The 65,865-nt window shown below is 34.4% G+C and overlaps 2 protein-coding genes, 1 non-coding gene and 1 pseudogene across 3 annotated transcripts; 3 read left to right on the top strand and 1 right to left on the bottom strand.

Moving 5' to 3' along the window:
• The first annotated feature begins 23,721 nt into the window (after positions 1-23,721).
• Positions 23,722-23,829, top strand: LOC112724334 (small nucleolar RNA R71). The gene has a single exon (XR_003163501.1). It is a non-coding gene; the product is annotated as a small nucleolar RNA R71 (small nucleolar RNA).
• Positions 23,830-28,558: 4,729 nt separating this feature from the next.
• On the bottom strand, positions 28,559-30,523 carry LOC140176277 (protein FAR1-RELATED SEQUENCE 5-like). The gene is made up of 4 exons (XM_072206221.1): positions 30,371-30,523; positions 29,793-30,311; positions 29,166-29,587; positions 28,559-29,078 (listed from the first exon to the last, which is right to left on the bottom strand). The coding sequence occupies exons 1-4, from the start codon at positions 30,521-30,523 to the stop codon at positions 28,559-28,561; spliced, it is 1,614 nt and encodes a 537-aa protein (XP_072062322.1).
• Positions 30,524-38,971: 8,448 nt separating this feature from the next.
• Positions 38,972-40,591, top strand: LOC140176276 (rac-like GTP-binding protein RAC1; annotated as a pseudogene).
• A 7,447-nt stretch (positions 40,592-48,038) lies between these two features.
• On the top strand, positions 48,039-54,061 carry LOC112723301 (uncharacterized). Its single transcript, XM_025774621.3, has 15 exons — positions 48,039-48,800; positions 48,987-49,163; positions 49,249-49,300; positions 49,394-49,501; positions 49,700-49,784; positions 49,871-49,925; positions 50,387-50,773; positions 51,231-51,290; positions 51,386-51,484; positions 51,575-51,685; positions 51,979-52,050; positions 52,150-52,266; positions 52,597-52,746; positions 53,324-53,424; positions 53,628-54,061. The coding sequence occupies exons 1-15, from the start codon at positions 48,738-48,740 to the stop codon at positions 53,953-53,955; spliced, it is 1,965 nt and encodes a 654-aa protein (XP_025630406.1). The 5' UTR covers positions 48,039-48,737; the 3' UTR covers positions 53,956-54,061.
• The last annotated feature ends 11,804 nt before the right edge of the window (positions 54,062-65,865 follow it).

Here is a 65,865-nt window from a genome sequence, read left to right as displayed (position 1 = left end):
AAATTATAAAATAAAATAAATAAAAAAAGAAAGAAAGTGATACATAAGCGGGAGGTGGGGAGAGAGAGAAAGGGGGCGTGAGAAAGGGGGGAGAGAAGGGGGACTGCCGCACCACCACACCGCCGTGCTGTCGCCTGCCGCGCTGCCGCCTGCCGCCTGCCGCACCGCACCGCACCACCACCAGCTTCTTCTTCTTCTTCTTCTTCTTCTTCTTCTTCTTCTTCTTCTTCTTCTTCTTCTTCTTCTTCTTCTTCTTCTTCTTCTTCTTCTTCTTCGCCGCCCTGCCGCCTTGCCGCCCTGCCGTCCTGCCGCACCGCACCGCACCACCGCACCACCACGAGCTTCTTCTTCTTCTGTGAATTGGATTTTTTGTGAAATTTTGAATATTTTTGTGAAATTTGTTGTGGAATATTGTTGTTGCTGAAATTTGAATTTGGAATATTGTTGTTGCTGAATTTGTTGATTATTGTGATGGTACAAATTTGTTGATTATTTTTTCTGATGATGATGATGATGATGAGGGCATGATGATAATGGTGGTGGTGCTGGTGGGTTCTTGATTATTTTGAGAAAAGTCATGATGAAGATGATGATGACCATGATGATACTGATGGTGGTGGTGATTCTGGTTGGGCGTAGACTTATGTTCTGGTGGTGGTGGTGGTGGTTGATTTTGGGGTGAAGGGAGAAGGGTATTTTTGTCCGAGGGACGATTTTAAAACAAACTGAAACTTTGGGGACCATTTCGTAGCAAAAAAAAAGTTGGGGACGATTCCGATTTTCAACCTCTACGTTGGAGACCAAAATCATACTTAACCCTAAAAATAACCATCCACTTAAGAATATAAATAACTATCTACTTACCTAATGAATTGAACATCCAACATATTTTAATTATATATAACTAAATCCAATCCAGTCAAAATAATCATCTACATAAAATTTAAAATAACCATCTGCATACCTACTAAAATGACCATCCTAAATTGACCATTAAAATAGAAGAAGAAGGAGATGAATAAACAAAAGAAGCAACTATGATCATCCAACAATTTAATTTTTATTAAAAAAAAGAAAAAATGTGTAATTTGACACATGAGTCTTATGATTTGATGTAACCATAAAATGAAAAAATGAAAAAAAAAAAAGCTTGAATAGATGAGGAGAAGACGACGACGGTAGTTGTGAAGGGGCCGTAACACTAATGCGACCGTGACCCGCCCAACGGTCACGCCTTCAACTAGTTGACGAAGGAGGCAGGAGCCAGGCAGACGCAGGGTGCGCACACCGTGCATGCAAGTTACTGGCGCGGAGACAGGCCGGCGTCGAAAGACGAGCGCGCACAATGGGTAAGCAGTGCAGGACCGAGGCCGACCGAGACAGCTGCTGCCTGCAGCGGGGCAAAAAACGCGCGCGAAAGAGGTTGGGCGGTGCAGTTCTGATTGGCGCTGATGAAGGCTTCAGGTCACGCAGCGCCGCGGCGGTGGATGTTGAGGGCTACGGCAGCTGGTGTCTGTGGCTGCGCGGCAGATGAGAGAGGATGGAGAGAGAGAGAGAGAGAAAAATCGGTTGGAGGTGTTCGTGACTGTTTGAAATTCTTATTTGCTTTGTATTTTGAATCCTTATTTGCTTTATATTTAAAATTGGAAATAATTTTGTAATTAATTAATTTAATTATCATTTAATTTTAATTTCAAAAATACTGCCATTATACATATTGTACATTAATTACATTGGCTCCTCGTACTTTCTCTTTCATTTAGGATATCATTAATTTAAGAACATAGTTTTATGTTTATTTTTTATTTGTCTTAGTATAACAACTTGACAATTGGTGATTTACACATTGTTTGGAGTGAAAAAATTTAAAGAAAAAGAAAATAAAAGGAGAAAAAATAGATGAAAAAATAAATTTTTTGTTGTTTGGATGAGAAGAAAAAATAAAATAAAAAAAATATTGTAGGACTCACTAAAATATTTTCACCCCAAAAATAAGATAAAAATAGAGAAAAATATGACAAATATTAATAAAATTACATACTTACCCCTTATCATTAATAAATTATAATTTACATATAATATAGATAAAGATATTAATATAATTTTTTTCTTTTTTTTTTCATTCAGAAAAAAAATCTCTATTTTCTTTTCATTCATTTTCTCTTTATCCAAATAACACACAAATAACTTAATTTTTTCTTCTCTCATTTTATTTTCTCTTATTTTCTTTTCTTCCTTTTTTTTTTTATATCCAAACAAAACCTTATAGTTCAGATAAGCACTTCTAAAAAAACCTTAGAATATTCTGTAACCACTAATTAAAACAAGGAAAATTTTTTAGTACTTATAAAAATTGTGCTTAATTTATCTAAAAATAAAAATAAAAATAAAATAAAGTAGCATTTATTTTTTATTTTTAAATTTTATGAATAAAATTTAGACACTATAGAAGTTACTCTAAAACAAATACTTTGACTAACAAATAAGCGTATAATTTAGTCAACTAAAATTATGGCCAAAACGGTCATGATTTAAAATGATCATCTATATATAAGCCTATAAGCCAAGGTAAAGCAAGTATTGAGATAAACGGCATCGAAATAGACAAATTCATATTTTAGGAGAAAGTGTTTAATATATATATTTTTTAATTTGAGTATCCGATTACGTTTTGTAGGTATCCTATACGATTAGTGTTTTCTGAAAAACAAAGTATACCAAATTAGTTATTAAAATTAGTCTCTCAACATATGATAGTTTCTGTTATTTGAAAATCAGGTTCTTCAAAATTTAGAAAACATATTTGGTTTAAAAAGTAGATCTTGTTTTTAAACAATTATATTAAATGTACACTAAAATTAGTTATTAAAATTAGTTACTAGTATAAAATACATATTATAATATAAAATATATATTAAAAAGAATTAAAATAATCTACATACATTTTAGTATACAAATAAGATTTTTGTTTTTTAAATTGAGAAAAAAGGGTAAAAAAATATGCTTAGTGTTAGAATCAAGAGAGAAAGTAAAGAAATGAATATGTATATCTGAAAAGGTTATTACTACGCGTACACTAAAATTAGCCACTAAAATCAGCCATTAATATAAAATACATACTGGAATATAAATACATATTAAAAATAAATTAAACCACATATATATTTATACATAAATACATTAGTAGCTGATTTTAGTAGCTAATTTTAACGTATAAATAGCATTTCTCATCTGGAAATTATGTCTTGCAGAGTGAACTAGCTAGCTATTCAGAGTAATATATACAACTACTATCATAAATCATAAATACAAATCTAACTCTTAACTACTAATCACTAACTAAAAGCAAACAACAAAAATACTCTAATACTTAGTTTGCTTATTTTCAAACTAGAAATCACTTTCAATTTGAATATGATCCTTGGATTTGAGCGACATGGCTAAAAGTTATGCGTTTCAGCACAAGGAAAATCGAAAAGCAGTCATTAAAGACTAATAAAGGATTATTCTCAACTATATTTTCATATATTTTTAAGTGAATAATCATCTATGTTCAATCTTTAACAAAAGAAACATAAATGTGACTTAACCAATTTCTATCAATGTTTTTATTCTAATTGAAACAAAAACAATAAAATTACAAGTTGACGAACCAATAATTTTTCTACAACAAAAAAAGAAACTCAGAAAACACACACAACATTAATGTACATAGCAAGCTAACAAAATAAACTGAATGAACTTATTACTGAATAAATAAATCGAGAAATATACATGCACGTAAAATCTTTTATGAACTCAAGCTGGATCTATGTATAATAATGTACATATATATATATGTATTTCCTAGCTACTAATTAAACATATAAAATTGGTTAAGTCATTTAACTTTTGAACTTACATTAAGATCGGTTTGAACGGAATAATAATAATAATAGTAATTACACTTAGGTTATGTTACGTTCCTCTCAAACGCATATCACATGCTTATAGATCCCACATGCATCATGAGAAATGAAAGCTATTAATGCTTAGAAACATGAAGGATCCACCATTATTCCAACCCTACCCCTCTAATTATGAATTTCACTGCTTAATATTGTACTATATATATGTATCTCTTTAGATGAACCCTAAAATTTGATTAAAAATAACACTAATTATCTCCTTAATAATCATGAGATCATAATCAGTTTGTCAACTAATTAGTCTTCTTTCTTTATTTTCTCCCGTAGATTTGCTCAATGATACAGTAGCTAGCTGAACTCTTTAATCTTACAACATCAAAAATGTGTTATGTGTATATATGTATATATGGTGGTCTATATATATCTTTGATGACTATCTAGTTAACAAATAAAAAAAAAAATACAAGAGATACAGTAGAATTTATCATTTTTAACCAACAATGTTTAAAAGTTTAAACTAAAATATATTATTAAATTACTAAATTAAAGAAATTAGACTGCTGATCTATTGATCAACACATAATATGGTTGTGAAGAATATAATTTAGAGACGATGATGACTTATGTCTATTTGAACCCTAATAGTAAACTTTGCAAAAACAAAAAGGAGATTGATTCATATAAACACATATATACCTGATCTTATTTGCAGTTAGCACCAGCAGCTAGAACTTCTATCAAGATTGATTCAAAGAATTGGAAATAATTGTTTGCAATAAGTATATAGAGAATATTAATTAAGAAGGGAATAATATTGTGAGAGGAGAAAATTGATGTTATAATGATGATGAATATGGATATGAATGAAAAGTGATATTGGCGCGGCTCAATCTGAGATCGTATTTTACTGGATTATACCATGTAAATCCGTCTTCGGATTGAACCTCACCAACATCGCTTTCCTTTCTTTCTCCCATGTATCATCATCATCATCATCGTCATTAATCTCTCTCAATAGCAAAGTAGATGAATTCATTTCACCTACATGGGGCATGATCCATGATATATCAACATAGAAAGCTATCAAGTGGGGGGATCTTAAAGAAAATCTCAAGTGGCTATCATGGCTAGCTAGCTAGCTAGGATCTCTATCTCTCTACCAAACCAAAAAGAAATAAAAAGTTGTTTCAATATTAAATAGAATATCCTATATGGTCCCCCAAGGGTATATGCACCTAATTAATGACAATTATTAGGTGGCCATCAAATAAAGCTATGAATATATATGAAATATCATATAACTTATAAGGTTTAATTTGGTGTTCAATTTGAATTCTCCAATGGAATGATATCATGGGAGTCACTATCAATTAATGCATTAATATGGAGAGACTATATATATTTATGCTAGCACCATGCCTAAATCAAAACTAAAAAAATTAAAGAAGCACAAAAACACATAATAAATTCCAAGCAAACCAAAGTGGGTTCTCCACATGAAATGGAGACAAAAGAAAGAAAGAAAGGGGAATGGGTTAGTTGGTTCTTTTGATCTTTTTTCCTTTGCCAAATTTGTCTTTATATATCATCCCACACAACATTCATATATTTATATATAATGCAATCTAATTGGCTAGGGTTTAGGTGGCCTCAAATAAGATACATATATAGATGATATTGATAGATATGAATATGAAATGATATAAGGAAATGTAGAAGTTTATGATGAAGAGATTAGTGTAGAGTTAAGGGAGAGAAGAAGAATGTGATGAAGGAAAAGAAGCATGAGAATGTGTATATAAGTATGGTAGGTGTTATGCCTCGGGATGGTGAAGAGTGAAGAAGGTGTGAGTGGAATGATGTGAAGAGGGAGCAACACTTACTTTAGGGTTTCCTCATGCTTTGTTTCTACTCAAATAAAAATCTCTATCTCTTTGCGCATGCACTTCAAAATATTCTCTATCTCCATCCCTCTCTACACACATACATGAAGAAACTAAGAAAGAAAGAAAGAAACACAACCCAAACCAAACTCTCCTTTTAATTGTGTCCTTTCTTTCTAACATTAATTATTGTTTTTCACCCGGGCTCCCCCTTTTTTTTAGATCATGCTTGCTTTTAGTCATAAAGAGAGAATAAGATAGTTGGCTTATATGAACAAATCATGCTTGCTTTTCTAATATCCATCCCAACATCATCACTAGTTACATGTTTTTAAAGGGTTATAAGTTGTAACTTAAATTTAAAGAACCTTCCATACAATTCAACACAACACGTTATTAGTGTTCTTCTCTCTCTTGTGCTTCTCTTATAATAAAATCGGAAATGTTTGGTAACGAAAGAAAATTAGCCAAAAACAGCCATAACTTACTTAATTTAGCATTCGTTAATTGTCACAACAATTAATGAATGCTAAATAAGGTAAGTTCTGGCTGTTTTTTTGTTGTCTCCCTAATAAGATATCCGTATAGAGTTTAATTTTGATAAATTGAAAAGATAAAACGTTTTACACAGTCGCACAATTACAATTATAAAAATAATTATTTTTGCTAATGTAACATTATGTAATTAAATGCACATATAAAATAATTTTACATCAATACATCAAAATTCAATTCATACATATATATCTTCTTGAACCAAATTTTTGTACTGAATTGGATTATATTACATTAATGAAAAATAATATTTAAGTATTTTTTGTATTTTTTTATAATATATATAAAAATAAAATTATCTTCTTTTAATACCAAGAAATTAAGAAATATACATCGTGTGAAACTTTGATCGCGTCATGTTGATATATTAATATCGAAAAGTCTTGAGAAATGCAAAATTTAGTAAAAAATTACCAAAATTTATTATTTTTAGTTTATTTTATCTAATGTATTATATAATAAATAAATGTTAAATAAAGTATAGACGGTTTAAATTGATTTTTGTTTTGTCTATCTGATATTAGGATTATGCTACGTGTATACTAAAATTAGCCACCAAAGTCAGCCACCAGTATAAAATACATGTTGAAATATAAATATACTATAAAAATAAATTAAACTACACATATATTTATACACAAATATATTGGTGGCTGATTTTAGTATACAAATAATATTTTTCCTGATATTATTGTATTAATATATAATGCATGTTATTTATAAGCTAAAATGGAAACATAGTGCAGAATGTAAGCATAGGGATATATGTCTAGGAACGTAGATGAGAGAGTGTGGCATTATGTTTGGCAGAAACAGAGAGAAAACAATTAATTATGATTAAGAATGAAGAAGGAAAAAAGCTCGCGGGGACACCGGCGCTTAAGGGGCCTCCCTTGGGCCTTCAATGGGAGACACTCTCCTTGGGTTTTGCTTCTCACTTTCTTACCTCTCCATTCCTTCTTTCCTTTTTTTTTTTTTAAATTCATTTCTATAATATATTCTTCTACCCCTCTTTGAGGTTTGGGGAAGTGTAAAAGTCTCTTTTACAAAAGGGTTCAAAGAAAAAATAAATAACTATTTATATAATTTAATTTTGATGTAATGATAATATACGTAAAAAAAATTATATGATCATCGAATCAAATTCATGTATGTTTAAATAGTTTTTTTAAGTAATAAATGACTTATAAATTTAGTTGCATGTGTAAAATTCACTAACATTACATAAAAATTAAATTCATATTTGTATTTTTAGAATGTGTAAGGCTGGTTTAATAGTTTAACACAATTTATTACTTATAATTTATTTAGTATTTAGGAAGATATATAAATTGAATACAAATAGAATCTATATGGAATAGTACAGTAGCAATGCACTTTATTCATATAGTTAATTCCATGATTCTATCTAATGAGATGAGATTATGATGTTATAAGTTATTTTTAAGAGAATCTTTATGTTAAATTTTTATTTATAATATTTCATATATATGGTGTGTCATGATTTGTGGCGATAAGTTGGCGTGCCACTAACCAAACATATTCCCCCACGCCTTAAAACATATTCCCAATTTCTCATGTCTTTCATCACCAGATCCTAGGACTTTCCCTTTCCCTTCTTCATTCTTTGCATTGCATGCCCTTTCATTTCTTGGTCAAAAGCTACCTCCTCCATCATTCCTTCATTCCTCACTGTACTTAAAAAATTCCAGCCTCGTGCATATGCATGGTTCAAGTGGCTACCAAAAGTGCCATTTTGAGATAGGGTTACAAAGATTTTATATATGGTGCTCTTTTATAAGCCTGTCTCGTCTAATATTATATTAAGAAGAATGTTAGAAAATCAGCCAAATTTATTATTTTTGATCAGCAGTTAGACATTAATATCTAAAAATATGTTATTAAAAGTAGAATAAATTAACATTTGTATTTATGAAAGATACAAACGCTGACAAATGAATTCATATAAGAATAAAATGACAATACTCACGGAAGATAGCTTTCGTGTACCAAGAATACCCTAACGGACCAATTGTGTAACCAACTTCCAGGTACTCTTGGCACACGGAAGCCATCTTCCGTAATTATAATTGTCGTTTTATTCTCATATAGGTATATTTGTTAGTATCTGTATCTTTTATGAGTACAAATGGTAATTTATTCTTAAAAGCATGTTATTGAATTAGTGGACTAAAGAAATTTGACAAATGAATAAAAATGATGACAAGTAGAAAAAAAAATTCTACTAATTTTTTAACATTTTTCGTATATTAATATTGGACAGTGACATCCATTTTGTTATAAAATCGTTGTGGTGAAAGAAAGCCAACATGCTTTCTCTCAATTTTTACTGTTCAAGATAAACATTTGAATGGCTTTATCCCTTTTTCCCACCCCTTGTACTATACCTTTTCTCATGTTATTATGTTCATTGCTTTAGGGAATACATTTATATATTAGTGTTTACTTCTATAAAATAATATTTTGATCATTGTTTAGTATAGAAGTAATTTTTTGTTGGGAAAATGATACTAGTTAACTTTAGGGGAAATTAATGAAGATTAATGTAGAATCTAGAATCCAAGAAAGAGGGTTATGAATTTATAATGTTTTGGAATGCGAGGGGGTGTGTTTCAGTTGTGCATGGCAAAAGAAGGATGAAAGTTTGTCAGTTTGCGAAGACAAGAAAGACAAGCACTCCACACGAACTCCACTTCATTCAGCTTCTTTGTCCCTCTACCTCTTATCATGGATAATTTGTTTAGGGGACACTCTTCTCTTCTCATCAATTCACACATCAAAAAGACTAATTATCATATGAAAAAGTATGAGGAGTTAATGGAATATTTGTACAATGTGTACAATGGAATTTAGGGAGTATTAGAAATATAACTATTGGTGTTACTTTTTTCCATCAGTTGAAACTTTTGTGATGAGTAGTATCATGACATGGTATTAGAGCTCTAGATTCGAAAGGTCAAAGTTCAATTCTTAGTGAACCCAAAAATCAGTTTAAGCTTTTGGGAAGATGTTTATTATCCCTAATACCTCGAATGGTTATTCTAGATAGTATGGAGGATGTTCATTTTGTAACTCAATAGACCATTGTACAAGTATAATAGGACTACTAAAATCTGAAAAGTGGAAATTATTTCCTTGTTTGGGTGTACATTAAAAAACTAAATTCTGATTAATCAGTTAAAAAATTATAAACATATTTTAGTTAATCAATTTAATAAAATAATTTTAAAATTAAAATTATATTCATATTTTCTAAAATTGATTAATCAAAACTAAATTTAAGAAACATATTTTTATTTTTTAATTGGTTAACCAAAACTAAATTTAAAAAATCCTAATTTCAAATTTTTAAATTAAAAATTTAATAAAAAAAGATATTTTTTTTGTAGAAAACCAATTTTTTGTTCAAAAATTGTTTTTTTTCTTCTAAAAACTAATTTTTTTATTAAAAAACTAGTTATTTTTTTAAAATTGATTTTTATTTTTATAACCGGTTAAAAATTAATTTTTAAATTTTTTAACCAGTTAATAACTATTTTTATTAGGATTAACCAAACCATGTACTATCCTACTTATTTTATTTTCATTGTATTTTAAAGCGATTAATCTAAAGGATAAAGTATATTTTTTGTCCCTGAAGTTTGACAAAAGTTTCAAAAATACCCCTAAGTTTTATTTTGTTTCAATTTTGTCCCAAAAGTTTTCGATCTGCATCAAATATACCCTTGGCGGCTAATTTTTCAAAAAATTTAAGACCAATTCAACAACAATTTCATAAGAACAACCCTCAACACAAACAAATTAAGCATCATTTTCATGCATTATTGTTAGATTGATCTTAAATTTTTTGAAAATTTAGCCGTCGGGGGTATATTTGATGCAAATCGAAAACTTCTGGGACAAAATTGAAACAAAATAAAACTTAAGGGTATTTTTAAAACTTTTACCAAACTTCAGGGACAAAAAAATATACTTTACCTAATCTAAATAACATATTTTTTTAGTTATATAGGGAATGATTTTGTTAGAGAATTAACCTTTTTTTTTATTTAAGAATCAGCAAAAGAAGAAATTGTTGAAGACAAATAGAAAAATTTAAAGAGAAAAAGAAATGTTGGTCGAAAAAAAAATTAATTTCCGATCTTTTTTAGAAAGCCGAATACTTTTTTCATTGAGTTACACATGCAATATATAATTTAATAATTGAATGTGAATACACACACGTATATAAGATTATGCTAAATTTAGTTATGGTGATTACTATGGTACTATAATAAATTCATACGTACCGATACGTTTAAAATATGGACAAATAATAATAAGATATGTGGAATTTATTTTCCACGTCAGCATTTAATTTTTTCTTTTTTAAATATATAATATATCACCACTTTTACTAAAACATCCTTTTAATTAAATAAAAATAAAAAACATTTATTTATTTAATTTTATAAAAAGACTTAAACATCCTTTCTTTATTTGATTAGACAAAAATACCCTTTTAAATTAATCAAATTTTATAATTCAATTAATCATAATTTTATAGTTTTAAATAATTGAAATAACAAAACAAAAATATATTAAAAAATAAAAAATCAAAATTATTCTTCATCTGTGTTAAACATATTAAAAAAACAAAAAACCAAAATTGTTCTTCATCTGGTTCAGAAACCCTCTCGTTCACGCCTCTGAAGGTTTCAGTCTTCTTCATCTTCTTCTCTCCTCTTCTTATCCCCTCTCTCTGTCTCTTAACCGTTTCCAGAAATCTCCTTCTCTGGAATCCGTCGTTACCTCGGGGTTCGACTCTAGGGTTCATACTTTGGGATCTGATTCGTGGAGAAGGATTTAGCACTTTTCCTCCCCTCTGAAGCACACCAAAACGGCAAAACCCTAGCAATAATTGACTGCATTGATCTCAGTAGCTAGCTAGCCACCCACGGAATTTAAGGAACCTAAAGGGGAAGGAAGGCTAAATCACTCAACTAGGCAAACGCTGCGTCTTTCTCCTCTATGGAAGTTCTTTGAATGCCCCCTTCGCCCTCCATCGTCGAGCCCCTTCGCCCTCCATCGTCGAGCCCCGTCCAGCCGCCGTCGTCCAGCGCCTTTCCCTTTCTGGCAGCCACCGTGTCTTTCTCCACTCCTCTCTGCACTCTGCCACTCTCTGTCTGCATCATCAAGAATGGAGCCTCTGACTCAGGTTGGTTCTTGATTTGTTTTGGTCTAATTTTTCACTACTTCTATTTGTTTTTCTGTTCTGTTCTTGAGTTAATTCTGGTTTGTTCCTAAGTATTGTAGTACTTGATTTTAGTTATGATTTTTAAATTTCTTGATTCTTGGTTGGCATATTTTCTGCAGTTCTCTAGTATTTTCTTGGTTGCTATTCTTGATTCTTGATTTTTGTTATGATTTTTTAATGCTTCTATATTTTCCTATTCTATACTTGAGTTGATTCTGTTCTTTGATTTTTGATTCTTGATTTTTCACTGCATCTATTATGATTCACCATAGCACGCTATTTGATGTTATTTCATATACGAGTATTTTATTTATATCATAATTAGTAATACAACTCTAAATCTTTGAAGTTTGGCTAATTATAATTCATAGAGCATGTTACAAATCATTTTTATAAAACTCAGAAGAAAATTGAAAAGCTGCATGCCTATTGAAAGTTGAAACCAAATTAATAGTACTATTTTAACTCTTTCCTAGTAGTCAATAACAGAAATAGGCATTTGGTTTAAATATGCATGTAATGTTACAAAGAATTTGATCCTTGTTACTTATCTAGCTTAAATTTGTATTGTTTTTACCTTCTTGACTAAACAGATTTTTGTCTCACTTAATGACTTTTAGTTTATCACTGTAAAATTGATGAGCAAACCAGAGAGTTTTAAGGAACTAAGACAGCGATGAAAGAAGGAAATACTTGCTATTTAATTCTTTGTTGATTGTCATTATCAATCTTATATTTGGTTTAATATTTCTTCAATGGCATAGAACTAATTTTATTTTTTGTGCCTTAAAATACTAGTGAAGTCACTATCATAGTACTAAATATGCTTCAGGGATTTGTAAGGCTACTAGGGTGCTGCATTCGAGCTGGGGAAAGATTGTTGATTTATGAATTTATGAGCAACAAAAGCTTGGACTTCTTCATATTTGTTTGATTCCTGCTGAATCATACTCTTCTTTTCATTTAAGAATGATTATGCAACTCTTAAAACCTCATTAGAATATTAGTCCAATTCATTTTCTTTAAAATAGATTGTGAGAATGGAAAGCTACTAGATTGGCTAAAGCGTTTTCGTATCATCAATGGGATTGCCAGAGATCTTCTTTATTTTCATCAAGATTCAAGACATAGAATATTTTATAGAGATCTCAAGGCTGGGAATGTTTTGTTAGATGATGAATTGGATCCTAAAATCTCGGACTTTGGAATAGCAAGAAGCTTTGTAGGAAATAAAAGCGAAGCAAATACAAGACATATTGTTGGAACTTAGTAAGTGGCTAAGTAAGCATTTATATGACATGTTGATGGGAATGAATAAGATCATTTTTTTTATTTGAAATTGTATGTTGATGTTGTGCGCAGTGGCTATCTACCACCAGAGTACATAGTTGGTGGGCTGTATTCAACAAAATCTGATGTCTGTAGCTTTGGTGTACTAATATTAGAAATAGTTAGTGGGAAGCGAAATAAAGGATTCATCGATATTGACCACTACTTTAATCTTCTTGCCGATGTAAGAATTAATTTTTCATTTTTCCCTAATATTTATTTACATTTCTAATCAAGTAGCATCATCTATCTAGTCAAATTATTCTCATTAGACAAGATCTAATTGTTGTTATCACAATATCTAAATATCTGGATATATATATAAAGGCATGGACACTTTTAGCCAAAGGCAAGTGCTTAAAAATAGTTGATGCATCGATCAGAGACTCAATTAATTTGCCAGAAGTCATAAGAACAATTCATGTCAGTTTACTATGTGTGCAACAAAATCCAGAAAATCGACCAAGCATGTCATATGTGCTTATGATGCTGAGTAGTGAATGGGAACTACCTCAGCCAAAGAAGCCAGGGTTCTTTATTGAGAGAGATGTGGTTGGTGACCATTCTACATTAAGCAACAATGAACTCACGGTTACTCAGGTCCATGCGCGTTAGAATTTGATTAAAAATTTATTCTGCAGGATCTCAACATTAAGCTCAAGGATGATATTGATAATTGGCCAATTCAACTTACAATAAATGACATTTCTCATAACAATAGCAAAATGCTTCAAATGAAATTTGGTACTACTGTGAAATGCTTGAATAGGAGTACTTGTAACTATGATTCAAGGATGGTGTTGAGCGTTGATATTTTTTGGTTATGAGTCATGCCTATTTGGTTTATACTCTATGAACGGGGTTGAAGTTGAAAAGAAGTGCACACAAAAATATGAAGAGTACCCAAAAATGAATTCAGAGAAAGGAACAAAGTAAAAGAAGGAAGCGTAAGAAAAATATCCCTTTGGTGGATCTTGAATCTAAATAGAAATGAAACTATATAATAGACAAGAAAGTGCACTCAATGAGGTATAGGTATATGTATAGGTATAATTATAAGAACATGTATAATTATAAGTAAGAACATGTTGTAATGATATATACATTTAGAGTGAACGTTTTTCTTTTGCCTTAAAGTATGTTAAACTCTAAAATAAACTATCTAGCATCTAACAATATCAGAAATTTCATTAGCTGAATTTACTGCACAATTCCCCGATGAAAAGCCAAACTGATGTGGATAAAAAGCAGGTCCCTTGGCCTTGGTAATGGTTTCTCACCATTCAGCATTAGAACTATGGCTGACATGTCTGGCCTATTCTCTGGTCTTTCTTGTACACATAAAAGCCCTATGTGAATGCATCTTAGCACTTTAGATTCTGCTGCAGCAACTGAGTCATTTAATGATTCATCTATAAGCTCTAATGGCCTCTCTTCACACCACAGCCTCCATGCCTACAGCACATGAAAATTGAACTTTTGAATTGTGAGATCACTTTGGAATCTGCAAACAAAAATACAGTGAGATTAAGTTGAATAATCTTTAGGCTTACATGCCCAATAAGGTCAAGATCATTATCATAAAAAAATCCCTATCTTTTTTAGCAAAAGCTTCTACTAGCCTCAGTCTGAAGGAGCATGTTAGAGATATTAGTCAAGTTAGAGAAAGTTAGTTAGAGGTTATGATAGCTGTCACTATACTGTTAAGAAGTAGCTATACATTTGTTTAGTTTGTTAGACACTAATCCTTGTATAAATACACACTCACCAACTTGTATCAACTAGTTTTCATTCTCATCAAAAATAGCATTCCTTTACTCTCTTTGTTCTCTCTCTTCAATTCCTTTCACTCTCTGATACCTTCAAAAACAAACAGGATATTTGACCTACAATTCCTTTCATTCTCTGATACATCAGTAATTTTTCTACTCTTGTTGCAAATCCATGGCTATAATAAGTATTGCAAACTTCTGCTTTCTTCCATTACACTCTTCAACTACCAAATATTAGTAATCTTAGTGTTAAGAAAGCTCCTAAAATAGAAGCCTTAGAACAAATAGAGAAAGCCTGAACTAGTATATCTCCTATAAATAGCAAGCTGATTTTATTCCGTTATTCAATATATCATCCTAAAATTTTTACACAGATTTTGTTCTTCTAATGTCTCATTTTTTCCTTATTTGTTTTTCTTTATTAATTATCATCATAAATAATAAGTATATATTAATGTTTACATTTATTTCTTACAGATGTCCAAAGAGAGAATAAATTGTTCTTTATAAATATATTCTGAATTTTCTTGAGTATATATCTCCACTAATCTCACAATCTATATAATCATTCACAACCTAAAGAATAAGTTTCCTCTAATTTTCAAATTTTCAAGCACAAGTATTTTACTGAGCCGTAAAACTAAAAGAACATGTGATTTAAACCTATCATCTTAGTTCTTACCATTAAAATCACTGTCCTTAGAAGATCCTGAAAATTTTGGATCATCTTTGCCGTCCCATTCCACACTGGTATTCGAGTCCAAACTACCTTCCTGCAGAGATTTCTTAACTCATTGACTATCTGAAAAGTCTGCAACTGCATCTGAAAATACCTCATCTTCTGATCTATTTATTTTATCTCTAATTTCACTATCATCCTTCTCCTTGTTGCCTATATTCAAGACCTCTGGACCTGACATAACCTAATAAACAGAATATCAGCACAAACATAAAACAACCTAGCCATTTTAGAACATAGCACTAATATCAAAGACCATTTATACATAAAAAATTATATATTCTCACCAAGTCAACACACTACATTAGACACTGCATATTTACACTCTAGAAAAAGAAGAAAAAATCACCTGGAGATTTTTTATCATCATCAGAACCATGTCCATCATCTGAGCCGTTTGAGCGAGATTGTTCCTCGGAGGAACACAGTTTGTAACCTTCAATGGTTCCACAGATCTTCTTATGAGCACACCTATGCTTGGCACTTGGATGTGGATTCGGGAAAGGCCATCCACATTTGTGACAAAGATGAACTCCATGACTCTCATGCCCTACAGACACCAAGGAAAAAGAACAGCTTAAAAACATCCCAACTAACAATTTAACAAATTTAATCTTTTAAATAACCCCAGATATAATTTTCATAACCAAACAACCCAAAATCTCAAAAAGACGGGCACTTTTCATAAGGGGGAATAGAGTTTTCATATAAAAAGCATTAGTAACTAGAGTTTTCCTATAAAAAGCATTGATGATGAGAATAATAATAACAACAATAACAATAACAATAATGATAATTACAACAGTTTCTGCTCAAGATATCAAGATCATATTAACTAACCTTTTGGATCATTGATAGCCTTAGATCCAGCACAGCACAGTGAAAGAACTTGAAGCCTCAAGGATAACTTCAGAATAGACGGACTCTCATGATTATAAAAGAGTAGGGTCATCCCCGCAAGAGAAACATGCTCTCAAGAAAGACGATGCCACTGAACTAAAAGAGTATAAAAGAGTATAAAAGAACTAAATTCCAATCACCAAAAGAGTATAAATTCACACATAGTCAAATGGAGACATTAAATAATCCGACAAACAAATACCAACACAAACGTAAACAAAATATAATGTCGTATATCACTAGACAGTTCATATGCCCACAAAAAAAATAATAAAAACAAAAATAATAAAAAATATCCTATGTTGTAAATCTAATCCTGTGGAACCAGCCCTAATTTTTATAAATTGATAGCACAAGCACTTGAAAGGGAGATATAATAAACAATTTTAACATGCATAAATTAAAAATATTATATATATATATTATAACTCTATGGCTTTTTGTTGTTGATGACATCATTCAAAAGTCCAGCCCATGTATTGCTATCATTGGGTCCACTAGAATACGATGAGACATGAGAAAACTGAGGATATGATGTAATTCCGGCAGTAGAAGGATATTGTTGAAGTACGCCATGCCATTTGGAACAGGATGAAAAGGAATAGGGAGGACTCCACCATAAGGTTGATAAGAAAGGACCACTGGATAATGATGCATAGGATATTGTGGCAATCCTGGTATCTTGGTTGTGGCTGCATCTGGAACTTCGGTCACTTCTATTCCTGATGTGTTGGTCTTATCTTTTAATGTCTCTTGAGTTAGAGTGATTTTTTTGGTATAAGCATAAATCATAATTTTTAAATAATTACGATACAAAATTTAAAAAAAAATAAATAAAGAAACTAGTCAGACAAGCTAGAGTCGAATAAGAATTTTCTCAAAGTGTTGGCCTCACTCACTGGTGCACGAAATTGTGATCTCTGGTAATGGCTTCTTAGGCCAGATACTCTGATCTAGTTTTACAGTCTGTCACAACTTCGATACAACTAACCAGCAAGTGCACTGGGTCGTCCAAGTAATACCTTACGTGAGTAAGGGTCGAATCCCACGGAGATTGTTGGTATAAAGCAAGCTATGGTCACCTTGTAAATCTCAGTCAGGCGGATATAAAACAGTTATGTGGTTTTCGAATTATAAATAATAAAATAGGGATAGAGACACTTATGTAATTCATTGATAGGAATTTCAGATAAGCGAATGGAGATGCTTTCGTTCCTCTGAACCTCTGCTTTCCTGCTATCTTCATCCAATCAGTCTTACTCCTTTCCATGGCTGGCTTTATGCAAGGGCATCACCGTTGTCAGTGGCTACATCCCCTCCTCTCAGTGAATAATATGCTCACGCACCCTGTCACGGCACGGCTATTCATCTGTCGGTTCTCGATCATGCTAGAATAGGATTCACCCTCCTTTTGCGTCTGTCACTAACGCTCAACAATCGCGAGTTTGAAGCTCGTCACAGTCATTCAATCATTGAATCCTACTCAGAATACCACAGACAAGGTTTAGACCTTCCGGATTCTCTTGAATGCCGCCATCATTCTAGCTTACGCCACGAAGATTCTGGTTAGGAGATCTAAGAGATACTCATTCTAGCTTAATTCATGTAGAACAGAAGTGTTTGTCAGGCACGCGTTCATAAGGGGGAAGGATGATGAGCGTCACACATAATCATCACCTTCATCACGTTCTTGGGTGCGAATGGATATCTTAGAAGCGAAATAAGAAGAATTGAATAGAAAACAGTAGTACTTTGCATTAATCTTTGAGGAACAGCAGAGCTCCACATCTTAATCTATGGAGTGTAGAAACTCTACCGTTGAAAATACATAAGTGAAGGTCCAGGCATGGCCGAGATGGCCAGCCCCCCTAAACGAGATCAATAGTCTCCTAAGATGAACAATGGATTAAAACTGAGACCAAAGATGCCTAATACAATAGTAAGAGGTCCTATTTATAATAAACTAGCTACTAGGGTTTACATGAGTAAGTAATTGATGCATAAATCCACTTCCGGGGCCCACTTGGTGTGTGTTTGGGCTGAGCTTAAGTGTTCCACGTGCAGAGGCCATTTGTGGAGTTGAACGCCAGTTTTTGTGCCAGTTTGGGCGTTCAACTCTGGTTTTGGATCCTTTTCTGGCGCTGGACGCCAGATTTGGGTAGAAAGCTGGCGTTGAACGCCAGTTTATGTCGTCAATTCTTGGCCAAAGTATGGACTATTATATATTTCTGGAAAGCCCTGGATGTCTACTTTCCAACGCAATTGGAAGCGCGCCATTTCGAGTTCTGTAGCTCCAGAAAATCCACTTTGAGTGCAGGGAGGTCAGAATCCAACAGCATCAGCAGTCCTTCTTCAACCTCTGAATCTGATTTTTGCTCAAGTCCCTCAATTTCAGCCAGAAAATACCTGAAATCACAAAAAAATACACAAACTCATAGTAAAGTCCAGAAATGTGAATTTAACATAAAAACTAATGAAAACATCCCTAAAAGTAACTAGATCCTACTAAAAACATACTAAAAACAATGCCAAAAAGCGTATAAATTATCCGCTCATCACAACACCAAACTTAAATTGTTGCTTGTCCCCAAGCAACTGAAAATCAAATAGGATAAAAAGAAGAGAATATACTATAAATTCCAAACTATCAATGAAACAGAGCTTCAATCATATGAGCGGGACTTATAGCTTTTTGCCTCTTGAATAGTTTTGGCATCTCACTTTATCCATTGAGGTTCAGAATGATTGGCATCTATAGGAACTTCAGATTTCGAATAGTGTTATTGACTCTCCTAGTTCAGTATGATGATTCTTGAACACAGCTTCTTTATGAGTCTTGGCCGTGGCCCTAAGCACTTTGTTTTCCAGTATTACTACCGGATACATAAATGCCACAGACACATAATTGGGTGAACCTTTTCAGATTGTGACTCAGCTTTGCTAAAGTCCCCAATTAGAGGTGTCCAGGGTTCTTAAGCACACTCTTTTTTTTGCTTTGGACCTTGACTTTAACCGCTCAGTCTCAAGCTTTCACTTGACACCTACACGCCACAAGCACATGGTTAGGGACAGCTTGGTTTAGCCGCTTAGACCAGGATTTTATTCCTTTAGGCCCTCCTATCCACTGATACTCAAAGCCTTGGGATCCTTTTTATTTGCCCTTGCCTTTTGGTTTTAAGGGTTATTGACTTTTTCTGCTTGCTTTTTCTTTTTCTTTCTATTTTTTTTTTGCCTATTTTTTTTTTCTGCAAGCTTTGTTCTTTGCTGCTTTTTCTTGCTTCAAGAATCATTTTTTATGATTTTTCAGATTATCAAATAACATGTCTCCTAGTCATCATTCTTTCAAGAGCCAACATATTTAACATTCTTAAACAACAACTTCAAAAGACATATGCCCTGTTCAAGCATACATTCAGAAAACAAGAAGCATTGTCACCACATCAATATAATTAAACTAAGTTCAAGGATAAATTCGAAACTCATGTACTTCTTGTTCTTTTGAATTAAAACAGTTTTTATTTTAAGAGAGGTGATGGATTCATAGGACATTCATAACTTTAAGACAAAGTTACTAACTACTAATGATCATGTAATGAAGACACAAACATAGATAAGCACATAACATAGAAAACGAAAAACAGAAGAAATAAGAACAAGGAATGAATCCACCTTAGTGATGGTGGCGTTTCCTTCTTGAGGAACCAATGATGTCCTTGAGCTCTTCTATGTCTCTTCCTTGTCTTTGTTGCTCCTCCCTCATTGCTTTTTGATCTTCTCTTATTTCATGAAGCATGATGGAGTGCTCTTGATGTTCCACCCTTAGTTGTCCCATATTGGAACTCAATTCTCCTAGGGAGGTGTTGATTTGCTCCCAATAGTTTTGTGGAGGAAAGTGCATTTGAGGCATTTCCGGAATCTCATGGTGATGAGCTTTTTGCGCCTCTTGAGCTCCATGACTGGGCTCTCTTGCTTGCTCCATCTTTTTCTTAGTGATGGGCTTGTCCTCTTTAATGAGGATATCTCCCTCTATGTCAATCCCAGCTGAATTGCATAGGTGGCAAATGAGGTGAGGGAAGGCTAACCTTGCCATAGTGGAGGACTTGTCAGCCACCTTGTAGAGTTCTTGAGATATGATCTCATGAACTTCCACCTCTTCTCCAATCATGATGCTATGGATCATGATGGCCCGGTCTATAGTAGCTTCAGACCGGTTGCTAGTGGGAATGATTGAGCATTGAATAAACTCCAACCATCCTCTAGCTATAGGCTTGAGGTCCAATCTTCTTAGTTGAACCGGCTTGCCTTTGGAGTCAATCTTCCATTGAGCTCCTTCTACACATATGTCCATAAGGACTTGGTCCAACCTTTGATCAAAGTTGACTCTCCTTGTGTAGGGGCGTGCGTTCTCTTCCATGTATGGCAAGTTGAACGCCAACCTCACATTCTCCGGACTAAAATCTAAGTATTTCCCCCGAACCATTGTAACATAGTTCTTTGGATCCGGGTTCTTACTTTGATCATGGTTCTTGGTGATCCATGCATTGGCATAGAACTCTTGAACCATTAGGATGCCGACTTGTTGGATGGGATTTGTTAGAACTTCCCAACCTCTTCTTTGAATTTCATGTCGGATCTCCAGATACTCATTTCTTTTGAGTTTAAAAGGGACCTCAGGGATCACCTTCTTCTTGGCCACAACATCATAGAAGTGGTCTTGATGGGCTTTGGAGATGAATCTTTCCATCTCCCATGACTCGGATGTGGAAGCTCTTGTCTTCCCTTTCCCTCTTCTAGAGGATTCTCTGGTCTTAGATGCCATCAATGGTAATGGAAAAACAAAAAAGCTAAGCTTTTACCACACCAAACTTAGAATATTGCTCGCCCTCGAGCAATAAACAAAAGAATAGAAGAAGAAGAAGAAGAAATATGGAGAGGGAGAGGGATATGTGGTTTCGGCCAAGAGGAGTGTAGAGGGGTGTGTTGTGTGAATTTGATGAAGAATGGAGGTCTTTATATAGGGAAGGGAGGGGGGTATTGGTTCGGCCATATGGGTGGGTTTGGGTGGGAAATTGGTTTTGAATTTTGAAGGTAGGTAGAGTTTATGAGGTAGGTTTATTGGGAAGAGTGGATGGATGTGAGTGGTGAAGGTTTAGTGGGGAAGAGAGCTTGAGGTGATTGGTGAGGGGTTTCTAGGGAAGAGTGTTTATGGGGTTGTGTGAAAGAGAGTGGTGAGAAGAAGTGAGTGGAGGTAGGTGGGGATCCTGTGGGGTCTACAGATCCTGAGTGGATCCTGTGGGGTCCACAGATCCTGAGGGGTCCACAGATCCTGAGGTGTTCAAGGATTTACATCCCTGCACCCATTAGGCATGTAAAAATGCCTTTGTATCCAACTCTGGGCGTTCAGCGCCAGGTTGGTGGCCATTTTGGGCGTTCAACGCCCATCTGTGTGCCATTTCTGGCGTTGAACGCCAGAACCATGCCTGTTCTGGCGTTCAGCGCCCAGAAGCTGCCCATTTTGGGCGTTCAGCGCCAGAACCATGCTCTGTTCTGGCGCTGAACGCCAGACAGATGCTCCTCCAGGGTGTGATTTTTCTTCTGCTGTTTTTGATTCCGTTTTCAATTTTTATATTTATTTTGTGACTCCACATGATCATGAACCTAAGAAAACATAAAAATAAGAATTAGATAAACATTGGGTTGCCTCCCAACAAGCGCTTCTTTAATGTCAATAGCTTGACAGTGGGCTCTCATGGAGCCTCACAGATGTGCAGAGCTTTGTTGAGACTCTCCAACACCAAACTTAGAGTTTGACTGTGGGGGTTCTGGTTGACTCTGCTTTGAGAGAAGCTTTTCATGCTTCCTCTCCATGGTTGCAGAGGGAGATCCTTGAGTTTTAAATACAAGGGAGTTCTCATTCCATTGAAGGACTATTTCACCTCTTGTCAACATCAATCACAGCTCTTGCTGTGGCCAGGAAAGGTCTTCCTAGGATGATGGATTCATCCTCTTCCTTTCCAGTGTCCAGGACTATGAAATCAGTAGGTATGTAAAGGCCCTCAACCTTTATTAATACATCTTCTACTTGTCCATAAGCCTGTCTGCTTGAGCTGTCTGCCATCTCTAGTGAGATTTTAGCAGCTTGCACCCCATAGATTCCCAGTTTCTCTATTACAGAGAGGGGCATGAGGTTTATTCCTGAACCAAGGTCACACAGAGCCTTAAAGATCATGGTGCCTATGGTACAGGGTATTATGAACTTTCCAGGATCCTGTCTCTTCTGAGGCAATGTCAGTTGATCCAGATCACTTAGTTCATTGATGAACAAGGGAGGTTCAACTTCCCAAGTATCAATGCCAAATAATTTGGCATTCAGCTTCATGATTGCACCAAGAAACTTGGCAGTTTGCTCTTCAGTAACATCCTCATTCTCTTCAGAAGAGGAATACTCATCAGAGCTCATGAAGGGCATAAGGAGGTTCAATGGAATCTCTATGATCTCTAGATGAGTCTCAGATTCCTTTGGTTCCTCAGAGGGAAGCTCCTTATTGACCACTGGACGTCCCAGGAGGTCTTCCTCCTTGGGATTCACGTCCTCTCCTCTCCTCACAGGTTCGGCCATGGCGCTTATGTCAATGGCCTTGCACTCTCCTTTTGGATTCTCTTCTGTATTGCTTGGGAGAGTACTAGGAGGGATTTCAGTGATCCTTTTACTCAGCTGGCCCACTTGTGCTTCCAGATTTCTAATGGAAGATCTTGTTTCATTCATGAAACTTACAGTGGCCTTAGATAGATCAGAGACTAGATTTGCTAAATTAGAAGCATTTTGTTCAGAGTTCTCTGTCTGTTGCTGAGTTGATTATGGAAAAGGCTTGCTATTGCTAAACCTGTTTCTTCCACCATTATTAAAGCCTTGTTGGGGCTTTTGATCCTTCCATGAGAAATTTGGATGATTTCTCCATGTTGAGTTATAGGTGTTTCCATAAGGTTCACCTAAGTAATTTACCTCTGCTATTGCAGGGTTCTCAGGATCATAGGCTTCTTCTTTAGAAGATGCCTCTTGAGTACTGTTGGATGCAGCTTGCATTCCATGCAGACTCTGAGAAATCATATTGACTTGCTGAGTCAATATTTTATTCTGAGCCAATATGACATTCAGAGTATCAACCTCAAGAACTCCCTTCTTTATAGGCGTCCCATTGTTCACAGGATTCCTTTCAGAAGTGTACATGAACTGGTTATTAGCAACCATGTCAATGAGTTCTTGAGCTTCTGCAGGCGTTTTCTTTAGGTGAATGGATCCACCTGCAGAAGTGTCCAGTGACATCTTTGATAGCTCAGATAAACCATCATAGAATATATCCAGGATGGTCCATTCTGAAAGCATGTTAGAAGGACACTTTTTGGTCAACTGTTTGTATCTTTCCCAAGCTTCATAGAGGGATTCACCTTCTTTCTGTCTGAAGGTTTGAACATCAGCTCTAAGCTTGCTCAGCTTTTGAGGAGGAAAGTACTTGGCTAAGAAAGCCGTGACCAGCTTATTCCAAGAGTTCAGGCTGTCTTTAGGTTGAGAATCCAACCATAATCTAGCTCTGTCTCTTACAGCAAAAGGGAAAAGCATGAGCCTGTAGACTTCAGGATCTACTCCATTAGTCTTAACAGTATCACATATCTGCAAGAATTCAGTTAAAAACTGAAAAGGATCTTCAGATGGAAGTCCATGAAACTTGCAGTTCTGCTGCATCAGAGAAACTAATTGAGGTTTCAGCTCAAAATTGTTTGCTCCAATGGCAGGAATGGAGATGCTTCTTCCATGTAAATTGGAATTAGGTGCAGTAAAGTCACCAAGCATCTTCCTTACATTATTATTATTTTCGACTGCCATCTCCTCTGCCTGTTCGAAAATTTCTGAAAGGTTATCTCTGGATTGTTGTATTTTAGCTTCTCTTAATTTTCTCTTCAGAGTCCTTTCAGGTTCTGGATCTGCTTCCACAAGAATGTTCTTATCCTTGCTCCTGCTCATATGATAAAGAAGAGGGCACAGAAAAATAATAATAATAATAGAGATTCTCTTTACCACAGTATAGAGGTTCCCTTATGTGAGTAGAAGAAAAGAGAAAGAAATTCGAACACAGATAGAAGAGGGGGTTCGAATTTGGTGATGATGTGAGGGAGAGATGTTAGTAGATCAATAAATAAATAGAATAAGATGAGAGAGAAGGAAGGAATTTTCGAAAATTATTTTTGAAAAGGAGTTAGTGATTTTTGAAAATTGGTTTTTGAAAATTTGTTAGTATTTTTTTTTCGAAAATTTTTTTGAAATTAAAAATAAAAAATAAAAATAATTAGTTAATTAAAAAGAAATTTTTGAAAAAGAGGGGAGATATTTTCGAAAATGAGAGAGAGAGAGTTAGTTAGGTGGTTTTGAAAAAGGTAAGAAACAAACAAAAAGTTAGTTAGTTAGTTGAAACAAATTTTGAAAAGATAGGAAGTTAGGAAGTTAGAAAAGATATTTTGAAAAGATATTTTTGAAAAAGATAAGAAGATATTTTTGAAAAGATATGATTGAAATTAGTTTTGAAAAAGATTTGATTTTTTAAAATCTCAATTAATGACTTGATTCATAAGAAATCACAAGATATGATTCTAGAACTTAAAGTTTGAATCTTTCTTAACAAGCAAGTAACAAACTTCAAATTTTTGAATCAAAACATTAATTGATTATGTTATTTTCGAAAATTTGATAAAAATAAGAAAAAGATTTTTGAAAAATATTTTTGAAATTTTCGAAAATAACTAAGAATTTTGAAAAAGATTTGATTTTTGAAAAAGATTTTGAAAAAGATAAGATTTTCAAATTGAAAATTTGATTTGACTCATAAGAAACAACTTGATTTTAAAAATTTTTGAAAAAGTCAACTCAAATTTTCGAATTTGATGAGAGAAAAAGGGAAAGATATTTTTTTTTATTTTTGAAATTTTATGATGAGAGAGAAAAACACAAAAAAATGCAATGCATGAAATTTTTAGATCAAAACATGTGATGCATGTAAGAATGCTATGAATGTCAAGATGAACACCAAGAACACTATGAAGATCATGATGAACATCAAGACACAATTTTGAAAAATTTTTAATGCAAAGAAAACATGCAAGACACTAAACTTAGAATTCTTTAATGCTTAGGCACTAAGAATTCAAGAATGCATATGATAAACATGATAAGACACAAAACAAAAAATCATCAAGATCAAACAAGAAGACTTACCAAGAACAACTTGCAGATCATGAAGAACACTATGAATGCATGATATTTTCGAAAAAATGCAAGATGCATATGCAAGTGACACCAAACTTATGATATGACTCAAGACTCAAACAAGAAACACAAAATATTTTTGATTTTTATAATTTTCTAATTTTTTTGGATTTTTATTTTATATTTTTCGCATATTAAAAGAAAAAAAAACAAGGATTCCAAAAATTTTTTAATATGAATTCCAGGAATCTTGCCATGTTAGTCTAAAGCTTCAGTCCAGGAATTAGACATGGCTCACTAGCCAGCCAAGCTTTCAATGAAAGCTCCAGTCCAAAGCACTAGACATGGCCAATGGCCAGCCAAGCTTTAGTCTTTAACACGAGAGTATATTGATCTTGATAACAAATTGCAAGCCTCAGTCCAAATAAATTTAGACATGGCTTTACAGCCAGCCAGACTTCAACATGCTTCATGAAACACTAGAATTCATTCTTAAAAATTTTGAATAAAAAATTTTTGAAAACATTTTTATTATTTTCGAAAACAGATGAGAAAATTTTAGAAATATTTTTGAAAATTTTTTGAAAATAAAATAAAAAGAAAATTTCCTAATCTGAGCAACAAGATGAACCGTCAGTTGTCCAAACTCGAACAATCCCCGGCAACGGCGCCAAAAACTTGGTGCTGTTGCCGGATCAAAAGGGAATCTGGCACTGATGTTACTGGACCAAAAGCTTGCCGAAAACTCAAACAATCCCCGGCAACGGCGCCAAAAACTTGGTGCACGAAATTGTGATCTCTGGTAATGGCTTCTTAGGCCAGATACTCTGATCTAGTTTTACAGTCTGTCACAACTTCGATACAACTAACCAGCAAGTGTACTGGGTCGTCCAAGTAATACCTTACGTGAGTAAGGGTCGAATCCCACGGAGATTGTTGGTATGAAGCAAGCTATGGTCACCTTGTAAATCTCAGTCAGGCGGATATAAAACAGTTATGTGGTTTTCGAATTATAAATAATAAAATAGGGATAGAGACACTTATGTAATTCATTGATAGGAATTTCAGATAAGCGAATGGAGATGCTTTCGTTCCTCTGAACCTCTGCTTTCCTGCTATCTTCATCCAATCAGTCTTACTCCTTTCCATGGCTGGCTTTATGCAAGGGCATCACCGTTGTCAGTGGCTACATCCCCTCCTCTCAGTGAATAATATGCTCACGCACCCTGTCACGGCACGGCTATTCATCTGTCGGTTCTCGATCATGCTGGAATAGGATTCACCCTCCTTTTGCGTCTGTCACTAACGCCCAACAATCGCGAGTTTGAAGCTCGTCACAGTCATTCAATCATTGAATCCTACTCAGAATACCACAGACAAGGTTTAGACCTTCCGGATTCTCTTGAATGCCGCCATCATTCTAGCTTACGCCACGAAGATTCTGGTTAGGAGATCTAAGAGATACTCATTCTAGCTTAATTCATGTAGAACAGAAGTGTTTGTCAGGCATGCGTTCATAAGGGGGAAGGATGATGAGCGTCACACATAATCATCACCTTCATCACGTTCTTGGGTGCGAATGGATATCTTAGAAGCGAAATAAGAAGAATTGAATAGAAAACAGTAGTACTTTGCATTAATCTTTGAGGAACAGCAGAGCTCCACACCTTAATCTATGGAGTGTAGAAACTCTACCGTTGAAAATACATAAGTGAAGGTCCAGGCATGGCCGAGATGGCCAGCCCCCCTAAACGAGATCAATAGTCTCCTAAGATGAACAATGGATTAAAACTGAGACCAAAGATGCCTAATACAATAGTAAGAGGTCCTATTTATAATAAACTAGCTACTAGGGTTTACATGAGTAAGTAATTGATGCATAAATCCACTTCCGGGGCGCACTTGGTGTGTGTTTAGGCTGAGCTTAAGTGTTCCACGTGCAGAGGCCATTTGTGGAGTTGAACGCCAGTTTTTGTGCCAGTTTGGGCGTTCAACTCTGGTTTTGGATCCTTTTCTGGCGCTGGACACCAGATTTGGGTAGAAAGCTAGCGTTGAACGCCAGTTTACATCGTCAATTCTTGGCCAAAGTATGAACTATTATATATTGCTGGAAAGCCCTGGATGTCTACTTTCCAACGCAATTGGAAGCGCGCCATTTCGAGTTCTGTAGCTCCAGAAAATTCACTTTGAGTGCAGAGAGGTCAGAATCCAACAGCATCAGCAGTCCTTCTTCAACCTCTGAATCTGATTTTTGCTCAAGTCCCTCAATTTCAGCCAGAAAATACCTGAAATCACAGAAAAACACACAAACTCATAGTAAAGTCCAGAAATGTGAATTTAACATAAAAACTAATGAAAACATCCCTAAAAGTAACTAGATCCTACTAAAAACATACTAAAAACAATGCCAAAAAGCGTATAAATTATCCGCTCATCACTCACCCTTGAACTCTCAGTTGCACTTATGGTATTGGATTAATATAATTTAAATTCAAATTAAGACTTTAATTTTCCTTCTTGAATTATCTAATATAAATTATTAGATATGCGAAATGTTAACTTCTGTCAACTTTTTTTGTCATTTGCTCTAATCTTCGGTGTCTCTGTCAATTTAGATACAGACTTCTTGCTTCTACAACCCTTGAATTTTTTGTAATAGAATAATAAGAAATAATATAAGCACTACGAGAATAATATGTTACAAATTTGAATTGAAATGACAATAAATTTGATAGATGGTATAACATGGACAAGTGCTTACTTTAAAAATTATTGTTATTATGCACGGATGTATTTTCTACTGATTTTGTATTCTAAGAGGGAGTCTGTTTATTGGCATCACATTTTTCAACCTGCTAAAAAAAATTTAAAAAATTGCTCAAAATATAGCATTATTTAATAGTTCTGCGAAAGACACTAAAATAATAGGTAAGCATAAAGTAACTAATTAAGCAAGGCATTATATTAATACCACTGGTTCATCTTTAGCATTTGAGTATTCGGCGGGGGAGTCCTCCTTGGCGAGTAATGGACATGTCCTAACGAAATGCCTGCTTGACTTACAATGCGAACATCTTCGCCTCTTTTGGCCTTTTGGAACCTTACTTGGAGCCCCTTTTGACTTCACAACAGCTGGATCACCTATTAGTGCTGACGTGGGGGAAAGCCTTGCTTGTGCATCACCTTTATTTTGCACCTTCAAAATTAGCTTAAGTAACTCACCTGAGATTTCCCTATAGTCGGCTGAATTTTTGGAAAAAATATCACAAAGCTTCCAACAAATAGATGCCATTGCACCGCATCTAAGTGTGGGCACTATATCATCAGCGGTGTCTTGCTCGCCAATTGAGCATATAAAATCACTCTTTGCATCTCTTGTCCATCTTTTCAGGATAAGAGATGTAGGGACGCATTTTGCATTGCGATGCTTCAAGACCCCAAAGATGTGGGAGCACGGTAATCTACGAATCTCAAATAGCCTGCACTCACATGCAAACAGGTCCTTGTCTTTATTGTAAGATACTTTAAATTTTCATTGCTGATTAAAATACTCACTCGTGTTGTACTCAACAATGTCTCCACTGTTTGGGCATTCAGTCACATTTAAGGCACCTGCTGCTTCTATCTCATCTTTCACAAGTTTAAAAATATTTCTAGTATAAAGTTCAGCAGCTTGTTTCTCAAAACTTTTCAAGCACGTAGTCAAAATAGGAAACTTATAAAAGGTTTCAAAGTCAGCAGTAAGATGGTTGTTTCGGTAATGCCTTAGTACTTCACTAAATTTATGCATGAATTCAAGGAGACTGGTTTTACTGTCAACATAGTTCTTCAATAATGAATGAATTCCCTCACACTGTGATGTAGTTCTTATGCGGCCAAAGAAGTGCTCCCTCAAATATGCGGTAACCCACTTTATTCTGCCATTATAAATGCCCTGGACCCATTCATTCTTGGCAAGTCCGTATTTGGATATGATCTTGTTCCATCTCTATTCAAATATTTGTACGGTAAACTGTCCATACAATAATACACTAAAATTGTCCCAAAAATGCTTGTTTTTTATATTTTGTATCGCATTACGATGGAGATGCCATGCACAAAGGCGGTGTGGTATACCAGGAAATACTTCTAAGATAGCCTCTCTCATAGCACGGTCTCCGTCTGTCACAACACCTCCGGGTAGTTTTCCTGACATGATTTCCGAAAATTCCTTCAGTGCGCACTTTTAAAGTTTCGGACCTTTCATTTGAGAGCAGAGCACATCCAAATATAGTTGTCTGGCCATGGTGGTTGGTCCCTGAAAATATGACTAAGGGCTTGTTGTATACATTTTTCTTGTAAGTGGTGTCAAAAGCCAGTACATCGCCAAAACATTCGTAATCAATAACGCTTTCTCCATCAGCCCACACCAAATTATCCAACCTACCATCCTTTAAGGTAAACTTTCCTAGAAATAACGGGTCACTATCTGCCTTAGAAAACAGATAGGCCAACACAGCAAAGGCATCACCATCTTTTACTTTGCCACGCCTAGTCTTACTAATGTGGTTATGTAAGTCTTTGCTGGTAAAACCCACTTTATCATATCCACCTTTTTGGAAAACTATGTAACTCATTATGTGGCAAGTTTTAACACCACATGCTCGCAAGCTGTCTGCTTGTGTTTTATCGGCCTCATCAAGCCCACGATTCGCGGCAATAAGATTTCTGTACTTAGGTGGACACAGTGAATGATTGTGTTCACTCTCAAAGACACTGACTTTCCACTTACCCGTTCTATAGTGACGAATGAACCGAATCCTCGCCTTGCAGTTGACACGAGTAATTGTCCTATACTTCCTTTGTCGATTGTCCCTTTTAAGGTGCTTCCAATGTCTTTCTCTTGCTTTATGGCAAACCAACTGTCTTGTATTAATGTTGCCATTAGCATCCACCGTCTTCAAGTCTTTTCGGGACACAAATCCATAGCACTTGGCATATTTGGGTAGGGTGAATGGGTGGGTGACTAATTGGGTAGGATTCCTTTCAGCATGCAAACACAAAACGCAGCGTTTTGGGTAAAATTTAGAAAACCGACCGGGTCATGGTTCGGTTCGACCTACTTGGTGTACTCTTTTTTAAGAGTGTCTTTTGCTCCTCAGTTAGAGATTTGTGTGAGGTCCCTGGTGGAGTTTTTTTATTTTTTGAAAAGTTGTCTTTAATGGAGGCAGACTTCACACCAACCTTATTTTTAGACAAATGTGAATTCCAGACAATTCTTCTTTTGGTCGTATATATCTTCTTATCACGTACACTTGTTTATTTTGATGCCTTTTTATTTGTACTAGAGTCAGACTGATGATGTTGTGTAGACTTTAGCAGTTTAAGAATTTCATCTGTATCTCTTGGATTAGTAGATTGTAAAGGATATAAGAGAGTAGGAGGCTGAAAATTTGTGACAGTTGGACCTACGATAAATGATGGTGAAAATATGTTGTATAGTGATGGATGCATGGTTGTCGGATATTGGTTAGAATATACTGCAGCAGTATAAAAACCGGGGTACATAGAATACAAAAATTGGGGTATGTGAGGTATATGGTTCAAGTACGAATAATGTAAGAGTTGGTTATCAATAGCATTAATGCTAACATCTCTTGTGTCTTTCTTGTTTTTGCTATGTTGAGGTGATCCGAATGATTCTCACTTACCCATATCAAACACTCAAGCATATATGTAACACAATTAGAATTATAATGTGAATATAATTTGCTAATGATATGCTGAGGAGTGTTTTTATATATAGAATAAAATTTTGTTTGTTTATTCTTTATTATTGAAAAATATCTTTCAAAAAGATTTTATTGTTTTATATATATATATATATATATATATATATATATATATATATATATATATATAATTATAAAGAATGTGTATCTATGATTGTAATTTAAAAAAATTTACTATTTAAAGTGGATATTATTTTTATTTACAAATTATTTAAAATAGATATTATTATTTAAATTTATTATTTTAAGTTGATATTATAATGTACATGATAATATAATGTGAAAAGCTTTATGTATTAATACATAATATTTATTAATAAATATTTAATTTTTTTTAAAAGATCACAACATTACCAAAATATGCTAATTTTAACTTTATTATTCTATGTGATAATAAATACGTAATATTTAATAATAAATATATAATATTTTCAAAATTATATATTATTGTAAATTTATTATTTTTATGTCAAAATTATTCATAATAGATATTATTATTTAAATTTATTATTCAACGTGATAATAAATATGTAATATTTTTAAGTTACTGAAAATTTATTTTGTTTATTAAAACATGATTTAAAATAGATATTATTCATTTAGCTTATTTTAACTTATAACTCTACGTAATACTAGCATTTAAATTTGTAATATTGATTTAGATATAATATTAATTTTGACGAAATATATGATTTACTTATAAATAATATAATTGATGTGATTTATGTTGATTATAAACTAATTAGATTGTCAATAATTAGAATGAATTTGCATTTAATATAGATTTAGCGTAAATTGATATATAATAACAATTCTCTTTTATCATTGTTATGTATTTTTATTCTCAAACACATAACACTACAAGCTAATTACAATGGTAAAAACGCGAAGAAATAATCGAGCTACTTCTGTTGAGGCAAGTTCTATTCCTAACATGAAGATCTGTCAAGAACCAACTGAAATTCTGAACAAGTACGTACTATTTTTTTTTGCTTTCTTGTATTATAAATTTATTCTGAATGGTCTTTTATAATTTGTTAATAATGAGTATATTTATTCACATCTTTGATTAAAAGAATAAAATAGAAATTATGTTGATTCTTTTAGAAAAAAAAAAGATGCTTCCAATGCTCACTGTTCACTGCTAAATTTTCTTTCTTCTCTTTTTCTTTTCTGTTTCATTCCTTTTTCTCACTGATTTTCTGGAAAAATTTTCTCTCACTGCTAATTTCCTTCGCTCTCTACTTTTCCAGCGATAGAGGAGGAAGTAAAAGAGTATAAGGACGAAATTTCTCTGCTTCTACGGAAACTCTTTCTCTTCACTTCACGTCACTTCTCTTCCCTTTAATCTTCCGTGATCAACACGAACTCTTTCTTCTTCATTCAAACAACAAGCACCACTCTTAATAATATTCCTAATCCAAGAAAACCTTCTAGCATAACAACAATATTCTCTCTTTATTCTTCTTTTTCAACAAAAGGTACTTTCTTTCTTCTTTTATTAATTTTTTTTTTAATTTTTCTTACTTCTCATGTACCTTCACCTTTTTCCTTTTTTTAAGGAATAGTAAAAAGACAAAATTTCTCTGTTTTTATGATTTTTAAGTATATAGTTGACTCAAATTTTGTTCTTTTTTTTCTTCTCATTTTTGAAGTTATTTTTGTGTTTGATCGGTTAGCTTTGGTGCATAAGCTTATTCTGGTGATAACGAACTATGTTACTATAATTTGGGGCTTAGTGGTGGTGGGGGCATAATTTGAGAGTAACTGTAGTTTTTTTTTATTATTTTTTAAAAATTTTTTGGGGTCAAGTTGAAGAATTTTGACTTTGCAATTTTTATTTTTTGACCATAAGTTGACTATGTAGATTGTAGTAGGGGTGTTGAAAACCGATCCGGACCGAACTAAACTGATGGACCGAACCGAAATAATAAAAAACCGAAAAAACCGAAAAAAATTTGTTTTGCTGTTTTTTGTACGGTTCGGTTCGGTTTTCGGTTTTGACTTTGAAAACCCTAACCGAACCGAACCGAACCGGTAAGGAAAAAACTCTAAACATTACTAACCCCACCCCCCACCAGACCCCACCCCCCAAACGTAACTGTGCACGAGTGTGTGAGCATCTAACCCTAACCCCCAAATCCCCATCGCTCTCTCTTCTCCAAATCTCCACACCTGCTGACCTGCGCACCCATCCACACCTGCCTGCGGCACCCACCACCGCGAAGACTTCAGCCCGTCGCACATCAGGCCAAGATGAAGCCTTCCTCTTCGCGAAGACGCGGACAGAGCAGAGCAACAGTCCAACACGAAGCCTTGCTCCCGTCGTACATCAAGCAAGCACGCCACCACCCACTGACTCGACACGGCAGCAAAGCACCACGCCGTCGCTGTTGAGACGCCACCACCCAGCAGCGTTTCTGGGTTCTGGGCTTCTGGCCACGAACGATCATCAGTTCAACCCAGCACCTCCCAGTCTCCCACTCAGCCTTCCTCCCAAGTCAATATGGAGCCCGAGCCACCGATTCAGGTAATGTTTACCATTTGTTTTTTACTGGTAATTCTGTTCATATATTGGAAATGTCCTGCTTTTATAGCCTTTTATCATTTATATCTGCTATTTGGATTTTCTCATTAGTGTTGATTTGTTGCTACTTGCTGTTGATCTGTTGATTTGTTGCTAAGTTTTGTTGATTTATAGCCTTTTTTTTCACGTTAATACTTACAGACAAATGCATTGTTGATTTGTTGCTAGTTGCTACTTGCTGTTGCTGGCTTGCTGTTTAATGGTTCAATATATTAGAAATGTCCTGCTTACTGCCTTGGTGGTTGTTGTTTAGTGGTTCATTTTATTGTTGTTTAATGGTTCATTATATTGGAAATGTCCTGCTTGCTGCCTTGCTGGTTGCTGATTAATGGTTCATTTTATTGCTGTTTAGTGGTTCATTTTGTTGTTGTTTAATGGTTCATTATATTGGAAATGTCATGCTTGCTGCCTTGCTGGTTGCTGTTTAGTGGTTCATTTTATTGTTGGTTTTGTTGCTGGTTTGCTGCCTTGTTGGTTGCTGTTTAAGTGTTTATTGTTCATTTTATTGTTCATATTATTGTTTAGTTTATTGTTGGTAATTTGATATTACTGGTTATTGAATTATTATTCAGTGTATTGAGATCAGTGTATTGTTCAGTTTATTGTTGATAATTTGGCATTGCTGGATTGCTGGTTATAGATTTATTTTTCAGTTTATTGCTGGATGCTGGTTATTGATTTATTGTTGAATGTTGATAACTTGGTAATTGCTCATGCTAAGAGTAGCTGGAGGTGTTCTTCAATGTTTCAACATTGAAGTTGATAAAATATGTAGTGGAAAACTGGGAATTTTTTCATATTCTAAGTTAAGAAACCTGTGGATTTTTAAAATAAAGAAAATTTCATGGTGAATATGTTTGTTTCCTTTTTCTGTTCTAATTTGATGGAAAGTAGTTTCACTTGCTCAATACTACTACCTGTCTCAAAATTATTGTTATTTCGACCAAATTGGTACATCCTGAAATCCAATACTAAACCATCCAAACTATATAGCTTGATTATGCATGATTAGGTAGAAGCTAAGTTGGGGATATGTATCCCACATATTGAGTATATGAAGTTTGTTATGTATCAATTTGAGCATAATTTTAATATACAGAATATGGATGCTTTATGTTGTTTTCCTAACTCGCATTCTTTCACTGCAGATCTTCAATCTGCTTATTTGGGTTAAAGATCTCTGTTATTCTCAATCATGGCAACTAGTAAGCAATCATATATGCCTTCCCTACTTTAGTCTTCCTTACTTGAACTCGTTTTTGCTTTTTTGAGATAAGATATTGAATGTATATTATTTCCTTGCAGGAGTGTATTTGCCAAAGCTATGTGAGAAGCACAAGACAAACCCTTACCGTGCCATGGATGAGCTAATGAGCTTAGGAGAAGCAGCCCCAAGACCTATTTCTAATCTCTTTTAAAAAATTTTATCAGCATCTGCCCCTTCTCCATAGTGATCATCATCATCTTTTTTCAATCTTCTCTTCAAGAGATGGTACAAATTTTAATGGGTTGGGTTCGGATTTAAACATTGGTGTTGGTATAGAGTTTAGCATTAAGTATGTAACTAGTTATATATGTGTTATCCAAATTTGTGAAATTTTGGAAATATTGTTGGTCCTCTTTTTGAGAGAGATGATATAACTTCGATACAATAAGAAAAGTGTTATTTCGGTTTGTCGATTTCAATGTTATGACTTTGCATAATAGTATGGTAGAATTTTTTTTATTTGATTGAAAAAACCGAACAAACCGAACCAAACCAAACCGATTTTAATTGGTTTGGTTTGGTTCGGATGACCTTGACAAAAAACCGAACCAAATCGAACCGCACTTTAATTAGATGATCGGATCGGATGGCTTTTCTCTTAAAAACCGAACCAAACCGCACCGCGAACACCCCTAGATTGTAGGGTGTAGTCTTAACCTGGTTTTTACAATGCATGATCTGCTGAATATTCTCTATTTCTAATATATGTTATTTGTTTATCTTTACTGGTATTTAATGTTATGCGCTTATGGCTACTATGATGGTGATCTTGTGATTAAGGTTGATGGTAAACTGTGTTTGGATTTTAGAACTAATTTGATTGTATGATCCTTTGTCAATTTGGGAATAATTTGGTTGCTAAATTTTTAAAGCATCTTTTATGTGATCTCTGTTGTGTTTGTTACCTTCCTATACGTGCTAATAGATATAGTTGTACATATTGATCTGAATTTTTGTGCTATTGATCTGAATCTCGGAATTTTGTTCTCAGTTAGTTGTACATATTCTTCATGTTAATTATATTTTTGTATTCTTTTATGTAAAAGCTAAATGGACTTTGGTTTTTTCATAGTGAATAAAATGAGATTTTGACCCTGCATGCAATGTTCTAATGTTACAGTGAACCCAATCCATAATTGAAGGACAGAGTGACTTTAGACTCATTAACTAATTATGTTGAGCAATTGACCCAAATAGTCCAATTTCTTGTTCAACGATTGGAAAATAATGTCAGCTCTCCCTCTAAGATGTTTAAGGTCTTTAGTTCCAATTCTAAGACTCTTAACCAACAAAGTAGTGCGTCGAATAATCCATTGTTGCTATGTTGTATTGAGAAGGCCAAGACAGATCTGTCCATTGCTAAAAAAAGGAGAACAGATCCACTTGCTCCAATCAATATTCCTGGATTAGAGCTACCTAGTGTGAGTACTAAGTAATAAGTAGTTTTATTATTATTATTATTATTATTATTATTATTATTATTATTATTATTATTATTATTATTATTATTATTATTATTATTATTATTATTATTATTATTATTTCACTAATAACAGTTTTTTTATATATACTTAGTGGGTGCAAGTCTGTTTTAGACCAACAGCTTCAATGGGTTTGGACGAAACTGAACTTGCAATTGCAGCATACTTGTATGGTAATCATTTGATGGATAAGTAAGTAAACACAATTAGAATTTTATTTGTTAACGGTGTTGTTGATTTGTTTAGCTATTTTTATTTATGTTAAATTATCTTTGGTAGCTACGAGGAGGATATAGTATTTTCAGAGCTTACATCTCACAGAGATGTATTCAGGAGCTTGATGTCAGGAAAGCCAATCGTTTCTCTTGTGCTAGACTTAGTAGCAAATATGATGAGGATATAGTTGACCAGAGAAAGTGGTTATTGGTTTTTACCCACAATTTTTGCGGTCAATATATAGGAGTGTATACTAAAATAATATTGGTAGTTGTTATTTATATTGCGCATATAAACTAGTGGCTGAAATAATGTAGCTGTTAGAGAAGACAAAATTGGATCCCAACCGTCTGCCGCTTTGTATCACATATGTTTATTTGGGCAAAGTTGACTGCTTAAAAAGAGTAAGTTTATATCATTTTAAATTCATATTAGCAAATATTGGCATAAAATAATTTTAATAACTAAAATGACTTTCTCTTGATTAGGTCTTTATCCCTGTATCTGAAACTACTGACGAAGGTCATGAACACTGGTACCTTGTAGTGATTGATCGTATTAAAAGACAAATCATTTTGCTAGACTCATTACCCATTGAGAAACAGTTCAAGCGAAAGAGGACATCCTTGGAATTAGTAACTATATTTTCCTTTTTTTTGTTAAATATCTACATATATGACTAAAAAAGCAAACTCTAACATAGACATAAATAGGCCATTTATTTGGACGAGGTACTGGAAGATCGTCATTCTATGACTTTGAGACCATTCCAAATCTGATTTCTTCACAATTTGAATTTGAAGAGCCAGAAGGCCTTCCGACTCTCGAAGCTGGATCGTAAGATCGTATAATTAGTAGTTATTGATATGAAATTTATGCAATTATATAATACTCTAATATAGCTTCCTCGATATGTAGGAGTGACGCAGGTGTGTGGGTTGCTAGTTGGATGATAGCTTGTTTTGAAGATGATCATTTTAACATAAAGGTAATGTTATGCACTAATCTTTTTCTTCGTTCTTTCTTTTATATTTAGGTAGTTAAGCCTAATGTGTAATTTTTCAAATTTTATTAGGTGGATGATGGGGTTTGCATGAAGATTGTAGTCTCACTCATGTTAAAGAATCATAATATAATCAGCTATATGGTAAAAAAAATGCCATTAAAAATCTTAATAAGTTGTATGATAATCACCGTCGTGATAATTATGAATTTCCACAAGATTAGATTTACAACATAGGATATTTATTATTATTTTATTTTTATTATTTTCTTGTGGGCATATGAACCGTCTAGTGACAGACGACGTTATATTTTGTTTACGTTTGTGTTGATATTTGTTTGCCAGATTATTTAATGTCTTCATTTGACTATATATGAATTTATACTCTTTTGGTGATTGAAATTTAGTTCTTTTATATGAGATCTGCTGTATTGGATACTATTTCGGAAGGAAAGGATGAGGTTAACCTCACAGTTAGTGATTCTACTACCTTTGGTTTGTCATCCGAATCACGTCCTGAAAAAGCTGAAGCCATGCCAGATGTATTGCCTGAAAATGATATCCAAGCTGGTGAAAATGTAATAGATTTCAGTCTGATATCTGCTGCATTGGATACTAATTCGAAAGGGAAGGACAAGATTAGGTCTGATCAGGATGAAGATGAAATTATAACCCCTTCTGATGCTGTTGTGGGTGAAACATGTGAAGGGGAGTCTAAAATGGCAGTTAAGGATGCAATGAATGTTGGCTCGTCAACTGTATCAGATCCCCACAAAGCTGAAGTGATGCCAGATGTATTGCCTGAAAATAAGATATATGCTGATGAAAATGTGAGAGATTGCGTTTTTACATCTGAACTGGGGACTAGTTTGAAGGGAAAGGATGAGATCAAAACAGATGTTGAAGAAGTTGAAATTATAGTCCCTTCGAATACTGGTGTTGGTGAAAATGAAGTTGACAGGCCTTTCAGTTGAGGAAGCTATTGGAAAGGATTTACTTATGTTGGTTGAGGATTTTTCAGCAGAGAGAGTCAAGAAGATGCCCGACATGGCACTGCAGGGTATGTCTTTTTTCTATTTACCATTTTATCCTTTTTTTTCAATTATGTTGGAACAGGCCAAGAAGATTACAATAGATTAAGACCTTTAAGCTATCGAGGAGCTGATGTATTCCTGCTAGCATTCTCTCTCATAAGCAGGGCTAGCTATGAAAATGTTGCCAAGAAAGTAAGATTGGTATATACTTATTATTATTATTGTTCTTTTTTCTCTCTACTCTGGACTAATTTTTTCTTTTCCTCCTTTTCCAGTGGATTCCTGAGTTGAGGCATTATGCTCCTGGTGTTCCAATTATTCTTGTTGGAACAAAACTTGGTTAGATTCTTGTTCTTTCTTTACCTTCTTGATGTTTGATGCCCTTGTTATCTACCTGATAACCTTCAGCATGATAGTAGTTCCGTGATCCTGTGAAGTTTCATCTTATTATCATACTAATTGCTGTCTTTTACTCATACTGTGTTTCTTTCATTATTAGAAAGTTGGGGAATAGATTCTGGATTCCAATGTCATTGCTGTTATTTTTTTCCCTTTGATTGCTTGTTATTCAGTAGTGGTTTAGAGAAGGAAGTTCATCCTCGAAGGTTACCTAATTCATAACTTTAATCAATAATTGATTCAGATATACCAAACCATTTCATGGAATGCTTTCTTAATTTTTCCCTTTACCTCCTTGTTTAACTAAAAGGCTAATGTAATGATTGTTTTAAAAACTAAATGGCTGTTGATAAATCTTAAAAAAAACCTTGATTTATGAAGAGTATTAGGAAGTTTAAAGTGACAGAAGATTGCTACTACCTAACATGAGTAATTTACGTGGTGGAGCTGGTGTTTCCATAAGTTCTTTTCTTATTGACTCGTTAGAATTTCCATTTCTGATAGTCAATAACAGAAGTAGGATTTCTATTCTGAAAATTTTGTCTCTGGTCTCAATTTTTCATATAGTTTCTTTTGGAATTTGTCTTCTCTCATATATAGTGCTAACTTAATTATATGTATTTAATGCTTTCATTGTAAAGATGTCATTATTAACTTGCTTGGGCATTTCTTGACAGCCAATATGCGACTTGTGTAGATCTTCGGGATGATAAGTAGTTTTTTCAAGATCATCCTGGTGCAGCGCCTATCACCACAGTGCAGGTACTTCCTAGCTTTCATTGCTTCCATTACCAATATCCATTGTTATCGCTTTGTGTCTTATTTCATTTCCTTTTAGCCTTCAGTTGGTGTTCATAAGAGAGACCATCTGCTTACTTTATACATTAGTGATGTGATTTTCTCTCTTTGTTGAAGGGTGAGGAACTGAGAAAACTTATCGGTGCTCCAGTTTACATCGAATGTAGTTCAAAAACACAGCAGGTACATATATATTTTCTGCATCTATAAAAGTTCCAAAGGTTAGATAATATCACGTCCCTAACCATATCTGCCTTTGAATACAGAATGTGAAGGCTGTTTTTAATGCGGCCATCAAAGTAGTTCTCCAGCCTCCAAAGCAGAAGAAAAAGAAGAGAAAGGGTCAAAAAACCTGTTTCATATTGTGATCTTCTTAGTTCTAAATTGGTAGTTGGCAGAGGATGACATGACTGTAGCCATTTCTTGGTAGTCTTTGCCATTCTATATCTTTGTAGCATAACACATGATGGTGTTGGTGTTCCGGAAACATTACTAAACCAAATGTTCGGACGAGAAGGACAAGAATCCGAGGAGGGTATTAGTCTGCTCATCAGCAGAAAGTTGCTGAAGCTGATGAATGGAGACGTGCAGTATCTGAGGGAAGCTGGCAAATCATCTTTCATCTTAACAGTTGAACTGGCTGCTTCCCAGAAATTGATTGCTTAAAGTTATAGGAAAATAAAGAAATACTTTGAGTTTTTGTACATCAGAAAAGCAAGTGTGCAAGAAATCACTTTTCTTGTACAACATACCTTAAGAGTAAGAGTAACATAGTCTCAACTCTCAAGTCTTAACGCTTCTGTAACTCCATGTACGGTACGGTGTATATATGTATTAATCTTCACATTATTCAACTATTCATATAAACTATTATATATTTATATTACTTACTCTTCCTGCAATTTTAGATTATTTAAGAAGCACTTTTAGTAATCAAACATTAAACAAGTCTCTGAAATTGCTGTTATCTCGTCTTCACATGCTTGGCTGTAATATGATGAGGTGTGGTTTCTTTTTTTTCTTTTTCTGATGTGAAAGAAGCACTTTTAGTAATCAAACATTAAACATTAAGCATATTGGTCTCACAATCCCTTGCAGCAAGGATGCATTCCTGAACCTCACTTGTCAATTGAGTGGGCAGTAAATTGTGCTCATAGAGACTGACATAGATTAGTTGAGACAAATTTTGTATAGAACGCTCTTTTCTTTTCATTTTGAAGATTGTCCATTTTGGTCTCTTCCTTGTATCATTCCTTTGAAAGTGTAAAAATAGCACATGAATGAAAGAAAGTTATTGCATCTCATTTGTTGACTAATTTATTTTTTATTGGCTTTATTGAATCTGAATCATCTTTTATATCTTTATGCAGCAATTCAAAATTAAGTTCAACATTGTTTTGAAGAAATTCACTGAAGTTGATGATTCATTTCATTTAAATTAGAATTTTGAATGGCGGTTGAAACTACAATTGTAAATCTGTTATGAACTCATAGTTTTCTTATATTAGAATTGAAAGGAAGAGACATTCCATGTCATTATAAATAGTAACACAAGCTGGAGACATTCCATGATTGAGTGTCACGAACTTCAATTTTCACAGTGATTCTAGTTTTGCAGAGGGCTGTGTTATAGAACTGCAAATTCATATCTTAACCTTTAACATCTCCATTTGCATTCATTTTTTAACACATAGATTGCTCGTAATTTCATAATGCAGGAAAAAAAAGGTGAAGGAGACATTTAATTATCCAAACTTGAATCCAATTTTGATTTGCTGCATAAATAAGAGATGATTCAGAAAATTTAACCAAAAGTTAACCATATATTGAGTAAAATTGCAGTTGGCCTTGGATGAAAATAGAACTTAAATCAGTTAAATGTAAGACTGATCTTTTCTTTTTGAAAATGTTAAGGCATTGCTAAAACATCAATAAAGAAATAAGAGAACAGACATATATAAATAAATAAACCATGCATCCCATGTTAGAAATTTCTTTAGCTATAAAGGAGATGTTATCAGTTGAAATTTACCCTTTGTTAGTGTAAACTTGCATTGGCAGGTGGTAGAATCAGCTTTTTGTGTATCATTGGTGCCATGAGTTAAAGTTTTCTATAATTCTATCCCTTTTTTCTATATTAAAATCTTATAATTTTTTAGACTTGAGAATTAGTGCAATCTATGAGAACAAATGAACAATGAAGTATGGTTTATCTTACACCAGGCAGAATTATTACTACTAGATACTGCATATGGTTCCGTTTGAAGAGGTAAGATAAAATATTTAAGAAAGAAAAAAAAATGAAATACTAGAGTAGTTGAATTCTTTCTTTGTCATTAAACCAAAAAACAGAGGAAACACTTTGAACTTGTCATAGTAATGGTCATTCTTCTTTCATTTACTTTAAAAAATGTGTAATCTTTACAAGTAACCTATTGTACAAAATGTGTGTACTAATCTATGTCAGTCTCCTGCAGCATGCGATTCATCGTCAATTCAAGTGAGAAGTGATTTGTTGGAAGACATCTTCACTGCATGGAATTGTTAGACCTCCCATAGGATGATCATATCCAAACTCTTCCTCAGCTTGGCTCAACAAGTCTTGGATTGAAGGTTGGTTCAAGTATGAAACGGGAATCACAAACCGCTTCTGTTTCTCTCCGACATAGACTGCTAGATGCCCCTTTGGGACTTCCACGGATTTTGAAGCTGCTTGGCTAGCTGAGAATGATGATGTCCTTCGAATAACAGGTAAACGGAAACCCATTTTTTTTCTAGTATGTATGTAATAATAACTGCAAGGGAAACTTCCCAAGTTTAAAAGAAGAATGTGCTTTTAAGTGTTTCACACTTAAGATTGTCAATGAGTTGTGTTGTTTTTGAAGGCAAGAGCAACTGTATTTAAGCATATTCTTCTCACCACACCCTTTTGCTTGTAGTACCCCTTCTCTGCCAAGGCCTTGTTCATAACCTTAACAATGATTTCCTCGTGCAACCAATAGTCCTTCCTGTTGATTTTCTCCTTTTTCTTCTCCTCTTCCCTTATCAATTCTTCCAAGGTTGACTTTTCTCCACCGCCACTCTCTTTTCTCTTCAAACTATTTTTCGGATTCCTTTCCTTGTATTTATCTTCCTCATCCTCATCAAACACAGCCTTCTTCGATGAATTATCAGAATCATTAACAATGGAGTAATTCACAGTAAAAACAGTAAGATTCACAGATTAATTAACACTTATTCAATCCATAACAAGTTCACAAATTAACTAACAACAATTATTCAATAATTGTTATAAAAAAATACCTAGAAGATAGAAGCCCTAGAACAGAGCAGAGCATATCTTGAGCAAGAGGGGGACAAGGGCACGACCGAAGGGATGACAGGTGGAACAGAGATAGCGTCGGCGACGATGGAACAGAGCTGCGCGACAAAAAAAGGAGGCGAGCCCGGCGACGATGGAACCGAGCTGCGCGACGGTGCTAAGCTGAAACAGTAGCTGCACGATGGTGGAACAAAGCTGCACGATAACGACGGTGGCTTCAAAGCTCCTTTCGGCGACGGCGGCGGGAGATGGACGGAGGTGAGGGAGTGAGATCGATGACGGAGAGAGGAAGGAGGAGCTCGAAGGCGATGGGAGGGATGGGTTCGCGTTTAGCCGTTGTGTGGAGCTAAGGTTACTGGGTTGGGTAATTGGCTAGGGCATCCCAGCAAAACGATGGCGTCTTGCGTGCGACGCAGAGACAGATGAGAGAGATCGAGGAGCAGAGAGAGACAGAGAGAGAGGATAGGAAGAGGAGAGAAGAAGATGAAGAAGACTAAAACCTTCATAAGCGTGAACGATAAGGTTTCTGAACCCAGATGAAGAACAATTTTGGTTTTTTATTTTTTTAATATGTTTAACACAGATGAAGAACAATTTTGATTTTTTGTTTTTTTAATGTGGTTTTGTTTTGTTGTTTCAATTATTTGAAACTATAAAATTAGAATTAATTGAATTCTAAATTTTGATTAATTTAAAAGGGTATTTTGTCTAATCAAATAAAGGAAGGATGTTTAAGTCTTTTTATAAAATTAAATAAATAAATATTTTTTATTTTTATTTAATTAAAATGGTGTTTTAGTAAAAGTGGTGATATACTATATATTTAAAAAAAAATTAAATGCTGACGTGAAAAATAAATTTCACATGTCTTTTTGTTATTTGTCTATATTTTAAACGTATCGGTACGTATGAATTTATCATCGTACAATAGCAAACACCTTTAGTTATTGGTATAAAATACATATTGGAATATAAATACATCTATTATCTATTATATCTATTATATATTTCTAAGTTTACAACCAAAATGTGCCATGTCATTTTCTCATTGTAATTGGAATCAAATATTTCCCTCTAAAATTAATGAATTTTTCTCTCTTCCTTACTAATTTTACAACTAAAATGTGCTACATATCACTCTCTCGTTGTAATTGAAATTAAATTTTTCCCTCTTCCTTACTAATTTTACAACCAAAATGTACCATATGTCACTCGCTCATTGCAATTGAAATCAAATATTTCCCTCCAAAATTAAAGAGTTATTCTCTCCTCCCTTTTTCTTTCTCTATTTCTCTCATTCCTTCAACCACTCTATCTATTTTATATATCATTATTAATATCAATGACTAATTACTAATATGACAATCAAAACGTGCAACATGACATTCTTTAATTACATTAAAATTAAAATTAAAATTGAAATATACCTATATTATGTATCATATATTACTATCTAATTATTTAATAATCAAATGTGTCACATGACACTCTCTTATTAAAATTGAGACAAAATATTTTTTTTTTCAAAATTAATAAACTCCCTTCCTAAATTCTCTCATTTACCTCTCTCTCCATTTTTCTATTTCTCTCTACTATTTTTACTCTATATATAATTTATATTTTATATTAGTAATTTGACAAATCAAAATATATCATCCGATATTTTTTTACAATTAAAATAAAAAATTTTTTCTAAAATTAACAAATTCTCGCTCTCACTCTCACTCTCATTCTTCATCTTTATCTTTCTCTCTTTTTTCTCTCATTTTCTATTTTTTCTATCTTTCTCTTCTACAGAAAACAAAATTAACAAAATAATATAATTTAAATAAAAATATTATTATTATTGTTATTATATACATAATTTTTTAATTTTTTTATTTAGTTTTAAATTTTCACCGCTTATCTTTCTAATCTATATTTTTATTTCTCTTCTTTTAAATATTTATTACATATAATTTGAGAGAATACTAATGTTATAATTAAAAGTTAGAATCAAGATTCAATTGTTTTAAAAAAATTAATTTTAAGTTAATTTTATAACTATCAGTATATTTTTTTATGCTAATATCTAATTATATTTTTATATACATAGAGAGAAAATATTATTTTTAAATAGTAAGTATAAAAATTAATTATTTTTTTGTGTGCAATAGACTTAACAGTTAACACCTAATTAAATATAAAAGTATATACGTTAAATTATTTTAAATTTTAGATAATGAATGTTAAAATTAATTATTAATAAAAAATTAGATTTTTTATATAAAAATAATAACTAAAAATCTTATTATTTAATTTTTTATCTATAGATAACTTGATCTTTTTAGTCAGAGATTTTTGTCAACCTACGATTTTATTTTGTAAAAGTTGTTTGATTTTATAAATTTTGTGTCATGCATAATGTATACTATTAGAACAAAGTGAACTATAATTTTAAAAAATTTATATTCCTGTAATATTATTACGGGAAAAAATACTAATATTAAAAATAAATTAAACCATATATATATTTATACATAAATATATTAATAACTAATATTAATGGCTAATTTTAGTATATAAATAGCATTTTTGAGCAGGAACATTGGACTGTAGCCATGGTTCCATATTATGTATATAAATATATAATGCATAATACAACTCAGAAGGCCTGTCTAAAGTTTCAAACTAACGCTTAATGCAATCATGATGTATAAGAAACAAAGTAACAAACCCTTTGGCAGTCAATGTTAAGAATGACATGCACGAATAATTGGAGTCTTTCAAAAAAAAAAGTGGTCAAGACACTCATAGAGCAAAGTTGAGAATTTTTTTTTTTTTTTTGGATTTGTGCTATGCCCAACAACCCGAGCAAAGTTGAGAATTGAATTTGGGTATTGCAGAGGTTATTTTTTGGGTGGGCATAGCTTATGAGTCGAAATGAATATCCAAGACCAAAAATTCTAATCTGATAAAAAAAAACATACATGAGGAAGTTAACTACTAGACGCCAATACAACAAAGAAAGTAAAAAACGTACCCAAAAAAAAAAAAAATAAATAAAGAAAGTAAAAATTTTAATTAACCAAGCTTAAACAAATTTACCTAGATATTCTTAGAGGCACACGTACAAGTCTTTTTGGCTTATAAGTCTTATAAGTTAGCACAAATCTAACAAAAAACACGCATTACACTCTCACATTTAAGAGTAAATAAATGCACGTTATTCAACCACTTCCTGTTTCCAAAGCGCGCTACTCACCATGCATTATAAACGACTTTTCTTCTTCTTCCTCCATGAAAACGAGTTTCTTGCCAAATTTAAAGATAATGGAACTTCAGAAATACACCCAAACAATTACAGAAATACACCCAAAGAATTACAGAAATACACCCAAAAGATTACAGAAATACACCCAAATGATTACAAAAACTACACCAAAAGGATTTAAGAAATACACCCAAAATTCGTTGAAGTACACCTTATGCATAATTCAGAACTCTTTCTCTTTTTCCTCCTCATCTTCTGCTTCTTCTTCTTCTTCAAAAACGATTTCAGAGCTTAATGTCAAAAAACAATGAAAATCGAGAATAACGAAAAAAAAAAACAAAGAGAAAAGCACGTAAATGAAGAAGGAGAAAGAGAAGGCAAGAAACGAAAGAAAATAAGAAGAAGAATAAGAAGAGGAAGAAGAAGAATGTGCAGCAAAAAGAAGAAGAATGTGCAGTGAAAACGTGCAAGAAACGAAAGAAAATAAGAAGAAGAAGAGGAGGAAGAGGAAGAAAAACGTGCAGCAAGAAGAAGAAGAATGTGCAGTAATGGTTGAAGAAAGAGAAAGAGAAGGCAATAAACGAAAAAAAAGAAGAAGAGGAAGAGGAAAAGAACGTGCGCAAGAAGAAGAAGAATGTGCACTTATAAAGATTTGTATAAAAAAATGCTTGTACGTGGAGAATTTCTCATATTCTTAATAGAAATTGGTTACATATTTGTTATAAACAACAAATCAGTCTAACTCAATTTAAATATTTATACATGAATAGAATTAATCCAATTTATTATAGTCTAATTCAATTTACTAGAGGAGAATGGATAAATCTAATCGGTTTAAATCTTTTAATAAATTCTTATATATATATATATATATATATATATATATATATATATATTTGCATAAGTTTGGAGGATAAAAGAATAAATAAATGTAAATTAAGGTAATTCGATCCTTATATTAGAGAGATTTATAGTGAAAAATGCCCTAAATTCATTAAATTAGAGTAATTTGATTTATCTTCTATTTTCTTTTCTTATAAATTGAAATTGACTGGTTCTATTTATTATGAGACTAATTTTTTTTGTTATAAAAAATTGAATTGAACTAATTTAATTTATTTAAATATTTGCTAAATTAAATTAGGTTAATTTAATTTACGTATATAAATGTTTAAATCGAATTAGCCTTATTTATTTATAGACGTCTATATAAATTTGATTTTTAATTAATTTATTGATGTAAATTAACCATTAACCTTATTTCACTTTTTTTTTTATTTTATCGTAATTTGACGAATAATTTAGACGAAACCGTCACTTTAGATTGTTAAATTGTTGGCAAAAGTATTTTCCAAATTTATGAATAACAAAAAATAAAAAATATACTTAAAAATATTTTAAAAGTTGATAAAATGAATAAATGACCATTTGTATCAATAAAAGATGAAAATACTGACATATGTGTCACATTAAATCGAAACTAAACTTGTACCTATGGAAGATGCCGTCTGTGTGACAAAAATACCCTACTTTTGGAGGGTTGGAGTGTCACGTAGGATATTTTTGTCACAAGAAGAGCATCTTGCGTAGATACAAATTTAATTTCGATCTAATATGAGTACATATGTCAATATTCTCATCTTTTATCGATACAAATGGTCATTTATTCTTGATAAAATTAATCTGTGGGAGGATCACGGAAGTTAGTTACTGGGCAGCGGAGAAGGACGAAGACGAAAATGGCAGCGATCTGAACCGTTAAATCTCTGATTCTCTTATGATCAAGCGGTTCACATTTGACACGGAGCTAATTCCTTACCCGCGTCCAACACAAAGGAGTATAATCAACAGAACGTGACGCTAATCTCGCTTTCTCATTTTCGTTTCACTTCCCGCAACACGCAAATTTTTTTTTTCCCCTTATTTTCCTTCGCTGCGAAGGTTCCTCTCTATTTCCTCTGTGAGTTCGCTTTCTATTTTCATCTTCACTTCTCTGCGATATCGCCGATGTTAGAATCGGAGCTTCACGATTTATCCGACGACGCCGATTACGCCGCTTCGCAGCAACAAGTAACACTATTTCTCTATTCCTCTCCTTTCACTTCACAATTTCTCCGGTTCCGATCCGATTGCATTTCAATTAGGGTTGCACCATTCAATTGAATGCTTCACTATTGGATTGCTTTCTTAATTTTTATCATTCCAATCACAAATTTAACTGAGTTGATGTTTTTTTAACATATATAATTTGATTAGGGTTCTGCTAGCGTCATGCTGCGAAGCGACAGTACTAAGGTGAGCTCGCCTCATGAGCGGGACGATGCTGAGATTGTGTTTTCGAAGGACAATGTGGCAATTCATCCAACGCAGTTTGCATCAGAAAGAATTAGTGGAAGGCTGAAGCTGTTTAAGCAAGGCACTTCCTTGTTCATGGTGATCATTTTCTGTTTGCTCCTATCCATTTCGTTCGGTCTAATGTATTGTTCGTGCTAATGTGTTCGTTTTTGCTTAACTTTAGACTTGGGTTCCTTACAAAGGCCATAGCTCAGAGGCGAGCCTTTCTGAGAAAGGTAAATTCGCATTTGGTGTAGTCTGGATGAGTTTATTATCCTGTGCAGTGTGGTGTATTAATATTCTAAAGTTTTTTTCCATTTATTGGTTAGTGAGAAGCCTTTACACCATAAGAGCGGTGCCCTTCACTGACATTAGGTCCATCCGGAGGCATACGCCTGCACTTGGATGGCAATATATCATTGTTGTTCTATCATCAGGTGAAGCTCTTGTGATGAATCTAAATGAATTTTTTCTGGGGTAACATTTTCGGTAGCATTGATTATGTAAACAAAATGTATACGATTCTCTCGTCAATGGAGACTTGCTTTTATCTTGAGTAGGTTTAAATATTTGTGGCTTTCTATACCCTTCTGTTTTTGACAATTCTCTCTGGTGTGAATAAAATCTTCATGCAGGACTTGCTTATCCTCCACTGTACTTCTATAGTGGAGGAGTCAAAGAATTCCTTGCTACAATTAAGCAACATGTTCTTCTTCTGAGGTTAGCATCCAGCATTCCTTTTTATTTATTATGTTAAAGTCATTATCTTTTACAGGTAACTGATTAGCTATATGATGAATTCTCAGATCCGGAGAAGATGCAAATGTGTTCCTTGTGAATGATTCTCATCATACACTGCAGGTATGTGCTATTTGATTTTTTTTTTTAATGTTTATATGGGGTTGGCAACTGGATTATTGGTGCATGATATCTATAACTTTTATCTATATGGAGGAATATCTCAAAAAATAAAGAGAAAAGTTTTCATCAGCAGGAACTTGTCCGACTTTTGGTTGGATAGTGGAAAATTGTAGGTTTTAGTTGAGTGCCACATGTCAACATTCAAAAGAATGCTTCTAAGATATTATATATATATATATATATATATATATATATATATATATATATATATATATATATCTTAGGATAGGCACTCATATTATGTATGGGTTTTTGGCTACTCTCTCGAAAATGGATGAGGAGAGTGTAGATGCTTACATCTGGATGCCTTATGAGTCTGAAGTATCCTTGATTTATTAGATTCAATTTTATATCATAATATTTGGCTAGCTAAATGTTCCAATTTTTGGATTGACTGCCAGAGGACTTTGTCTTCTTTGGAGCTGCCTAGGGCTGTTTCTGTTGCATGTGGACCTTCAGTTGATGAAACAAATTTGAATGAGAACCAAGAAAGGACTGATAGTGGTGCCAATAATCTAAGTGCCAGTGTTCCTCAATTCCATGGTAGACCAAAACATAAAGCTCATGATCCTCGGGACCTTTCTATTCAAGTGTTAGAGAAGTTCTCTCTTGTAACAAGATTTGCTCGTGAAACAACATCTCAACTCTTTGGTGAAAACCAGAATAATGGGTTCAGTGGCTATGAAAGGAGCACCCAAATCCAGCCTAACCTTGATCAGCCTAAGAAATCTACCGATATTGCTGAAAATGTTCCTGCTGAAAATCCTGTTATCCCAGATCCTAAGGCGGTAACTTATTCACTTCATTGCTGATATTGTTAATACTAGCCTTACTGTAAGCAAGAGAAATTCATGGTGTCAGTTGCACGATCATTTTACACCGTTGTTACGTTTTTACACATCTTTTATACCTTGAATATAAATAAAGTTAGAATGAACAATGAAATAGCATCCTTTGACCAGTATGGTATAATTTCCAAGACTTTATCTTGGGTGCGCTAGTGCCATAATTTGTAGTTAATACTTTTTGTCAATTTGTGGCATCTTTTAATCTGTGGTCATATTGTATTCTTGAATCTTGAATATCCTGGTTGTAGTGAAGGTAAATATTATATTTGGGGTATGTGCATTTGGAATGATATAAATTCCACTAGAATACCAAAATTTCTTGGATGGTTTTGTTTTACTTTTCCTATTTACCCTGTATAATACCAATGATGTCATTTTTTTGTTTATCTTCTGGCAGCTGGATAAATTATCGCTAGTATGGGGAAAACCACGTCAACCCCCATTAGATTCTCAAGAGGTATGAATGATGTCTATCTTAGAAGATATCTTACTTGTGCAAAGTAACCCTGTCTATTGTTTGCTAAATGGTTTTCTGGGGTCAAACATCCACAGTGGATGACTTTCTTGGATTCTGAAGGGAGAGTGACAGATTCAGAAGCTTTGAGAAAGAGAATATTTTATGGTGGACTTGAGCACAATTTACGAAAAGAGGTTTGTGTACTGTTTTTGTGATCACTTTTGAGCTAACTACTTTTATGATGAATACATTTTTACTCTTTTAAGGCTATGTATTAATTGTAGGTTTGGGGCTTGATTTTGGGATACTATTCATATGACTCAACATATGCAGAGAGAGAATTCCTGAAGTCAGTTAAGAAGTCGGAGTATGAAACTATAAAGAACCAGTGGCAGGTTTCATTTGATCATTGCATGCTTTATATATATATGATTAATTCTATGCGTCCTAACATTCACTTCAGAATACCTTTTTGTCATAAATTATTGAAGTTGATTATGTAGAGGTCAGTGTCTCAAAACATTTATATCAAATGCTAACACTACCAGTTACACCATTTCAATGATGTGAACATGGATTGGCTCACATCCTTTAGTCTTCCTTCTTGTTTTCTATATACGTGTGTGTAATCAAGCTTTTTCGAATAATGAAATCTAAATCTGTTTGTGTATTTTTCTGCTCTCTGTAGAGTATCTCCAAGGCACAGGCTAAAAGATTTACAAAATTCAGGGAAAGGAAAGGTCTTATTGAGAAGGATGTGGTAAGTTAGCAAATGATAACTGCTCTAAGCTAGAATGGATACACATGGATGACAACCTGAATGGTGCTTAGTTTAATATCCTTTCTTGTATTTTTGAAGGTGAGAACTGATAGATCGCTTGCTTTCTATGAAGGGGATGATAATCCAAATATCATTCTTATGCGCGATATCTTGTTGACATATTCATTCTACAACTTCGATCTAGGTTATTGTCAGGTACTATTTGGGGGATCTTGGGCTTTAAGTCTTTAACTAAAGTATTGTAATATATCAGTATATTTAAATCTTTTTTAAAAAAAGATGCAGCCTTTTTTGTGAATTCATGTGTGGTTTCCATGGATGTTTAATTATTCTGTTATACCAAATAGTAATTCAGTGCCAAGTTACACTGTGAAATCATTGATGATCTTGTCCCATAACTGTTCTCAATATAATTCTCTGTTTCATGTAGTCCAAGAAACAAGTAAACAAGCAATAGATGAGCATTGTTGCTCTGAACACCATCTTCTAATGTGGTTGAGATTTTAAATATGTGCTGTTTTATAGGGAATGAGCGATCTTTTGTCTCCGATATTGTTTGTGATGGGTGATGAATCAGAGGCATTTTGGTGTTTTGTTGCTCTACTGGAGCGTCTTGGACCGAACTTTAATCGTGACCAAAATGGCATGCACTCTCAACTGTTTGCATTATCTAAGGTCTCTCTCTCTCTCTCTCTCTCTCTCTCTGCCCTTTTTTTAACAAGCAACACATCCTCATTCCTAATTATTTAAGGATTGCTTGTCATACATTTGTCGGTTGATTCACACTCAATTTGCCCCAGTGACCTGGCCAAAAAAGGTTGTGAACTTGTGATAGTGCCTTTGATCAGCTTTTCTATGTAGCTACCTTGCAATTATTCCTAAATTCTATTAATAAACTTTTTTCAATATTATTCCAAAAGTGCCCTTCCAGGGTCAATATGAGAAAATTGATATAACATCACTTCCCATAGGATCTTTCAAGTATGCATTCTAGTATGGCAGAATGATTTGTTTGGCACTAATTACTTTAGCATTCATCTTTAATTTCAATTTTCTGCATTAGCTACTATGCTGATGCATCTTGGCTTTGATGGCTTCATCAACCGGAACTAAAGCAGTATTTTTCCTGTGCCTGGGTAACCAGTCTGCAGCTTTGTGGGGAACTCTGGTAGTGAGATATATTGCTTTTGCTATAGTTTGTGGTTCCTAACATTGGCTTTTTTTTTTTTTTTTTTTTTTTTTTTTCCTGTAGTTGGTGGAGCTACTGGATTGTCCATTGCATAACTATTTCAAGCAGCACGACTGCCTGAATTATTTCTTCTGTTTTCGTTGGATTTTGATCCAATTTAAAAGGTTGGTTCCCCTGAAATGCTATGTTTTCATAATTCACTCGTTTTTGGAACACAAGACACTAGAAATGTTTTTCCACCTTGATACAAACTAAACGTTGTTGAAGTTTAGTGTTTCTGACATGCCTTGATTTTGCTAATGTGTGTACAACAGCTATTTAGACAACTAAACTAATCTAATCTAATTAATATTGATTAACATTTCAGGGAGTTTGAGTTCGAAAAAATAATGCGGTTGTGGGAAGTGTTGTGGACACACTATCCATCTGAGCATCTGCACCTTTATGTATGTGTGGCTCTCTTGAAACAACACCGTAATAAGATAATGTGGGAAGGAATGGACTTCGACAACCTTCTCAAGTTTATAAATGAACTTAGCGGTCAAATTGACCTCGATGCAACCCTCAGGGATGCCGAGGCTCTCTGCATATGTGCCGGCGAGAACGGTGCAGCTTGTATACCGCCTGGAACCCCACCATCCATGCCCATTGATGACGGTTCTTTCTATAACCAGCTAGATGACGAAGTTCTGTAAATAACTCTTATCAATTTTCTTTAGTTATACATGAATATTGTGTATTTCCCTGATTTGGTTAAATACGGTGTTAACATAAATAAGACACCTGTTAATTCCCCTTGCACCTTCGGCTTCGTGTCAAAGCGCATCGTTTGGTAATTCACTAATTTGCACTTGCGAACAAAACGAACTTTAAAGGAATTAAAATGTTAATTAAATATAACTTTCAATATTCAAAAATCTTTGCCATGTCCTTGTTAACATGATTCACGCAATGTGACGTGCATAGCTGCATTTATATACCGGGTCTGCCATGTAAAGTATTCTGTGTATTCTTAATGACCCGAATTTTCAGAAACAGCAGTCGTGTTGTCTAGGTCTTCATAAGGAGTTCAACGCTCCATTTATTTCACTTTCAAGATTTTGAATCCTCTAAGAGCAACTCCAATGCTAAGAAATAGAGTTTCTCTTCTGATATATGGAGACTTAATTACTATTGGAGTGAAAAGGAAAGGAAGACTCTTCACGTGGATCAAAGTTGAGAGTCTCTCTAAGCAGGGACTTGCAATAATCAATAAAATCATGTCATGTGGTAAGTTAATAAAAAAAATAAAAAATATATTAAATATATATATTAAATAATTAAATTATAATTAATTTATTAATAATTATAATAATTTATTATATTAAATACTTATATATCTATTTAATTAATTATTTAATAATTAGTTATATTAAATTATAATTAATATAAATAATTATTTATATTGTTATATTAAATCATAATTAATTAAATTTATTTTACATAAAAAATAAATTTAATTTTTACATATTATAAAATAATTTTTAGTTAGATTATTTATTTTTATTTATAAAATTTAAAATACTAACCAAATTTAAGTTATCTATTTTAATATTTTATAATATTGAATTATTTTAAATTTATAAATTTAAATAATATTATTATAAAAAATAATAATTATATTAATTTTAATTATTTTAATTAATTAATTAAGTAGGACCACAATAGGAATTAAAGTTAGTTCCTTCTAACGGAGAAGAGAGAGATTTTTTGAGTTCCTATTTATTGTTTATGACGCAAAAGCTGATGTGGAGTTACTTTTTATGACAGCTGGATTATAAATAGGGACTGGAATGAGTTCTCTACTGGAGATGGTCTAAAGTATTATTATCTTCTCTTATTATTTTTCACCCAAAAGGGGATAAAAACTAGGTAGTTCTCATGTTACTTGGCATTTTGGCAAGTTGGCAAACAGACATTATTAAGCTAAAAAATAAAGGAAATAATTTTATTAAAATAAGATGATTATTATTTATATATCAAAATGGTTAGGCCCCCCTCTTTAATGTTTTTAATGTGATTTTATATTTCTAATTGTTAATTGAACTTGGACATTACAAAATCATTCATCTATATCCGCATGGTCTCTAAAATTAAATTAAGAAACTAATTTGACCGATATTTGGCAATTTCAAATGTCTTGTAAGGATAAATTATATTAGAAGCCAATGAATTAACTGATAAAGTAAGGGTTTCTTTTTTCTAAAGTCTAAACACACTGGGAGCAATAGAATCTAAACTTAAGAATAGTTGGATAAAATTAAAGGAATGATTATGGATCCCAAAGACGCGGATGTTAGAGAGTAGAGACAAAGCATTTGAGGCAGTGTTCATACACCGGCTCAAATTGATAAAAGTCAGCCCAGTAAGAATGAAAAGCTTAAACCAAGGAGAGGATATCCAACCCATACCCGACCTCCTTGGAGAGGTCAAACGCCCCGAAAGAAACCAGTTCTATTTGCTCAAGCAAGTAACTATTAACTAGTTTCGTAAATTTTTTATTATTCTGTTTTGTCAATTTTTAGCAAATCGATGGTGGTTCGATTCTAATGGTTTGGGAGCGAAACCAACTCCTCTGTGCGAGTACCAGTTTTTTATAAGTGCATCAAAGTGTTTTCGATTAGACTAAATTTAAAGAATTAAAATACAGTAAATTCATAAATTAATAAATAAAATTTAGAAATTAACGTTTTGTAAACAATTTAAAAAAATTAAAGGAAAACAATAAGTTACTTTCTTTTAAAATAAAGGACTTCTTCATGTAAAATGGTAATGATAAAATATTGAAAATTAAATTCAACAGAAAAAATAAAAAAACATGAATAACACTTAATGAATAAGATTAAATAAAATATGAGACTAAAACCCCAAAGTGGTCCCTGAGATTGGGCGAGTTACCCATAGTTGTCCCTGACTTTCAAAATTCACTAAAAGCATCCCTGACATTTTGCTCCGGGACCCATAGTTGCCCTTCAACCCTTTCCGGCGCCAAGTCAGCAAACGGAGGGATGATCTGGCACCTCCCTTGCCATGTTGGAGCCAGCAACGGCTAGTTGATGTGGCAAATCATTATTTGTACCCAATGTGGTCCTAATGCCATTAAAACCCTAAAAGCTAATACTCATTATTATAATTAGTATCTCTTCTTCCCCTCTCCTTCGTCCCAAAGTTCTGGTCCACAATTGTCATGTAACAGAGATTCTACTGAAGTTCTCTGAAGCAATGTTTGGAGGTGAAGGGCAAGCTAGTAGGAGCTCGATACGGTCAACAAGCAATGGATACAGGGCGAAGATCCAAACTCATAGCAGGGCTACGCGTGTACCAGAATGGTGTGGTTGCGGCTGCCGACCTGTGCTCCGGTGGTCTGGGACAAATTCCAACCCAAATAAGCCATTTTTTGGGTGCCCAAATTATAATGTTAGTTGTAATTGTTGATTTTTCCTAATTTTTCATTCGTTTTCCAACTTCTAATTTGGTTATTGAAACATTCGTTGACTGCAGACAAATGGTAAAAGATGGTGTGGTTTGTTTGTTTGGGCAGATGTTGGGCAAGAGGCTGTGCCTGCAAAATCAGAAAGTGTTAACTATAATGATGAACGTATGATGACAGAAGATTGGAGGCTGAAAAATTAGAATCAGTTGTTAGGAGTCAAAAGTTTATGATCAAATTATTGTTTCTGGTTGTTTCTGTAATGCTGTTGTTGTTAGTAGTGGTATTTTGAAAGCTTTGTTCTCAATGTTGAGTGATGATGTGATTGAGTTCATATGTGTAACATTTGCATGAATGAAAAAAAGTTGCTGAACATCTAACTGTGTTAGCCAAGCTGTTGGAGATATTAACTACTTTTTGTACCACTTAAGGTAATCTGGATGCTTAGCAATAGCAAAATATAGCAATAGCAAAATATATTCATCATTTTAAATCAACAAAATTATGAGTCTTAAGTTTTGACTGCCTTACAAAGCCATAAGCAAGGTGCTGCTAACAAAATAAACATAACCATATGTTTGGTAACAAAATACTCATGAAACACAAAGTGAACCTAACTGAACACCATGTTAAACCAAATTACTTTCACATTGTCTTATACAAAATAACTCCCAATACAAGAAGCATGTTATAGAAAATTCTTCAATCTTTTTTCCTAGGTGCCTTGAATCCCGGAGTGGGAATGAACTTGAGGATACTGCCAAGTCTTGTAGCTGTTCCTGAGCTAGCACCTTGCATGGGATTAATTGGCGCATTGACAGAAGTTGGTGAAATAGATGATTTTCTCTTAGGTGGCAGCTTATCCGGTCTTGAGTTAGTGATAGTACATACTTCAGCAGCCTACAAGAATTGTAGTATATGAGAGGATTCCTTATAATTACATAAGACTAAACGGTTTACTAGTTGTTATTAGATGAAAGATAAGTTGATTACCTGCTGAGACTCCTCTGGTTCAGAGTAAATTGGTTGAGAAAGCTCAACTTCTACTGGTTGGACATTAGTGTTTATAGAGTCAGCTGGAGCATCTTTACCAACATTGGCGTCATCAGCAACATTCCGATCAGGTTGAGGAGTGGGGTCAGGATCAGCAGCATTCGAACCATCTTCAACAACATTGACTTCAGCTCCACTTGTTTTCTTAGCAGCAGTTTTTGCTTTTGCAGCAGTAGCAGCTTCAGCAGCAGCAGCATCTGCTAGTTTCTTCTTTTTACAACCCCTTTTGGTGTGGTCTTTCTCCCCACAGTAGCTGCATGTGAATGGTGCAAGCTGCCTCTTTAGGTTTGTGCTGTCCTTGGTGGAAGTGGGTTTGGATTTCTTGTGGCCACCTTTAGCTTCATCTGTGTCCATCCGCCTTTTTTGTTGTAACTTACCTGGCCCCCTCTTAACCTTTGGAGGCTGGGGCTTAAGAGATTCTGAAACCTCCCAAAAAGCCTGCCCAGGAATGGGATTAATATGATGCTGATATGTCTCCCTATATGAGTCCATAGTAACTAGTTTGTGGCAAAAATCCTCTGGATTTTTGTTCACCCTAGCTAGTGCAGCACAGGCATGCACACAGGGTATTCCTACATCCGAAACAGCAATTAATCAAGTTAGTACTTAGTGTTAGGTAGTAATATATGAATGAATGTTACTTTGGACAAAATAAAATTCACCTGTCAGCATCCAAAATTGACATGTGCAAAGGTGTTTTCCTAGATCAACAACATGGTTGGCTGGGTAACCATGTACCTCAAATTTCTCATAACCAGTATCACTTGTCCATATTGGGTGCCAATGTTTTGACTCCTTTCTCACTTTCTCCAGACGACTGTGAATTACTGGCGGCAACTTACCCACATGATTAGCTAATTTTACCTTGTTCTTAGCTATTGTTCTCATGACAAACATTCTCACACCTTCAAGCAAAGTAATGATTGGCTTGGCCCTGGCCTCTTTAATTTTTGAGTTAAATACCTCGCACGCATTATTACATATGCTATCCAATTTAGGCCTGTGATTGAATTGACTCCTGGTCCAGTGTTCTCCTCCCCACTTTGATAGATATGCCCATGCATCCTCGTTGATAATCTTGATCTTGTTCATATTATTTTTGAACTCTTGATACGTGGTGGCTTGTGCACATTCCCACAGCAAGGATCTTAGTTGTAAATCCTTCCGTTGCTTGTTAAAATTCTGCCACAAGTGCCAAACACAAAAGCGGTGATGAACACGGGGCATCACCTCTTCCATTGCCGGCAACAAACCCTGTGCACAAAAATAAATACCATATCACCATAACAGACCCTGACTCTCATTAACGCTCACCATAACAGTCCCTGACTTCTAAAAATTTACACATAATAGTCCCTGACTTCTAACAATTTACACATAATAGTCCCTGTTTTTGAGAAACGATACTCATGTAAGTCCATCATATCTATCGGGGCTTATCAACATTATTAAAAATTTAAAATTCAGCATAGAAACAGCAGACAATTTTCATCTCTACTCATAACTAATAATATACACAAAGCATACAACTCCCTAATGAATAAACAGCATGGATGTTCAACGCATAGAACATATAACAAAGCATACAATTTTCATATCCACTCATGACTAACAATCCACTATTTTCTAAGATACTCATGAATTAGAGAATACCTTCTGCATGTCAGAGATAAAGCACCACCCATTTTGCCTATAGTCTCCAAGGTCCTGGTGTAGTAACTCAAGAAACCACTTCCAATTCTCCTTGTTTTCTACGCCAACAATTGCCCACGCTATGATGTAGATATGGTGATTAGCATCCTGGCCCACTGCCGAAAGAATTTGTCCACCAAATTGAGTTTTCAAGAAAGCACCGTCCAATCCAATCAACGGTCGGCATCCGACTTTGAAACCACTCTTGCAACCACTCAAGCACACATACATTTTATCAAATACTGGATCAGATTCAGGTTGGGGAGTGCAACAAATTTCAACTGTTGATCCAGGATTAGTCTTGAGAAGTGTAAGACCATAATCCCTCAGCATTTTGTATTGTTCCTTTTCATCCCCGAACACAGCATTTCATGCATCAAAGAGGGCCCTTGATATTGAGTTCTTGTTCAAGGTCAAGTCAAACCTTGACTTGAAGTAAGTGGCAGCATCACAATGCTTAAAATTGGGGTACTTCCTAACCTTCTTGACTAGTTTACTCGCCACCCAATTTCTGTTAGCTGCCCTGTTCTTATCTTCCCTTGGGCATGTATGATCATTAAGGAATGTCTTTATTTGCCAACAAGTATCTTCATGATCCCTTGATGCATACACCACCCATGGACATCCTTTCACCTGACATGTAGCCCTCATCCTCAAGTTGTCATTCTTCCTGAACCTAATTCGTCTACCTTCTTGGATTGTGAACTCCCTAACAGCCTCCTTAAAGTCCCATTTTGTGTTGAATTTCATGCCAACTTCCAGTTGCAGTTCTCCAAACCTTATACCTTCTCTGAACACAGGACAAAAATCTTCAGACTCCTCATCTGCCCCCTCATCCTCTGAATTGGGGGGAGTCTTCATTTCTTTAGAATGCCATGAATTTGCCCCGTCTGAGTCAGCCCCTGGATCATATGCATTATATGCATCATCCCCTATTCCACCCACAAAGCATAGGTCCACATCCCCATCTGAGACCTCCTCAACAAATGCATCATCCTCAATAGTAACTTGCTCTTTATCCTTAGCAAACACAGCAGCAGGAGCATGCTTAAATCTGACGTCTTTTTTAACAGTGTTAGACTTACAAACATCATTATCATAATCATCATCATCAGACGAAGAACTATCTTCGATCCTTGGCTTATACAAACTATCTTCGTCACTATCATATGAATCAAAGGATAGTGCATCACCTCCCTCCTGTCGTGCTTGCAACACCGCCTTTCCCTTAGCAACACTCCTCGTACAAGGCCTAAAATTATGGGTGGTTGTTGTCGTTTTCTTCTTTAAGTTGGATTTTAGTGTGGAGTTGGATGTTGCAATTGACACACTTTTGGGGAGAATTGGCTTGGTAGGAGGCTTCGACTTTGAAGTAGTAGGAGGCTTTGGCTTTTGATTAGTAGGAGGTTTCAGCTGTGGATTAGTGGGAGGTTTTGGCTTTTGACTAGTAGGAGGCTCCGACTGTGGATTAGTGGGAGATTTTGGCTTTGCCTGAGATTGATCATTTGAATTGGCAAGAGACTTCTCCTGACTTGCTTGTGTTGGATTCGTGACAGATTCTGGCATACTAGGAGGTGTTGGTTTAGTAGGAGGAGTCAGATTAATTGGAGGGTTAGGAATCTCAATGGTGTTGACAGGCGTTGGCTTGTTTTGGGGGGATTCACTGCTGGGGTTCCTCGTTTTGTCATTAGGTGTCACCATAGCACCTTCTTCTTCTGCAACAACCACTCCTATATTTTCCATGGCCGCTTTTTTCTCCTCATCTTGTAAATAATCTGGAGATGACACCCCATGCTTAAAATACACATCCACCAATCCATTATTCTTGTGAGCAAGGAAACACATCTCCCTAAGCTCGTTGTCACTGTTTAGATTCCTTAATCCTGTTTCTAACGTCCTCTCGGGGACTAGCCACCAACAATGAAGGATCTTGTCATAGCCTAACTCTTTGTAATAATTCCTTATGAAGAAAACATCCAAGGTATCCTCATCCAGATCACCTAGGCAGGTTAAGTTATCAGGGGTATATCTTAGTTTTCCTTCATCATCTTTCTCAGAGTTTCCTCCATGATGAAACATTATATCCAACAACACATCCATCTGCACCAACAAATCAAAACCATTAAAACTCACACAATCATATCACACGACTTCAACATCGATTAAAATCCCTATACATTAATATCACAGTCACCACCATGCATTAACCCACTATTGAAAAAACCTCTGTTTTATTGCCAAAAAACAGAGCATATACACATCAAACCCTTTGCCCTAACAAAAATCCTTAAACACAATCCTTTAAGGTAATGCAGCCATAAAACTCTAGGACAACCCAACACAGTAACAAGGCAATCATACACCTTCATCATAATTTGATTCATGAAATAAATTCGAAAATTATTTCAACCAACACATACCTTCAACAACGCAGAAGACAGAGAAACCACTTGACTAAGGAACACCAAACTCTTCAAACGAGGTGTGACAGTGGAGGAGATGGGGAAGACGAAGCTAGGTCACTGCCATTGATGAGAGAATGAGAAGACGAAGACTGAACGTGGAGGAGAGGAGAGGAAGTGTGAGAGTGTTCAAACAAATATGGGACTGAAGGCAAACCGTTTTCAAGGGATGGAGCTTATGAACGACGTCGTTTACTTCTTCATTGGGCGCCAAATCGATACTGCGTCGTTTCACTTGGCTCCAGCGTGGCAAGGGAGGTGCCAGATCATCCCTCCGTTTGCTGACTTGGCGCCGGAAAGGGTTGAAGGGCAACTATGGGTCCCGGAGCAAAATGTCAGGGATGCTTTTAGTGAATTTTGAAAGTCAGGGACAACTATGGGTAACTCGCCCAATCTCAGGGACCACTTTGGGGTTTTAGTCAAAATATGAAGAATACAAACAGGATTGAAATTAAAAAGAATAAGAAGAAGGTGGAAGGAACCCTACAGAAAAAGGAAACTCGATCACAAATTCAGGGATACGCTGGGATGTGAGAGTGCTTAAAATGTTTTTCTGAGTAAAAGTTCCAACCCCTTTCACTGAAAATCCCTAGTATTTATAAGCTACCCTTACATAACGGTCAATTAAAATTACATTAATTACAATTAATTATAATTAAAATAAATTACAATTTTGAAACACAACCGCCTTTGGTAACTGTTCCCGCTACATGATTATAGATATTCCCCATGTGATTAATTATCCACTCCCATGTGATTAATTATCCACCAACCTTCTCACTTCTTTGACCACTCGACTAAATCCTCGAAAGTCTTCCTTCAAATCGAATCTCCTCCTCGATTTAACTTCTTCGATTTCGACAAAGCAACTCGGAAACAACTTCTGTGTCAGCAACTCCTAAACTTAGCCTCCTAAACACATTTCCTCGAAAGCCTATATTCAATATCTTTCGATTCAATTTCTTTCAGATCAAAAATCAATTTTTGATCAACAAATTGCCCCTTGGATTAATGTGGTTTCCTTTAATATCATTATTGAAAAGCAAAGCACTTAATCACATTAATAATAATTGTCATTAAAAACTTCCATTATCACTAGCCCACTCGAAACGTCTCCTAAGAGTCACGCCCTCTCTCTTCACCATTCCATTTTCCTCAAGAAGTTACCTCTTTTCGCATCTTCTCTACAGTAACGGCTACAACAACACTTTAAAAGCACCATTCTTACCTTCATTCAATTTTCCTACATTCCAGCATTCTTTAGACTTTCTTTACAACCTTGAATTTCTTCACAAAACTTCCAAATCTAAAAATGGCCGGCTCTTCTTCACAAATTACTCCTTTTGACAAAGGCAAAGGCCATGCATCAATACCACCACCTCCACCAGCTCTTCGCATTCTCAATCAGATTGATGATGAAATCATTGACGACCCTCACATTCAATCCAGTGACAATAGGATTTTAATTCCATTCACAATCGAAACTGACACACATTGCTTCCTTATACCAATTGAATCTCTGGAAAAGGTGAACAAGAAGTCTCTTTCTTTCCCCAATGCTGAAAGGAAAGATTTGCTGATAAATCAATCTTTCAACATTTCTCATTTTATCAACCAAAAGACGTTCAGAAACAACCCAAAAATCAGCCCACGAGGATATGACTTTACAACCTGGTACTGACATCTTGAACCCACCAAAAGTGCCAGTTGGGGAGCTCTAGGGATTCATGAACTGCTGAGACTCTCATTTCTCTCTGACTACACATCCCTGGATGATTGGGGCTGTTACATGCTTCTGGAACAGAATCACCAATAATTTCCACCTTCCTTGTGGAATGATTGGAATGTCTCTTCTCGACGTGGTGGCAATTATTGGGCTCCCTTTCAATTTACCAGATTACACTTCTGAAATGCAACCTGAACGTCAATACAACGTCGTTCTGAATAGTCCTTACAGTGAACTCATCGCCCATAACATGGGTAGAGAAGGTACCAAAATCACTGATAATGAACATGTAACTTTCTTATTCTACTGGTTAAATGCAATTCTATTTTGCTCTCGTAGCGTCCAAATGTCAAAACTTTACCTCTCTTTGGCCACACTTATCCATGAAGGCAAAACTTTCAATCTGGCCAAGCTTCTCTTAGGGCACATCTTCGAGGAACTTGGCCAATTTGTTACTAACCTACGAGAAAACAAATTAATAAATGCAGGAGGCCCTCTATGGCTTCTTCAATTATGGCTCAATGCCATCTTTGAAAATTTCATGACCAAACCCGAAAGTGGTCAAACTGACAAACAGTATATTGAAGGGTTTCGATTAGCTGCATACAAACCCAATTTCCCGAATGCACAATTGGATGAGGATAGGTTTTGGGATGTTTTTGCCCTTTTTCATTCTTGTAAAAATTTTGAAAATGAACAGCTGAATTTTACTCTTTTCTTACGCCACAACCGAGGCCCTGCCTGGTTAGATCGTTTGCTTTTTCCACACTCAAATGAAGGGAGTGAACTTGCCAAACAAAGTTGGGCACATTTATTAGCAGTTCAGGTAATCCCCACAGGATTATCTTTACAGAAAAAAGAAAAATTCAAGATAACTCTGTATGCTCTTCACTTATCTGCCAGACAATTGGGATTCTCACAAGCCATTCCCAAACCTCAGCCTCGAAACGATGCTCCTCTTTGTCACTTCCTTCTAACCACTCAAGAAGACTTTGACTCTTGCCTCGCCATGAATCAACAGCGCAGGGAACGTTTCAATTTCATAGAATATGAACGCAGTTCTTACATTACCAAACATGTGTTGAATGGTGGGCTGCCTATTATGCTAGGTACACTCGTACCTTAGAAGACATTCAACAAACTGCAATCCAAACCACCCCTGTTGCTGAGAGTTCTCCAAAGAGAACTCAGAAAAGGAAATCTGAAACTGCTCGACCACCACCAGCGAAAAGCAGAAAAACTCTTACTAAAACTTCTCGAAAGGTAACTTTATAATTCTTCTTTTTATTTAAGACATATTTCAACTTTTATCTTTTAAGTCATACTTAACTCTGGATTTCTTGTCAGTTAATACTGCTTTCATCGACTGAAAGTTCTGAAGAAATTGAACCGGCCATCAAGGACACTCCTACTGCCTCTTCCCAATCAGAAGATATAGCCGATTCTGATTCTAGACCCCAATTGATCCGCAGGACTCAGGTAACACGATCGTAACTAAAAACTTTGTTTATTTAAACGTAAAATTTAAACTCATAAATGTGTACCTTTTATTCTAGCCTGCTCATGTCACTCACTCAGTCACTTCTATTGAAGAGCCTAACCCATTAATTTTGCCACAGCAACACGGTCAAGAATAGTCAACATCCCATGACTCGATTCAATTTTCAGGACCCAGAATAATTCCAGCCACTTTTCCACCTTCTCATACAACACAAATAGTAGATCCAACAGCCAATCCTTTGTAGCACTCCCCAGCAGAAACCCAAAGAATTGAATTGACCTCTCCGGACAATCAGATTATTCTTTTTGAAAAGAATTTAATAGTCCCTGATTCTGATTCTGCTTCCAAAGCTGTTGACACTACCAACTCAGACTCCTCCAAATCTAAGGTCTCAGAAACTCCACCAGAATTGCAACCAACACCTTCAGACTTGGCACAACTTCAAACTCCTCCAGGACAAAAACCAAGCACGTCAATCATCCCCACCACTCCATCAAGTGCTACCTTGGATGACTTAACTTCTATTTTAGATAAAATTATCCAGGGGACCAAAGTGCCAATACCTGTTCCAGTCATCTCAAGTCTAGTTTCTGCGAGACCTCCAATCGAATTGGATCCTGATATTCGGGAACAACTTCGATCGCTCATCAAGCTTTTGGATCATCCTCCTGTCGCGTGGGTTAATGACCCAATCCTTAATCA

This window comes from Arachis hypogaea, chromosome 11, assembly GCF_003086295.3.
Source record: "Arachis hypogaea cultivar Tifrunner chromosome 11, arahy.Tifrunner.gnm2.J5K5, whole genome shotgun sequence".
Classification (NCBI taxonomy): domain Eukaryota; kingdom Viridiplantae; phylum Streptophyta; class Magnoliopsida; order Fabales; family Fabaceae; genus Arachis; species Arachis hypogaea.
The sequence above is the reverse complement of the archived record's forward strand: the minus strand, read 5'-3'. Positions and strand labels throughout refer to the sequence as shown.

Excerpts from the sequence above, each read along its gene's own strand:
- LOC112723301 (XM_025774621.3), top strand. The coding sequence starts at position 48,738 with ATGTTAGAATCGGAGCTTCACGATTTATCCGACGACGCCGATTACGCC. Across the intron at positions 48,801-48,986 it reads ACGCCGCTTCGCAGCAACAA|GGTTCTGCTAGCGTCATGCT; the intron begins GTAACACTATTT and ends TAATTTGATTAG. Across the intron at positions 49,164-49,248 it reads AAGGCACTTCCTTGTTCATG|ACTTGGGTTCCTTACAAAGG; the intron begins GTGATCATTTTC and ends GCTTAACTTTAG.
- LOC140176277 (XM_072206221.1), bottom strand. The coding sequence starts at position 30,523 with ATGGCAACATTAATACAAGACAGTTGGTTTGCCATAAAGCAAGAGAAA. Across the intron at positions 30,312-30,370 it reads CATTCGTCACTATAGAACGG|TACAGAAATCTTATTGCCGC; the intron begins GTAAGTGGAAAG and ends TGTCCACCTAAG. Across the intron at positions 29,079-29,165 it reads AACAGTGGAGACATTGTTGA|GCTATTTGAGATTCGTAGAT; the intron begins GTACAACACGAG and ends ATGTGAGTGCAG.